The sequence below is a fragment of the Cupressus sempervirens genome, chromosome 2 (assembly GCF_028749045.1).
Source record: "Cupressus sempervirens isolate cs-2001-9-10 chromosome 2, ASM2874904v1, whole genome shotgun sequence".
NCBI classification, from domain to species: Eukaryota; Viridiplantae; Streptophyta; class Pinopsida; order Cupressales; family Cupressaceae; genus Cupressus; species Cupressus sempervirens.
This window is the reverse complement of record NC_143119.1, coordinates 49,403,756-49,475,844: the sequence shown is the minus strand read 5'-3', so window position 1 is coordinate 49,475,844 and position 72,089 is coordinate 49,403,756.

The following is a 72,089-nucleotide window of genomic DNA, read 5'->3' as shown; positions in this document are numbered from 1 at the left end:
AACTAGGAAGTCAAATGAGTTGACATTCTAGAAACCATTTTTATATTGAGGTAATATGTTGTTCATATCCTTGTTTATTATCCCTAGCTAAGAGGGAGTGTTGATGTTTGGTAGCTTCAGACGGTTAAACCTATGAGACGAGTATATATATATATATATATATATATATATATATATATATATATATATAAAACATATATAAGTGTGATATATTATATACATTTAATATGTGAGATATTATATATATTTGTTATTTATTAATTATAATGGATAGACATGTCTCATGAGGAGACATATTTCTCCATGTGTCATTTGCAATACATATAGGAGGAGATTGATGCATTTGAAAAGCATACCCCAATATGGCAACACAATTACATCTATAAGTGATCCTCATTTGTCAACATTTATTAATTATTATCATGCAACCTAGGTTTTACCTTTTAGGGTTTCAATCTCCTTTTATTAAAAATGATCTCTCTTTGTAAATTCATTCATTCACTTTTGATTAATATCAATCTCTATTTTTGCTCATCAAGAATGTCTCCTCTATGGATCCATGAATTCCATCCTCCATAGATTTTTTTTTCTCTCTTTATATGGTAGGTGTTAGCATGGAGGTGATTCTTGGGATCTGTGGGGTTGAGCTTTCATCAACTTCAATAGTTTGTTATGAGAAGTCTAAATCTCAAGAGTTATTTTTCTCATTTTGTGTGTCACCTAAATTTGATCATAAATTTGCAAGATATGAATGAGTGATTATGTTGGATAGAGTTCCTTTCCTATTTTACGGTTGCAAAAATGAAATGGATAGAGAAAAAATTGGGTGTCCTTTACCATAATAGGAACATGCATTGTTGGATTTTAAACATTGATTTTTTCCCTTTGGCAGAATTTGAGTAATATTTTTCTTTGGTTATTTTGAACCTTCCTGTTGTTCTAGCAAGAAAATTGATAGATTCCATGGGAATCTTTATTATTGGCAAAGTGGCTAATCAAGCATTTTGATAATTGGCTTGGTTTTTCCTTTACTCAGTTTCTTACCTTGAGTGTCTTTGGAGTTTGAGTTATCCTCCTGTCATTGTTGAGAAGGATTTTATATTTCCTTTTGTCTATGTAACTTCCATGCTTGAGTTTGAGCTCCATGTGATATGTGTAAATATGGTGTTTGAGACTACATCTAGTTATGTGGTTGACTATGTTCCTATGCTGAGGTATGGGTGACCCATACTCTTGATTGTGAGACCAATAGTGTCTACCATGTTTATCTTTTATTACTTTGAGATTCATTTATGGTCTTTTCCTTATTGCATTAATTTTTTATGTCTTGTGTTTATTACTTGTTATTGTAATGGGGTGATCTTGTTAATATTGGAGTAGTGGGATGGAGTTGCTCCTCAGTGTGGACCAAAGTGCAAAGGGGCTCCAACCTAGCCTTGATTTATTTCTTAATAATAACTAATACCGTTAAAAATTAAATGGGGAAAAACATAACACAAAACTAATGAGATTAATGTGACTACCATATTGTCATTTGAGGACATTGATATGGTATGTCCTTTCCTTGTTTTCATTTGAGGTTGTTGCCATGACATGCTACATTTCCAACTATAGATATTGATATGATATAATGTAGAATTTCTATCTATGGATGTTGATATGGCTCAATATAGATTCCTTGATAAGATAAAGATTTCTTAAAGCTTCATAGGCTACCAATGTTTTATTTGATGACACTCCCACTCTTGAGTCTCCACACCAAACCCATGTTAGCATTGAGTAGTAACCTTGGTATACTATTTTTTTAATAAATTTTTGGTGACCTTTGTATGTTGGTTCACATGTTGAGTATTCTCATGTATTATTGTATTTATTACTTATGGATTATATTAGACCATTATGATGTCCTATGAGATTATGTATTTGATTGGTGTATAGGAGATCCTTTCCTTGTTTGCATATTAACCTTTTTCTATGGTTGGGTTACTATCTTTTTGAAGATATTAGGTTGGGAATATGGTTACACATGGTAGAGAGGCATTGAACTATTATACCATTGTTGGGAATAGCTATAGAGATGGTGGGATTACTCTATACTGATAGAGTGTTCAAGATTGAGAGCTCCATGTTGTACTTCACTTGTCTCATGTTGTACATGTTTATATGCTCTTTATTTATGTTAATAGAGTAGTTTCATTAATTCTTATGTATTTGATCTTTTTTTAAAAGTCTATTGGGAAAGTGAGATACTGAGAGGGGGGTGAAACAGGTTCTATAAAACTTTTATCCTTTGAAACAATTATCAGTATACCTTGGTTAAAGGATTTAAAACTTACAACAAAGTAAGCACTCTATTAGAGGATTTACATAGACCTATTAGGACCACTCTATTAAGATATTTACCCTGATTCACTTTTCCAAAATGTATCAGTACCTAATCCTTTGTTTAGCATTCTAATGCTTGATAATGGATCTCCTCTTTCTAATGGTTGGTCCTCTCTATAATCTCATATAACTCTTCTTTACACTTCACTTCTCTTCTTAGTCACTCTTTCTAATTCTCCTTCAAACTTTTCTTCAAGCATTCAAACTTTTATTCTCATGCATATACAATCACTACTCAAAAATAGTGTTTGGATCCTTCTTTTATAACCAACTAGAGAAGGTTCTAGATTGAGATCAACGATCTATATTTCTCTCTTTGGTGTAGGAGCACCTAGGGGTAAAGGTAAAATCCTAATGCATTTTTGGTTTGTAAATGGTCTAAAAAACCATTGAATAAATAAAGGGCTTTGAATAAATTGACTTTGTGAGTTTAGGAGGTTTGAGTAGGTAGGATTTGGAATGTGAGTCAAGTTTTGTCAATTAGATCCTGATAAGGAAAATTGCTTAAAAATTACTAAATGAGGAAAAATGTGGAAAAATGACTTAAAAGGAGGCAAGATGTGTACAAGAGTGGTCCTTATGTGTTTTAACATAATTTTAGAAGGTTTATAAATATATTTTCCAAGTTTGAAGGCTCAATTTGCAAAATTGCAAAAGTTGTCAAAAAAGTTGCATTGACAACTTTGCAATTTTTGCAAAAATTGTTTAGCAACTTTTTGCACAGTTTTGAGGGATGAACTACTTGGGTATTTATGGCTCAAAAAATTGGCCATAATGGAGGAGATATTCTATTTAAACCTTCTTCAACTCATTTCCAAGGGTTGGATAGTGACTTGTACGGATAACACCTGTAGTGGAGTAATTTTGTGATCAAAAATGTGGTTTTGAAGGATTGAATAGAGAAAGTGGATTGAATAACCTATTGTTATGGATGGAGTAGAGTCTTCGGATCATGTTTTAAATTTGTGCATTTTTTTTTTCTTCCAATTATTCATTTACAAGGGTTTTGAAAATTAAATTAAGGTTTACCTTCTTGCTATCCAATTTTGTATTTCCAGCATTCAGATGGATATGGCTTGAAATTCTTTGGTCTAAAAACCATGGCCTTTGGGGATCAAGAAATAGAATTTTTAAATAGTTTATATAGTTATTTTGGGGTTTTTCAAGTAGTTAGTTTTTCAAGCAAGCCCTGGGCAAGTAGTGTAGGCTTGGTAAGGTGTAACGAAAGCTTGAATTGAAGTTTTGATGAGAACACTGGATTGGCATATGCCAATATTGATTAGGAAATGAAGGAGTAGAGTGTTAAGGGTTCATAAATCAGAGGAGGAGGTTGGAAGTGGATTTTGAAACCATTTGAGAAGGATTCGTTGTCATTGCCTTTGAAACCCTTAAAATGAGGATTTTCTAAAGCCGTATTTTACAGTTGTCACAAAGACCTAATACCTAGAAAATATTCAAGATTAGGTCATTAGGAATCAAATTTTTGGAGACATCAAGTAACCTTGTTAAGATATTTTGGAAGTTATAGCTTGCTCCTTGTTTTTAGGAGGGCTAATAGGGGCTCTTGGGGCTATAAGGGTAAATAGGACAATTTGGAGTTGTGGGAGAGTGGAACTCACAAGAATGATGTAGAATTGTAGGAAATATGTCAAGAACCTTATATTTATGGTTAAACCTTGATTTTGACCTTTTAGGTGCATATTTGGTAAACTGAACTGAGAGGATGGAAAACTAAATTTTTGGGTTAGTTTCTTGGTGAAAGGGGATTGGGAAAGAGTCTTCTAGGTTGGGTTTTGGAATGGTAAGCCTAGTAGCCTTGGAAGAGTGAAAAAACTCTGAAGTGAAGAATCTCCCCATCACTCTTTTTTCACTTAAACCTTCCATTTTTCTAATTGGTTAAACATCTTGCATAGGGATTAATGATGTATACCAAAATGCACAATCACCTCCTTAAATTACTCCTTTATCATTAAAACATGCATTCAGTCAGTGAAAAATGATTTACATTAGTGTTTGTGTCATTCAAATAAATATGTCAAACTTTCTTCACTCGACACATGAATACCCTTATGCTTGGTCATAACTAATCTTCATGTTGTCCCTTAGTTTTTGTATGCTTGGTACTTACTGTATGAATCAACATGAACTTACTTTGTATAGCTCAAATTATACTTCCTTATGTCTCACTCAACATGTATAGAAGTACTCAGGGACAATAGACTTGGTTGACAATAACAATTTCTTTGCATTAACTAAGTATATTAACAAGTCTATTATATATAGCTCAACCTTAGTCGGATGGCTTGGTTGTAGTGATGACTGACCAAATCTACCTTAGGAATTACTAAGTGTTTGACAATAATAGAAAACAAGCTCCATGGATCTAAACTTTTATGCACCTATACGCATTTGATTCTTAGAGTAGCTTACTTCTTTATATTCGAGTTTTTAATCATGTGGATAATTCCCCAATATGCATGCATATGTTACTCCCTTGTGTGAAGTTAGCTTTCGTTTCATGTTGTATGTTGGTGTTAATGAACCTACCCATTATTTGGATTGAGAATCAAACTTGGGAATCACTATAACTTTGTCTAATGTTACTGGTTTTCCATGTGACCTTGCCTTCTTCTTCATCATTTTCTTCCTTGGGGTGTTGTTGCTTGGTAGTGCTAGTTGCAAAGAGTGTGAGGAAACATCCACACTCTATACTTTCTCATGTTATATTTCCTTCTTATCTTCCTCACCTCATCCTTAGTCATTGCATCTCTGGGTGGCTTTATCTCTTATGCTCCCAGTGTAAGAGGTATTGATACTATTGGTCTTGTCTCACCTTTAGTAGTATTATCTACTTGAGCTTTCTACACATTATTATGACCCTTTGTGGTCTAATCTGCCTTATCTAGCACATCATCTCTTTTCTCTTTAGTAGCTAGCACACTATATTCCTTGACATATATGACCAATGTCTTCTAATGTAAGATATCATTGTAATCAACAATAACTCTAGGGGTTTCAATTATTGTAATTTTTACTTGTTGATCCATTCCTTGCCCCCCAACCCTTGGATATTCTTTAATTTTCACAATGATTAGATTGGAGGTATCTATCAAAATGTCTTTTATAGATTTTGGAGCTTGCTTCCCTTTTTCTTACTTAGTAGATGATATCTTCTCTATCTAAGTTGACACTAGAGTCACATTGGGTAATGTTGTAGCAAGGGTTTCATCCTTGATGATGACTGTCTCTATCTATTTTTCCTTATCTTGAGCCATTTTCTCCACTATATCTACCAATTATTCTACATCATTCTATAGATCCTCTATCTTATCCAACTCTACTTTTTCATCTTCCTTTTCCTCTTCTATAGTTGGTGGCATTAATAAAAAACTTTCTTCCACACAACCCTACTTTCTTGAACTCCATCTTCAATCCTATTTATCAAAATTTTGTAAGCTCTAGTCTTAGGAATAAACTTATTTGCATACTCTTTCATGGCAATCATCATATGTTTCTTGCCTAAGTCTAGCATTGCTTGGGCCAATGCGATCTCTCTCATTTGTTTTCTAGTGGTCAATGCCTATTTCCACTTAGCATCAATTTTATTGTATAATTTCTCAAGTAGTTCTTTGCCTAATTCTATGGGTTTGTATTTGAAATTAACCATGATATCCAAAACTGCCTACTTTAATTTTTCTTTATCACATCTATCTAAAGAATCATATTTTACATTTTTGAATCTAGTTAGGCTTGTTAAACTTATAATATCTTCACATACCTTTTCAACATCCTGAGGATCTTTCCTAGGCACTATCTGAAACATACTTAGATCATCTAATTCAGTTCTCTTGGTGTCATCATTCTTCTCATCATCAGGTTTAATAATAAGTTTTCTCCTTAGCTTTCTTCTAGCCTTGCTCAATCTCTTTGGCCTTTTATGACCTCTTCTTTCCCTTTGATGTTCTATTTATTTTCACTATTCATTTCTTTGGCATAGTAGCTATAGGACTTATTGTCTTTGATCCTTGCCTAGTTACTCTTCTTTGTGTGGAGGAGGGTGGTCTCACCACTTTCTTCAGACTCATTTTGACCTTAGGATCAAAAATCACAATCTTCTTTCTTTTTGGTGCCTAAGGCTCGATAGTCACAAGTTCTTTGCCTTTGGATTTATCTTATTCATTATCAGTTTCTTGATCTTCCCCTTTATCTTTAGTAATTTGTAGGGGCAACTCTCCTAGTTTTCCTCCAAGATCTTGAATCATTTTCTTTCTCTTCTTGTCCATTTTAGGGACCTTTGTTTGCATTATAATCTTAATCTTTACAGTTTCATATGTGTCAAATGACTTGGAACTTTTGTCAATCTCCTCTGATAATAATGTTGTTACTACTACAGATACTTCATCAAAATTTACTTCATATTGTGTTTTCCTTAGCCATGTCACTCTTGGTATGACATCCTAAGCATAGGTATAGTTAGTATCTACCATGAAGCATATGTAATCATGATATTGATGAATAATTGACTTGGGAATTCTCATCCTATTCTTCATTTTCCTTTTGAATTCATAAAAAAAAATCCAAAATTATCTCAAAAATTTCACCCAATTCCTCAATATATACACTAATTTTCTCAATTATGGGTATATCCTTATCCCTTACTATATCTCCATTTATAGGAAATGAATTCTATACATAAAGAATATACACAAAATAATTGATCCAAAATTACAAGATGTGTTTTTTGCTTTCCTAATGGATCCAAGATTCTCTACTAGTTGAATCAACTAAAACTTGGGCTATTCATAGCTATGGTCCTTCCTTACTATTTTGTACCCCAAATATATAGCTATACAAGGCACATTGTTCAATTGGCTTGGTTGATAGAATTTATGAGCAATCACTCAAATTGCAAACTCAATACAAGATCTTCAATTGCATCAATTGACATTCCTCAGCCAGTCCATTTCTCCTTGGTAAGTTATTCAATTTTATTCCTAGCATAGTGTCATATAGTCTTCACTTGGTCAAGAGTAGGGTAGCCTGTAACTTGATGGATGAATGATTTATTGCTCTTCAATGGCCTATTTTCCAACCACTACTTCATGTCATGTAATCTATTTAGGATGATCTTAATCCACTTAACCTTGAAAAATTTAGGAAAAGATAGGGCATGAGTTAACCCTTTAATGGCCTTGACTCTATTTTCCTCCTTCAACACTCCATTCTTATGTAGCTTTTCATATGCATTCCTCAACTCAAAATCACCAATTTCTCTAATCTTACACATGCAGCATGATTGTACACCATGCACCATAATGAGTCATGGAGGGATAGATGAGAATTCTCTAGATGCATATTTGGTCATCATGATCTCTAGATATGCTTTAAAATTTAGAGGAGAGCACACATTATTACGCAAAATTTGGGCCTTGTTGTCCTTTGATGCCTCCTTCTTTCCACTTCTAAATGCATATTAAGCCATTACGAGCTAAGGTTTTTGAACTTCAAATGATTTCACAAACTAATAAAACTCAGTTCAAAAGACTTTTCAAACTTACTCAATTTTTCTAATGACATACACTAGATCCTTCTAAAATTCACACAAATAGCTCTAGAATCACCTTGATATCACTTTGGAAACTCTCAAAATGCTAGGTGAATGAAGAAATGAACTCAAAATTGACTAAATACCTTCAAACAACCAAAATACCCTTGTATATAATGTTTTGTACATATAGTAGGTATATGCATAGTGTATAACAACTATCTTGGTATACATAAGACAACTCAACATGCATACTTCCATTCACTTACTTGGTCATGACATCAACTTAGTCAAAACAACATTTATGTTCTTAATAACAACTCATTCAATACTAGAGCTCAGTCCATACTATGACTTAGTCACTACAGACATTTATATTGATGATTGGCATCAACTATGCTTCAACTCAGTATATGTGCTCTTTGCTCGATTCAAACTTTAGAACTATCCTTATGCATCTCATCTTATGAAGATATGGAATTTACTTCATTACATGTTAGGAATTGATGTATGATAAATTATTTGAATTATAGTTCCTCGCATACCTTTTTTTCTTAGTTTGAAGTATTGTGATCACTTGATCCATTTGATTGGGGAAGCTTGGCTTCAGTTGTTCTACTATTGCAGGATTCTTCCTTCTTCTTCTAGGGTTGATTCATCTATTTCTTTGTCTATTCAATGATGTTTTCACCTTTTTTTTTTCATTTCTAGGTGTTGGTCCTTGAGTCCTACAGTTCTTGCTCACATGTCCTATCTTGTGACAACTATAGCAAACCAAACTTCCATTCATCCAACTCTTGGATTTTCCTCTAAAATGTGTCCTTATGCAATTTATTGCAACATGACCATACTCACCACATAACTGACAATTTACCATGTGGTGTAATGCCAATTGATTTTATTTCCTTACTTAAGTGAATTTCCTTGATTCTTAGGTGTTTAGTTAGGTGTTTCCTTCAATCTACATTCTTGAGTTCTATGTCCATGCTTCTAAAAATTTTAGCAATAACCTTCAAATATGGGTACAAGTGGTGTATTAATGACCATTGATCTACACGCATGTGCTTGATATCCTTTCTACTTGTATTTAAAATAATTACTAGTAAATTTGGGCTTAGGATTTTTCTCACCAATTTTTATTATGTAGATATTTGTTGTATGACCTAGCTTTCTAGAATGATAGCATGTGGTTTTGTTCTTTAGCTTTGTATTTATTTTCTCTCAACTCTTTGATGATTTTTCCTCCTCGGTAGATGATAGGTTCTTGGTATAGCCTAGTCCATACGTGTTATGTGGTCTTCTCTATGATCTCATCAATTTTTCATAGTATCTCATAGCTTCTTTAGGTTTGTTCAACCTTTAAATGAATTCATTTTCATGTTTTAGTTAAAATAATTACTAGTAACAATAATTGATCTAATTCATTCTCATGGTGTATTTCTAACCATTGATCTACACTGATGTGCTTGATGTCCTTTCTACTTGCAGTTAAAATAATTACTAGTAAATTTGGACTTAGGATTTTTCTTACCAATCTGTCTTATGTAGATATTTTTTGTATGACCTAGCTTTCCACAATGATAGCATGTGGTTTTGTTCTTTGGCTTTGTATTTCTTTCTCTCCACTCTTTGATGATTTTCCTTCCTTGATACATGACAGGTGCTTGGTATAGCCTAGTCCATACATGTTATGGGGTCTTCTCTATGATCTCATCTATTCTTCATAGTATCTCATAGCTTCTCTAAGTTTGTTCAAACTATAAATGAATTCATTCTCATGTTTCAATTCATTCTTCAGATGTTCATTTTTTAGATTTTATATTTGCAATCTCCACATCCTTCCTATTGAACTCTTGAGTTGTAAGGAGAAGCCTATTAGCCATGTCCAACTAATTATTTCTTAGACTTTTTACTACATTGTCTCTTTCATAAAGTCTTGTATTTATATGACTCTTATCTTCTTCAATTTTTTTTTTTTTTTTGGTCACTTCACACAATCTTACTGATTGGATTTTATGTTCTCTCTTTAGTGCTCTTACCTCTTCATTTAGTGTGTTTTTTCTCTCCAATATATCTTCTATTGTTGCATCACTTTCACTAGAATCTCCATCATCAAGTAGACCTTGAGTGTCTTCTTGATATTGAGTATCATCCTATTGAATTTCCAACTCCTTCCTTTTCTTTAATAATTTCCTCATTTCTTGTCTTGCTTCTTCAACTTGCTATAGTACAAGTTGTATACCAAGCTTTTGGTTTTCAATGATCTTTCCCAATTTGTATGCCTCCATTTCCAAGATCTTAACTCTCAAGTGCTTAGACTTCTATTAAGAGAACATTGCTCTGATACAAATTGTTGGAAGTCTATTGGGAAAGAAAGATAATGAGAGGGGGGATGGGTGAATCGGGATCTATAAAACTTTTATCCTTTGAAACTATTATCAAACTGATATCTTTCACCACTAACCCTTATCTCAACAAATACATGAATCACATAAACATATACTGCAATGGTCTATTAGATCTAATAGCTAATGACATCCATAAACATGAAAGTAAATGATCAACACATAACATAAAGATTTGGTAACCTAGAAACCCTCCAATGTGAAGGTAAAACTAGGGTGGGGATGATACCCACAAATAATTGCTACCATAGTAAAAAATTATTTGTTAGGGATACAATTTTGATCACTTCTAATGATCTACCCTGTGGGAGGTCTACCCTATTAAGAGCTTACAAGAATTCTTTAGTCTACTTTGATTAAAGGATTTAAAACTTATAAAAAAGTAAGCACTCTATTAGGATATTTACATAGGCATGTTAGGACCACTATGTTAAAAGATTTACCCTGATTTACTTTGCCAAAGTGTATCAATACCTAATTCTTCGGTTAGCACTCTAATGCTTGATAATGGATCTCCTCTTTCCAATGTCTGATCCTCTCTCTAATTTGATATAACTCTTCTCTAAACTTCATTTCTTTTCTTAGTTTCTTTGTCTAATTCTCCTTTAAACTTTTCTTCAAGCATCCAAACTTTTCTTCTCGCGCATACACAATCACTACTCAAAAATAGAGTTTAGATCCTTCTTTTATAACCAACTAGAGAAGGTTCTAGACCAAAATCAACGATCCATATTCATCCCTTGTTTTTCTTAAATCTTCCATTTTTATAATTGGTTAAACACCTTGAATAAGGATTAATGATCCATACTAAAATATGTAATCATCTTGTTAAATTACTCCTTGATCATTAAAACATGCATAGCTGGCCAAAAATGGTTTACCTTAGTATTTGTGTCATTCCAAATAAATATATCAAAACTGGTTCACTTGGCATATGAATACCCTGATGCTTTGTCATAAATAATCTTCATTTTGTCCCTCAATTTCTATATGTTTGGCACTATCTATATGACTCAGCATGAACTAACTCTATATAGCTCAACTTATATTGTCTTCTGTCTTACATAGCATGTATAAAAGTACTTGGTGACCAATAACTTTCCCAACAATAACAATTTCTTAGCTTCAACTAAGTATATGAACAAGTCTAGTATACATAGCTAAACCTTTTTTAGATGGCTTGGTTACAATGATGACTAACCAACACTACCATAGGAATGACTAAGTGTTTGACACTAATAGAAAACAAGCTTTAGGGATCAACACTTTTATGCACCTATACACATTAGATTCTTAGAGTTTCTTACTTCTTTATATTCTAGTTTGCAATCAAGTGGATAACTCACCAATATGCATGCATATGTTACTCCCTGGTGTGGAGCTATCTTGCGTTTTGTGTTGTACATTGGTATCAAAAAGCCTACCCATTGGTTGGATTGAGAAACTTATTTGTTTCATGTTTTAGAAACAACACCATACTTCTGAACAAATTATGATGTTATTGGTTTTTTTTCTTTCAATAAGTAAAGTCCAAAAATAAGTTTGATCTCTAACAATTAAAATAATGATGCACAACAAAAAGGAAATAGAAACCATAACACAATGACTTGTTGAATAGAAAAAAACTTTGATCAAAGCAAAAACCTTGATGGGGATGGCACCCACAAGATAATGTACTAATATATAAATTCCTTGTGAAAGGATGTGACCCTATTTGGAGTTAAAAAAAATGCATTTAGTACAATAGTACATGTTAAAGATCATATCCCTACTAGGAGACATTGAACCATTGTAAAAGGGTTCTAACCATGTTTAAGGTTGATAAGAAAAAATAGACTAAATGTGAAAGATAAAACTTTTAGTATAACATATCCAATATCATGAATTGGCTAATATATAACTTACTTGACAAAATAGTTCCTTTGAAGTTCACTTCAATCAACCAAAAAAATCTATACTCTACTCTAATTATCCAACATAACAACTCACATCATATGTATCTAGACATTCCATTCATATTGTGCATATATCATTCATTCATACCCAATCAAAGAAAAATAAATCCTTTATACCCTTCACAAATTGTTAATTAGGTTGTCCTGTTAGAGTTTCCCCAATGTATAATTACTTACATAGAACTATGTTGTCATACACATCTTTACAAGCATCATTGTAACAATTAAATTAAGTTTCCTACAAGTTCCAATGAAGATATTACCTTTGCCAATGATAAATTACACATTTTCTCAACACAGACTACTACCAATAAAATATACCACATTTCACACAATAACCTTTCTAGAATAATCAAAATGCTTCTCACTTCCAAACATGCACACATGAACAAGTATTCTATCACCTTCTAAGCTCAATGGGGTTAATTCTTGTTTGCCAATAAGATGTAACCAAAATGCTTGCAACTATCTCTATCATTATTTGTTATTTGTTGGTTTTCTACTAGTCTTTACCGAATAATCAATATTTAACCAAATCATCACATAAATCATATCCAACATAGATATGATATCTTTACCCACTCTACTTCACACATGTAACCTTGCATACATAATTATATCAACCATCATCCTTTTTCTCTAATAAATAACCTATAATATATAGAATTTTTGCTTGTCATAAATATGAGAGAAATGATCCATGACAAGTCATCCTAAGCAATGAGAATGATCCCTTGACCTAAAATAACCAAGATATCCACTAGAGTGCTAAAATTTAAAAAACTAAAAAATAGTGTATCTAGAGAAAAATATAGAAAAATAACCATTATCAATGGAAAGAGCACATGACAAACTTTCCAACTATATAAAGTTTTCCCAAAACAAAGAGTAGATGCTCAAGATAGATCTTCCATAGTGCAAAATAGAACCTCTAACTTTGAAAGAAAAAGAAAAGCCACCAAAAATTATCAAAATTGAAAAATACTTGCATTGTTGTGACGGACTTAATTAACTTTTTGATGATACCTCATCTTCAAAAAACAGAGTCTATGTATTTGAGATATGAGTAAAAAACTAAAGTTAGGTCCAAACTAAGGCAAAAGGGATAGTAAGATTATTGATGCATTACTGATGTCAATAGACGACAAGGCCAAATTTGATGGTCAAATGGTCATCAAGGAAAAAAATGCAAGTAAATCCAACAATTGCTAAAAAGAAAATCTCATGCTACGAAAAAGTAGTCCATGCACGAAAACTAAGCCAGAATATGTTTTGGATGCCAAGAAATGTGGGCTCAAAGTGAGGAAAAAATCCTAGTGTTCATAAAACAACCTCAAGAAATCACTAAATGTATGAAACCATTGCAGTTGCTAGAAAAAACCCACCAAACAAGGTGAGAAAATTGTCTGGAGCACCAAAACATTGTCTAACAAAAGGCCTCAAAACCACCTATGTATACCTAAGAAATTACCTTCTAATTACAAAAACTACTGTAAAAAGGCAAAAAAAAAAAGGGAAACTGCCAATGGATCCCATGAAACCACTAGTTCATGCCAAAAATTGCTAATTAGGTGTTAAAAATTGCCAAAAAAGGCTCACAAAAATTGATGTGCATGTCACCACAAAATTGCTATCAAAAATTGGTAGTGTACTCTAAAACCACCATACATCCCCCAAAAACCATTAGAAAGAACAAAAAACCACCAACAAAAGTCTAGGGACTGCCTTTTAACAACCTAGTTTGGAAGATAGTCAAGAAGTGGGGCCTGGAATCCTATGTAGATGGAGGTAGAAAAATGAATGTGTAGACCAAGGAGTGCTCAAGGGCACATGTATAGACCTACATGCCCAACAAAGTACCTACACAAGGGGTATAGGCACTTGAAACAAGGACATAGGTGTCAGTTATAGAGCCCTGACATGGTAGCATATGCAGGTACCTGAAAAAGGAGACAGGTGGGCTACATGTATGCTCTGACTAGACAATAGGTACATGCTACTATGTGTAGGGGCCACGATTAGGATTAAACCATAGATAGAAATAAAAATTACATGCAAATATAAACAATATTAGAAACTAATATAGATCACACAAAAAATAACACAAGACACCAAGATTTAACATGGTTCACCTAATCCCTGGGCTACATCCACCAAACAACAAGTTTGATATTATTTCAATCTAATGATTACAATTTGTAATCCCTTACAGCTCAATACTGCCACAAGAACCAATTTTTACATCACCACACTGAAACAATCCCTAACACTAAGCCCTTTTATACAATTATTTTTACTGCTTTAGGGTTATAATTAATAATTACATGTCAGCCCAAAAATCTCAATAGAATAGGGCCCAAATTTTTTTTTATGGAGTATGTATAGTACTTCCCTAATTAGTCTTCACAATCTAACAATCTCCCACTTGGGGACTGATCAAGCTCCACACTAAACAATAATCTCCCACTTAGAGATCGATCCTATAGCTATGTTGCTACTCCATGAGGCTCACACTGGATCAAACCACCCTAGACTCTATTGTTCTTTTACTCATGCTCTTCCTATCTCTTCAAATCTTCATACCAAGGATTTTTTTTGTTGCCTCCAAATCCTTCATAGAAAATGCATGTGCTAACTAACATTTCGACCTCTTAGGCTAATCCATGTTAGACCCAAACAAGCATATCATCAACATATAAACATAAAATAATGTAGTTATCATCATCCAACCTCTTAAAGTAAATGCAATGATCTGAATGACACCTACTATATCCATGCTAACTATCAAATTTCAAATGCATATCTTCAGTAGCCACAATACTTAAAATAGTATGGATAGAAGTCATCTTAACAACAAGAGAAAATATCTCATCAAAATCAATGCCCTTTTTCTGTGCAAATCCTTTTACAACTAACTTGGATTTAAATCTTTTCTTGCCACCATCCTCTTCTTTTAACCTATAAACCCACTTATTCTATAAAGCCCTTTTACCTATAGGCAACTTGCATAAATCCCATGTCTTATTTTTCAGCAACGAGTCCATTTCATCTTTCATTGCAAACTCCCACTGAATCTTAGTATCCACCTACACTACTTCATCATAAAATTTAGGTTCACCAGCATTAGTAAGTAAATTACAATATAGAGAGGGAGAAAATCTTTCTGGAGGTCTACTTAGCCTTGTTGATTGTCTAACATTCACTGGTGTGTGTGGTATTTGTTGTTGCACATGAGGATCGGCTGGAACATCATCTTTTGGAGTATCATCCAACACTACATAATCATCTTATTTCATCGCATGTTGCTGCAACAGATCTTTTTACAACACTTTCTCATTGAATATGACATCCCTTCTTGTTACAATTTTAATGATTTTCAAAATCCCAAATCCTATAACCAAATTCAATAATGCCATATCAAACAAATACACATTTCTTTGACATAGCTTCTAGCTTGGTTCTATTTTCAGAATCTATATGAACAAATGCTTCACAACTGAAGGTTTTCAGAAAAGAATAACTCACCTTCTTACCAGTCCATGCTTCCTCTAGAATACCAACTTGATGTTGCTTTCACACTCCATTATAGTCCTGTTGATGCATTCAGCCACTCCATTTTCCTATGGAGTTCTTGGGACAATTTTCTATCTATGAATACCATTAGTGGAGCAATAATCTTCAAATTCATGACTACAATACGCACCACCATTATCAGATCCGAGACATTTCTTACTAGTCTCATTTTCAACCAAGCGTTTCCATTTCTTAAAAGTTTGAAATACATCATATTTATGTCTAAGGAAATAAACCCATACTTTTCTAGTTGCATCATCAATGAATGTAACATAATAATGAGAGCCACTAAGGGAAGATACCTGAGCTAGTCCCCATACATCTATATGCACAAGCTCTAATTTCCCTCTTTATTTTCCTTCCCAACCTTCATGAAACTAACTCTCTCTTTTTTTCCATACACATAACTTTCATAGAAATCCATATTAACACATTTCAGACCTAGTAAAAATTTCTTTGAATGAAGTACTTTCATACCTTTCTCACTCATGTGCCTAAGTTTGTTTTTCCACAATGTTGTATCAGAATCCATAGCAGCTATTTGTTCTCCCTGCTCAATTGTAGTAACTATTCTTGAACATTCATTTATCTTTGAAACAATTAGAGTAGATGGAACAATATGACCTATACAGTACTTTGCTAATCAGTCACTACAATCTAACAATCTCCCACTTGGGGACATATCAAGATCCACACTTAAAAACAGCCACTTGTTGCAACTTTGACCTCTTGTCACCATCAGAGGGTCTGCAAGATATGACTGTACCTATAGGACTCCCACAAAAAAGGCTTCTTTTCTTTTACTTTTTTGTAAAAAAAACCCTCCATGATAATTTTAAAATGCCCTATTATTTTTAACAAAAACTCATGCAACACTTTTAAAAAGCAGGAAAAAAAATTCATAAATGATTTTTTGACAAAAAAATTTTTTTTTTGACAATCATGCTCAAGGTCATATTGTCTTGGGATTTTAAAAAATGGCCACAGATTTCAACATCATCTAAACTGGACATATTTTATATGGAATGGAGGTTTTTGGTTCTTTGAGCTCAATTATGATGTTCATTTGGGCTCAAAGTGACCTGAAATTAAGGTCCTCCCAAATCCACTACAAAAAATAAAAACTCTAAAAATTGAAACCCTCAAAAACTCAAAAAATTTTCAAGATCAAGAACAAGCTTCAACAAATATGTGCTTTGATACCATGTTGAAATTGAGAAAAGCTCAACCTAAAGCTCTCAAGAATCATTTTCATGCAAACACCTATCATAGAAAGAGGGAAGAAAATATATGGAGACTTGAATTCAAAGATCCATGGACAATGAGACATTCTTGATCTGTAAAAGATAAATTGCAATTGTATTGAATGAATGAATGTATTACAAAGAGAAATTGATCCTTATAAAAGGAGATCTAAACCATGATATGTAACTAACGTAGGTTGCATTATAATAATTAATAATTAATTTACCTAATATTTAGCTTAAGTACACTAGAGATAATAAGTGACTTAATAATTAAATCAAAATAATTTAATTAATAAAAAAATACCTTATTACTCTAACAAAAAAAGTTGTTCTGATAGGGAGATGGGATGAGCTAATCATTAGTTCATGCTTCTAGTCTACCATTGAGACCTAAGGTGACTTCCAAGTCCACCAGATGGATCTATAGGACCTCCTTTATGTTGAGATCCCCTAATCCCAATCCCCACTCTTCTATCTTGAGCAAAATCTTTCTCTTGCCACTTTCTAGGTTCTCATGCTAGATGAAGAACACTCAAGGTTCCTAAGATTTTCTAGGGTATTTCTTTTCTAAAATTTACACACATCTTGCAGGGTTATGGAGATGCTTCAAGACCTCTCAACATACTTCTTTCAATTCCTAAGACAACTCAAAACATTGATCTTCCTTACCAATTCCACACTTTTCCACGAAAATAGGGCTACTAGAAAAGAGCCCCAATTAGCCCTCCTACTTCAAGAAATCAAGGTTTTACTCCAATTTACTACACTAACCAATACAAAATTCCTTCAAAGACTACCAATCATTTAGCTAGTGCTCATAGATTTTCTAGGTTATGGGTCTCCAAAAGTTCGTACTACACCTCTACATAGTTTGAGGGTTTTTGAGGGTTTCTTGGCCTTTCTAGGCCCATATGCTTCATGGGTTGGTTTGGTGCCTTATGAGATTACCACCAACCTCTCTTTCTTCTCAAGGGATATTAACCCACCCCCCTATCTACTCCATGCTTGTTTCATTTCTAGTCTTCATGACCCTACCTTCTATATCCTCTGCAACATTACTCTTCTTTAGCCGAGCATGCACTGGCTTGCCTAGGGCAAGAGTTTAAAAATGCTTTCATGGATTTTGAGGGCTCTTCCTTCTACAATAAAAAATTACATAGAGTACACTCACTATCCCTAAGAGGTTTTAATATTTCTATGATGGGATAGTGAGTTACATGACTCTCAATACCAACTACCTAGTTCAGGATAGTAAACTGGTAAAAATGAAAAGATTTACAAACTCAAAAAGAAAAACTCACATACCTCTACTCTACTAAATAAAAACTACTCTAAAAGAACCAAAATACAATGCCAAGATGTTACAGTAACTATTTTAGCACACAAAAGCTTCCATTAACTCTTTGTTTTATCTTTTTACATTCAAATTCCACTCTAACGCATATTGTCTGTACACTGGCGCCCACACACTAGCAATATTAGGGTTTATCAAGATTATATTCTACTTCTTAGGTCTTTTCCCATCATAACTATGGTTTCCAACCTCCACCATTTTAGGGAGAGGTTGTGAAATGTTGTCAAGCAACATTTGTAAAGTTGCAAAGTTGCACTTTGCAACTTTTACATTTTTTTTCCAAATTGGCTAACTCTTAGCTTCCTAAGGCTAGAGACCTATCCTAGGTGACTTCTAGGAATTAAAAAACTAATTAATCTCTAATTTAGTTCATGTCCTTCTAGTAGGATTTCATGACAAGGAGTACCTTACTAACATGAAGGTCTATTTTAGGATTCTTATGACTTCTTATCCCCTAACCAACATTGCCACAACACACAACTAGGCCATTTGACCTTAATTTCATTGCACAACAAAATTTCTATTGGTGAGGTCCCTATTTCTCTAGGTGCCCCTGCACCATGCTCCAATGTTAGTCACATACCATACACAAGAGTTAATGCTACATTATATTGGTAATTGGTATTCTTTCTCACTTGACAGGTGGTTCTCTCCATATTTGCTTCATTTTCATTCTTGTATCCTCATCTCAAAGTCATTTAAGACAACTAAATATATCTACAGTTATATGAAGAAACTTTTCATTTCAACATTCACTAGTCTTCAAGGGCTTCTCAAATTTTAGGCTTCACTAATGCAAATTGGATTGGTAATGTTGATAACAAACATAGAATCTATTTGAATTCTTGACTACTACCTTGGTTCTAATTTTAGTCTTGCAAGAAGTAATCAACAATTTCATTATCTAGAGAATCTAAGGATCCAGGTGCAAATCTTCCTAGCCACAAGGTTCCTTAGATTTTTTGATTGATGGCAATGTTTGGAATTCTTCTTAAGATAATAAAAGTACTATTTTCTATGTGATAATCAAATCAATTAATATTTAATTCATGAGATCTACATGCACTTCAACAACCACCACTACATTTGGGCCCAATTTTTGACAGCACTTTGTCATTGTTTCTGACACATTATCATCAGATGATAAATGAGTATAGTCATTGGTGAAATACCATCAAAACTACCAACGAGGGGAGAATTCATTGCCCACTTAATGACATATGCCATTGGAAGACAAAGGGAAAGTGAAACTAATTAGATTAACTTGACTAACAATGTTGTCATCATGAATATGGCATTCTTGTTATAACTCATGTTAAAAATTATTGCATTGGCATTGAAAGTCTGACAACCTATGCATAGTATAATGTTTCAAGAAAATGATTTGGAAATTAATGATTTCCATGTTGGTAGTAGTATACTGGACTCCTTTCATAAACCATTTTTAAAGGTTTAACTTAAAAATTGTAGAATTATTCTATAATAACATGCAAATGATTAGATAAGAAGTGTCAATTATACAAGGTTCATATATCAAACTTAAATGGACATTATTGGAATGAGAATCAACTTAAAGAAATTTAAACAAGAGGTTGACATGATCTCATGCATATATGTCTTTAAGTTGATTCTCATTCCAATAGAGTGCCTTTAAGTTGGATATATGACACTTATACAATCAAGATTGCTCATTTCATCATTTGTGTGTTCTATTAAGAACATTTCCACAATTTTTAAGTCAAACCTTTAAAAAAAATTATGGTGAGAGAATATTATACCATTACCAACATGAAGACCATCAATTACCAAATCATTTGCATGACACAATTATATTGTACATAAGTCGTCGAACTTCCAACAAAGAGCACCAATGTGATTTGCAAGTTCAAATAATATAGAGTAATAAGAAATGTGAAATCACATAATAGATTTATTAACATTTTCATAATAGAAAAGGAGGTCCATGTTAATGATGTTCTAGTTATGCCAAACAAGTGTTGCTATTATGATTAGGACAAGGGTAGGTGGATGCTTCATGAGACATAATAGCATGTACATTATATTACCAACTACAATGGGGTATGTAAGTGGTTTATGAAGAGAATCTAATACAATAACCAATCAGTTGGAAAAAGTTGCAAAAAACCTTTGAAACAAATCTTTTCATGGGCTTAAAATATACTACTCATCAAAGTTACTATAATTGATAGAAGAAGAAAAATTACCTTAATATGTGCTATGAGAGTTTTTTAATATGGAATCCAAATCAATTCATAGAAAAAGATTGAGCTTGGGTTCATGGGGAAGCATTCATATTTTACTTCATTGTATCTTGTCACCGGTAGACTTTTAAGTATGCTTGCTCTATATCAAGCCATTGTAGAGTTTGAACTGCACTTACTAAATTTACTTGTGGAATTTTTCTCCCACAATAGATTTCTAACATAAACATAATGTTAAGGTGATGTTCTTAAAGTAATTCCTTTCCATTTAACTTTCTAATTTATTATCTCATGTTATATGTCTATTTCATTTCTAGCACTATGTCAAGTAAAGAAACATATGTAAGCTGATTTTACAAAAACAACAATATTTCATAAGACTTACAGATGATATTATCCTAAGGTGGAGTTTGACCATTGATAGGGCTCTTGAATGTGAATGATTTTTGGTACAATTATAGTTTGAGAAGGTGATTGGGTATCAAGATTCACTTTTTTTTAGACTATTTTACTATTCTCTACTTAATAGGGCCAACTGCATAAAGGTGGAAGCTCAATTTCCTCGCCCCTCCTTGCCCCCAACATAACTCTAAATTCCTAATTAGTATCTCACATTCATTCCTATATATTTCAATTGAAGCCTCCCTCTATCATTGCTCTTTTGAGTCCATCAATCTTTCTTCTTATGCCCTAATTTCCCATAGTATCAGCAATCTCTTGGTCCTCTGGATTGAGACCTCTTCCCCTTTGACTTTCCTCTTGATTTCCCATGATTTCTAGAATTATTTCCTTTCTCAATTGTTCTGCCTCTGCTTTGTCTGTTCAAATCACTTCCTGATGTAGATCCATTGTAGGTTTTCCTACGATTTTCCTCACTCAAAATAGCACTGATCAAATCATCATATTTTAGGGTACTAGATCTAGAAACAGAATTACTCATAGCAATTACCAAGCCATTCCAGCTTTAAGGCAAAGAACACAAAAACAAGAGAGCCCTAATTTCTTCATCAAACATGATACCCATAGAAGATAATTGACTAGTAATAGTATTAAACTCATTTAAATGATTTGCAACAGATCCACCTTCTATCATTTTCATATTAAATAAATGCTTCATGAGAAATACCTTGTTTGAAGCGAAGCACTTTTCATACAGTTTCGCTAGAGTTTGCATCAACTCTTCTGTTGTCTTCACTTTTGTAATGTTAAATGCCATCGATGGTACTAGGTAGAATTGAATGCTTCCAAGTACCTTTCTATCTAAAAGATCCCAATCATCATTTTTCATAGATCCTTGATTCTTGGCTTTTCCTTCCAGTAGCTTCCATAAATCCTTCTAATAAAGATATTCCTCCATTTTCATTTTCTATAACTGAAAGTTTTTCCCATTAAAATTGTCAATGCTCAACTTACCCTTTTCTATCATCACACCCACTCAACTGTGAGACCTTCCCATAAAGGATCAATAAAAAAAATGATGATGGTTTAGCTATAAAAAAATGACGATTGTCTAGCTTAAAAAAAATGACAACCAACTAGGCTATGATACTACTTTTTAGGATTAACCTCAGATAGAAACAAAAATTACATGCAAATATAACCAATAAAAAAAAATACTAGATAGCATAAAAGAGAACACTAGACACCAAGATTTAACATGGTTCATCCAATCCTTGCCAACAAAAATTCCAATATTATTATTATCTAGTGATTACATCCTGATTACAATCTGTAATCCCTTACAACTCAATACCACCACAAGAAGCTACAATATCACCATTCATTATGAAATCCCTAACCCTAAGCCTTTTTATACAAGCTTTTGTTTCTTACAAAATTAGGACTAGAATAATCTAGAGGGAAATTGTGCCAAATAAACCTCTGAGTCTAATTAGGCTCTACATCACAATAGGAACCACTATTCAAACAAATTTTGGACCAATGAACTCACTGTCCAAATGATCTCTCAACTATTCCTTGTAGAATAATTGTTTGTATTGTACTCTAAATTTATTTATATTAGAAGCATAAATTTTGATGATATTCCTATTGGGTAGTATTGTAGAAATATGATTAGATCATTATCATGATGATATGTTACATTCATGATTATGTTTGTCATTGATGTCAACATAGCAATTTTATGTGGTATCTGATAGAAGAACAATGGTAAATATCAAGTTGGTACGGATAGGTCATTGAGTACTTTTAGTAGTGAGGTTAAAGGGAGATTACACTAAATGTCTAGTATACATAGCTAAACTTAGAAGTATAAGATATTAAGTCTAGAGGAAGTTATGCAAGTTTTGGTGAAGACTATTCTGAGATAGAGTTTGCAGAGGCATGTTTTGGTAAACTTGTTATATCTATTAGTATATTTGTTATTCTAAGAAGCCAAAGTTAAAGATGTGAAGAAGACATGTTGGTGATGATGTGGACAAGATTGCTCATCATAATGTTACATGTATGTAAATTTATTCAAGTTGCAAGGTGAAAGATTAATGTTTTTGCTAAGTGTAATGTGTTCTTAATGCGGTCCTATAATAATTAATTGAGAAGGTGTAACAATTGACTCAGGGAATTATTTTATGGATTCGATATAAATGAAGGACATTTTTCTTTATTATAAATGGATGAATGTGAATGATTGGAAGGAGCACAAAGAGAAAAATGTGAAGATAAGAAAAGTAGAGTAGAAGTGAAGGAAACTTCATTGCCAAGGTTTTATTATGTGATCTGAAGTTTGATACTTTGATCCAAGGTCTGACAGTGATTGGTCTAGTTGATAGGATAGAGAAAAGAAGTTAATGTATAGTATACACAATTATTCTACAAGGAATAGTTGAGAGATCAATTGGATAGTGAGTTTAGTGGTCTTTCCCCAGAATCTATTTGGACACTGGGTCCTTCTATCTTCTACAACTCCTAATAGGGTTGGCACAACTTTGAATAGGTTTGGAATCTTATAGCAAGGATTCAAGGTCTTCTAATAGGGACTCATATGTACTAAATGTTTTAATAGACTCCTAACAGGGTTGATCCTCTAATAAGGAATATTTATATTAGTACATCATCTTGTGGCATCATTCCCACTGAGGTTTTCCCTCTGATCAAGGGTTTCCCTAGTTAACATATCTAGTGCAATTGTCTATGTGCATCTTGTTATGGTTTTTGTTTGCTGTGGTTGATTGGATAAGATTATTTAAGGTTGATAAATGTTTTAATTTTTGGATAATTGATTCACAACCACCCCCCCCCCCCCCCCCCCCCCCCCCCCCCCTCTATTTATCTTGGTGCACTATTATTTCTAGCAATTGGTATAAAAGCATCAAGTCCTTGAAGATATATTTTAACAACTTTGGGAGATCCATGGAAAACATGTTCAGGAAAGATAGTCCTAAGTCTAGCAAAGGAAATTTTTGCACCCTAATAGTCAAAATTCTTTGTGGGTTATCAAATTTGTGTAAAGAATAGAGCATTGAATTTTAATATCCAAAATCTTTCTGTTGTATACAAAAGAATAGAAGCGCAAGAAAATACAAGTCCAGATCCAAAGAAGACATAAAGATAAAGGAAGGTATTGATCTACTTACAAAAATAGAGCCAAAAGGTATGAAAATTTTTGTTTTTTGGACATGGAAAGAATTTGTTCATTTTTTTACTAAATGTCCTAAGAGAATAAGAAAAACAAGAAAGAGTTTACTTTCTGATAATTTTGAAGAATTTAAAGAAGTATGGAAAGATTCTTGAATGACTATGATAATAAGCCTAGATTGGTTAATAAAGAGGAAGTAATAGAAGAGACAACTTTGGTGACTATTATGGAAAGAGAAAATGTAAGAGTTCATGAGAAATTTAGGATAAAAGAAAGAGTAATTGATTACAATTCAAATGATGATGTTGTTATTAAACCAAGGAATGATTAAGCATTCTTTGAGAATAAAAATGATTTGTAGAATGAAGGAGAGCTAAGGTAGGAACAAAGCTCAGAACCTTCAACAGAGCCAAGAGTTGAGATAACAACTCCTATTTTAGGTAAGAATATGAAAAAGAATCATCTACCTAAGAAAATCGTCAAAAGTTGAGATAAAGGTATGATGACAAGAAGCAGACTCAATGAAGAACTATGTTTGATATCTCAAGTTGAACCTAAGAATGCAGATGAAGCATGTAAAGATAACTATTGGAAGCAAGCTATGATAGAGGAATTGGATTAGCTAGTAAAGAATGAGACATGGGAATTGGTCCCCATACTAGTAGACAAGAATGTGATAGGAACTAAATGGTCATTCAAGAACAAGATGAATGAACAAGGAAAAGTTGTAAGGAACAAGACAAAGTTGTAAGGAATAAGGCAAGATTGGTATGTAAAGGTTACTCACAGCAAGAAGGAATAGAATATGATGAAACCTATGCTCTTGTGGCAAGAATAGAAGTAGTAAAGCTATTCTTAACATATGCAACCTATAATAAATTCAAAGTATATCAGATGGATGTCAAGTCAGCATTTCCAAATGAAGAACTTGAAGAAGAGGTATACATTAAACAACCTGAAGGTTATCCTGTTGATCTCAGATTGGTTTTGACAAGTGAGTGTCAACACACTTAAGCCATCTACATAATTCATGTTGAACTAGTAATACATGCCAAGTACGACATGTAAATATTAGACCATGTCGAGTTGCAATGAGTACCAAGTCACTTAAGTCCTGAGTAGATAGACCATGCTGAGTAAATAGTGGATGCTGAGTAATGTAGGTTTCGAGTCAGTAGCAGAAATACAATATATGTCAAGCATTAGAGACTTCATATGCTGAGTGACATAGTTTAGACATATTTTTTTGTAATGGCACAAACAACTGTGTAAACCGTTTGTGAGCCAACTTAAGGATAGATTATGATCTTTTGGAGATAAGGACAAATCTATATTTGGACCCCCATGTAATTGCATGCAGCCAATCAAAAAATAAGAAGGTTTAAGTGGCAAAATAGATGAATCTCAGCCATAGGTTCATACCTAACCCTAAGCCACCAAAGTCTTCTTAAGGAGGATGAAGCCCTAAAACTCTTTACCAATGAAAAAAGAGGTGAATGATCAAATTGGAAGAGAGAACAAGAAAGTTTGCAAAGAATTCAATGTTTCTTAGAAGTAAGAGTAAATTGCAGAATTAGTTAGAGAAGAATAGAGGATAGAGAAAGATGAAACATTGTTACATTAGATCGTGAAGGATCAAATAAGACAATATGTAGAGGTGATCTATTATCAAGCAAGCAAGTGTCAATCACAGGATCTATGCTGAGACATTTTAACAAGTGATTTTAGTTAAATCTCTTAACATGCTATATGAAATCCTTTAACAGGGTGCTTACTTAATTTTAAGTTGAAGTCCTCTAACTAGGCACACTTCTAACAGGGTTTTGAAATCCTCTAACAAGGTGGGACTTAAAAATCTTTGTAAGCCTTTAATAGGGCAGGTCTTTCACAGGGCAGACCACGATTCATGGTCAAAACATTGTAACCTTCATTGGATACACTTTGTTGCTATAGTAGTGAAGATTTTTGGGTGTCATCCCCACCCCAATTTTACCTTCTCATTTTGAGGATTTATGGGTAATCATATCTGGTGTTATGTGTGTGTTTAATTACATATTTACATGATTGATGCATATGTTTTATATGGTATTTTAGTATATTAATGCATGTGATTTATGAATGGTGAAAGATTTATGGGTTCAAGTTTAAACTTCTGATTTAGCCCCCCCAGAAGTTTACTCTCTTCCCACTTGTAATTCCAACAATTGGTATCAGAGCCAAGTTCTCTAAAAGAGAAGCTTTGCAACTTATTGGAAAGATCTTGAAATTGAAGTCTACAAGCTAGGAAATACTATTGAGAACCAGAAGGTTGAAATACATCTCACACTACATCAGCTGAATGAGGCAAGACAGGAACTAAAGAAATCCTTGAAGAGAAGGAAATAGATTTCTATTGTAGAGAATGACACACTCTACAAAGAGATAGACACCACCAAGCTATTTGTAGATGGTAACACCAATGAATTTGATGCAACAGTTGCAGATCTAATGGAAAATAATAGAATCCAAGCTAAGGAAATTAGAAATAGAGCAAGAGTCACAAGCTATACTACTATGTGAGGTGATTGAATAGAAGAAGAAAGTCATGATTGAAGAAGACAAAAGAATTCTGGTAAATAGATTGGTCAATAGAGCTAACCAAGATCTCCAACATGCAATTGGATACTCTAAGTCAAATGATGAATGCCAATTATGAACTAAATGTCAAATACATTGAGATAAATACATTTAAGTTGCAAAATGAACAATTGTAGAATGACTTAAAAAGAAAAAAGGAATTTTTTGAAAATCTCAACAAGCCAAATGAAGCCATCAAATACTTTGAGCAATTATTGAGATCTCCTAGATCCAACAAAGATACATTAGGATTAGGCTACACAAGCATTGAAGAAGGAGAATCATCCAAAGTCACTAAAGAGAGGAACATCAAAAGGTAAGAACTCCAAACCTACTTGCCATAACTATGGTAAAAAAGGGCATACTACTAATGTATGCAGGAGCAAGAATACAAATTAGAATGTCAATCATAAGAACATGACTCATTGCCATAAGTGTAACAAGCAAGGTCATCAGGCACATAAATGTAGAAACAAGACCATGAACACACAAAGATTTGAAGGATATTGCTACAACTGTCAAAAGTATGGACACAGAGCCTTTGAATGTAGATCCAAATCCATGTGGTCATCAAACAAGCCAAGAAAGGTAAGAAGCTATGGAAACTTTATAATTGGGATTATAATACAATATATAGCTATCACTATTATCAAGAATATGGACATATTCCTAAGAATTCTATTAGAATACACTTTAGTTGTAACTACAAAAGGTGGTTGAGTCAAACTACATGTTCTAGTTGTTTGAAGACTGGTCACATTAGAAAGCATTGTCCAACTAGGTCAAATGAACCAAGTTGTGAATTTGATAAAGGCAAAGGTAAGGCAGATGTTGAACACATCAGAGATGAGATGAATAAGACATGGAAAAAGAAGGATGCTTGCAACACATCAAATGGAGAAGGGATCACTTCACCCAATGGGTCAAGTGATCACACCTCATCAAACTAGGCAATCAAGAGGTGTGTGGTACTGATATTCAAGTGTAATATCATACATCAATTCCAAAAGAGACAGTACTGAAAAGACCACATTAGCATGAATAAAGATGCAAGATGTTGTAAATTCAAGCCAAATATTTAAATTTTTCATGATGTTTCCAAGCATGAAATGGTTCATATGTATGCTAAGTGGAATGCTAGTTGATGCCAAGCTATAGGTCTATCCATTTGATGTCGAGCCTATAGTAGATGCCAAGTGATTCTAAAATCAAGTTGATGTTGAGCTTACAATTGTACAAGCACTAAGAATTAAATGCAAGGTTTTTGAAGGATATATGATCGATTTTGCTCATTATTCATCATTTCAAATTTGAGCAAGAGCAAGCAGAGTGAAAGGTGATTCAAAAAAAATTTCAAAGCATTTGTAGAGAATTTGATAGCGATCTCACACAAGTTCTTCAAATTTCACAAGGTATTTATCACAAGCCAAGCTATGCATTTTTACTTTGCATAAATCGTAGTTTGAAAAATGGTGTCTAGCTCAAAGAATGTATAAGGGAAAGAGGTTTTGAATGTTCAACTTGTCAGAAATAAAGTAAAACAACTTATATATAAGGTCATTCCTGACATAGCTTATAAACAAGATCCTGCTAGCACTTTATCCATGATCCTGCCAAACTTTATTATGGTACAAGATGTAAGGAGATGTTATAATTGTAAAATTGGTAGCATTGGGGACTTAGAAATTAGAGAAGCATATGATAGGTTATGTGAAAATGATGCTTTAAAGGAAGAGTATAAAATCATTGAGAAAAAGGGTTTAACATGTGCCCTAGATTTTCCTAGTGTATTTAAAATTGAATGGATTAGAATCATGTTGAGTCAAATACATGATGGATCTTTATAGCTGGAGGGTGGATTGATTAAGATTACCAAGAGAATAATTCATAGGGTTACTGGCTACCCAACCCTACATCGGCCCAAGACTCTAAGGAGTGATTCCATGGAAGTAATAGAGAAAAACACTAGAGCAAAATGGAATAAAAGGGGCATGACCATAGATACTGTTGCTAATCCATTATTGAAATTTTCTATAAGGGTAATTTCTCATAAATTCTATCAATCTAGTAGATTAAATAGTGTACCCTATGTTCGTTTAATTTCTCACAAGTTAAAATTTTCCTAAGAATTAGGTGTAAAAATCAGATAAGTTATGTGTCTTGTTTATTAGGGTTTGGTTCTCTAGTTTTAAAAAATAAATTAACCCTATGTAAAACCCTACTAAAGTAAGTTTTGTGTCCCAAATAAATGTGTGAGTTCCTATGTATTTTAAATATTTTAGTGGGTGGGTAGTGGTTTTGAATTTGGAATATTCTCTCAGATTTGTTTAAATTCCCACTTTTCTGCTTCTTCTCCCCGAAGTTATTTACACCATCAAATCTTTGCAAGATCCACGGTGGTCATTATGTTGCATAAAGAAAATACAAGGATCTTATCCTATGCGACATAGCAACTACTACAAAATAGAAGCATGGTGTCGTAAAGTGGAAAGTGGGCACCAGACTGTTTAATTGCTCTGAACTTTTCAGCAATGTGACTGATGTTAGAACTATTAGTACTGAAGAAGGGACTAGCTGGAGTTTGTATAATTTGCGTCACCACCTTTTGGAATTTTTTAATTGGTCTCTATATCACGATCAGAAAGTTCTTGTTTTCTTCTAGTAGTGACATAACACCTTGCCAAAAATTAAGAAAGGCAGGAGATTATGAAATGGATGGGTACCATAAAGTCCTTGTTATTAATGTGGTTGTGTGACTTCAATTCTTTATCAGAAATATTGATTGCAGCAATCATGGTGGAAACGTGCATGTTTTCTCGATATTGGAATTTCAAAAGTTTTAAGGAGGTTGCTATGTCACGATCGAGAAATGAAGGAATCCCAATGATAGTGATATAGCACCTTGATGGAAAATGGGAAATGTGGTTACAATTCCAAAAAGGTGGGTCCCATGTATTTTCTTCATTAGCAATAAGCCATGTAATTACTTTGACACATTGGCATCATTTAAGCACGTGTGTTTCTTATATGCCGAGGTTTGCAAGAAATATGAGAGGTCGCTATCTCGTGATCGAAAAGCTCTTATTTTCTACTAGTAGCAACATAGAGCCTTGTCAAAAAAGGCAAAATACGACGGGTCTCGGTTTTATGGTGTTATAGAAAGGATTAAAATATTAATTAATTTGCTAGCCTATTAGAATATTTCCAAGTCACACGTAACATGGAACCACACTCAAAGCAAAGGGAAAATGAAGAATCATGATCGTTGGATTAAAGTTAAATCAATGATTGTCGCCAAGTCACTATCAAGAGTTGCATGTTGTTTATTTAACATGACATGGAAACTAAAGGAAAGAATGCATGGACCCACCACAGTTGAAGTAAAATAAATGCAAATTCTTCACCGTCAAATCAAGTTCACATCAATGGTGGGCATTGCGTCGCTATGAGGAGTTGCTCATTTCTTAAGGGTTACAACACAGCAACCAAAGGAAGAGGAGGGACCCACCATAGTCACATTAAAACACTAATCAAATGTAAATTGTCAGATTAAAGTTGGATTGATGACTATCATCATGTCGCATAGAAAAACTACTCACTTTTTATGTATGGCAATGTAGCGACATGGTGACACGTGTCCTCAAGTGCTAGTTGGTCCAATCCAAGCCACTAGAAGTATAAGACAAGCTTATGTGGAGAAAGCTTATAGGATTGATTTCCAGCTTGGAAAGTATAAGACAAGTCATCCCTGGGCTTTATTCCTAGATTGTCAAATTTTTGGAGATTGATGGTGTAGTTTTAAATCTGAATGTGGTGCCACCCTATTTTCCTTATAGCTTATTTATGAAGAATGAAGGCTCCTCGTGCGAACTAGTAACAGAATATATTGTAGAGATCTTGCTATCTTTTCATACGCAAACAAATTTTTAAGCTTCCAAAAGAACTCAAAGCTATTAAAATCTTGTGCTTAAGGTGATCAAAGTGTGAAAGAATTTCCACTTGCTCCTTGAGTATTGTAGAATTGCATAAAGGAATAGCAAAGAATCAAGTCCCTGTTCTCACTGTATACATTACAGTTTTCTAGTTTTGTGCAAAAATGTTCACCATGCCTCCAAAGAAAGTTTTTTTCAGGTCAAGACGATTATTTGGCTAGAAATATTCATGATGATCTTCTCAAATTATTGCCTGAGTCCACAAATGAGACTATCTAGGTGAAAAAGTTAATCTCCCTAAACCCTAGACTCAAGATTGCTGACAAATTGTTTGATAAGGAAATTGAGTTAGGGATGCTAAAACTACTCAAACATGACTTACCCTTTTTTTTAAAATGGTTCTTAGAAAGGAAATTATTTTCCCCTTATGCCAACATCTAGAATTTTGACTTGGGAAAGCTAGTGGTCCCCAGTGTCTTCATGGATGCTAATTTATTAATGACTATTGTCAAAAGCTATGACCCAGCAATCAGGGTAGTAAGAAAAATAGATGGTCAATTCCTGATCACAATAAGCCCTAAGGAAATTAGGGAAGTATTTGGCCTGGTGCCACTATCAGATTATCATACACCCATTGACCTACAAGGTCTAGAAAAAGAATATTTGTCTAAAAGGGATAAGATCAGGCAGGGTGCATTGAGGGTACATATAGGCACAATTGGAAACTTGCAAGTGATTACAACCTCCTCTAGGGAGCCTTTCAAGAAGGAATATTTCACTTCCCGAGCTGTGGATATATACATGATTCTATGTAGGGTTTTTGGGGAAGATGAATAACATTTTATGCCTATAAGTTTCATGTATATCATAGCTTAGATTTCTTCTTTTAGTGTTGATATTATTTTTTATTTTGCTTCCTACTTAGCAGAAGAAATTCATACAGGCCTAGTTGGAATTTCCAAATGCAAGATTGGAAAAACTTTTGGTCATTATTCTCTATTGATGCACATGTTTTTGTTTAAAGGAGCAACATATTTTAGTAAAGAGATGGAGTTGAATAGAGAAAATGAGGGAGAGGCTCTACCAGTTCAGTTGTGGAGTACAGACATGACTTAGTATGCAGAAAATGCTAGCTTTGTCAGGTTTGATAGGTATTTTTCCTCAAAGTTGAGGTGCCTTTTATTAAGTGACAATCCCAAAGTTCCTAAGGCACTAGTAAATTTTATTAGACCCATGGATAAACCATCTGGTTTGAAAGTATCTCACCATGTTTCTACTGTTATTAGAGTTAATGGTTTTAAAGGGACTCCTCATGTTTTTCCTTACCAAGTGCCACTTGTTGGGACGAAAAATTGCATGCTTCATTTTTAGTCCCATTTCAAATTTTGAGTCAATGCAAGCCCTACGAATGCCCTTTTGATGAGATTGTACCCAGCTGTACGTGTAAAGCCCCATAGGTGTTCAATATTTCTAACACCTTTCATTCATCCTATTTAAGTGTTCCATGAAGTTAAACTGACATTCTGAGCTGTTTGGCGAAGTCCTGTTTTGAGTGCATTTCAAATTTGCATTTTCACCTAAGTGTCACATAGTGACAGGAGGCTGTGTTTGCAATTGAATATCTCGCACCCAGAAATGTTTTGTAACTTTTTGCTTTGGGAGTATCTAATATCCATAGCTAAGAACTTGTGTTTCATATGTTGAGTCGTTTTGAGTCTGTTTGACTAGGTTTTGAATCCCTCAAAGTTGGTTAGTTACTGTTTTCATATTTTTTGCAAAATATTCAAAATTCTAGGAAGCCCTGTTTGACGAGTAATAACTTTTGACCAGTTGATCCAAATGCCAAAATTTCCTTTTGCATTGTGTTGTAGATGTCAGAGACTTGTTATGTTTTGGGTTTCAACTTATGATGAATTTGTTTGACCAGTTTTCAAACGCGATTCCAATTGCAATTTCTAAAGTTTTACTAATGTCAATATTTGCAGATTGATTGGGAGCCCTGTTCGAGGTGTCGTATCTTTGAATCTGTGATTGGTAGGACCAAATGGATTGTACCCCTGTGTTGTCGTCTTAAAATACTTTAAGTGTGCCATTTTGCGAGTCATGACGAATCTATACACAAACTTTTCCTGGTCAATTCCATTTTCAAAAATTGCTTTTTGTCATTGTTCCCAGTCTGCAAAATCCAAGTAGCCTACTTTGAATGTCCGCCATTCGTGCCCCATGATTCGTCATGAGCCCAAGTCCTAGATTTGTAATGACCTCATGACAGAGAACTAATGCCTCAGTTTTTGTCTCCCCAAGTGTTAGTCTGCCCAGTTTTCAAAGCCAAATCCTAACCTAGTTTATGGTTTTCTGACATGTTTTTGTGTAGGTAATTCTAAACAGGTGACTTTGATGGTCAATATCTTTTTACCCTAAATTTTTCATGAGACGAGATATAACAGGGTAAAAGTATGTGGAGCAAAGGATCAGTGGGTCAAGTTTCAGAGCCTAGTTAGAGGTTCGGGTCAATTTTCAAAGGTAGTCAATAGGCCTCCTGGCGCAAAAGTGGTAGTTTGCAGACTAGTGGTAAAATAATTTTCAGTTGATTAATCGGTGATCAAACTTGTTTCTAATCAGTGCCAAATGGTTAATAGATCAATTTAGCATTTTAGTGATCTGAAAACAAAACAAAAAATTTGCCAGACCCACTTTGGGGGCCGACTAATCCCGTCAGACTGATGTGATATTTGGAGATGAAAGTATTTAGATATGAGCACCTTATTGCAAGTTGACCCAAAATTTGAAGCACCTAGTGAAGTTTGCACAAGGGATGCTTACAAGCTTGAATTGTAAGTTTTGAAGTTGAGCATAAATGGGAAGGACAACAAAGAATTAATGAAAACACGAGAAGTAATTAAAAAGTGATTGCTAGACATGGAGCAAAGAGATGTCATGTTGTGGTTGGGATAGAATATGGGAACATGGGCATCTTTATTGTCTTATGCCGGTTGAAATTCCAAAACAAAGACACACCCCATTTTACAATCAAAATTGTCAACCATCAAAGAATAGAGTAAAGTGAAATGCTCTCAAAGCGAAGCTTTATAGTCCTAATATACATTCTTAGATTGTAAAAAATGATGAAATGCTCTGCTGAATTCTCATAAAAGTATGGAGGAATAGATAAAGCTATTGGATTCAGTCAATCGATCAAATGCTTGTCCATTCCAGATCATCCTTGTTAGCCAAGGTGACAAAGTAGAAATCTCAGTGATATAAATAGCGTTACTCAGCCTTGCATGGGTTGTTTGAAGGCACTGTTAAAAATTAAGATTGGCTGCAAATAAAGGCTATTATATCCAAGTAAAGGTTGGAAAGCTCACAAGCTATGCACTTGGAAGTGATGGTCTTAAACATGTTGGTCTCGGTTATGTGAAGAGAAAATATGGTTTCCTGGGACATGAAATTGAAGCCTACGGTTAAGAAAGAGAACCTCATGTTTTAAAAAGCAGCCAATACACCTCAGTCAAAGGCAATAAATCCACTCATGTCATATAAGAAACACTATGCGACAATGAAAGCCCAAGCAAAGCCATGGGCAAATAAAAGAGATACCATGGTTTGAAGGCAGGAATTCACAGTAGATCGGCAGCCGTAACAAGGGAGCATTCACGCCATGTCCCAAGAAAGACTCGCATGGATAGAAGGAAGACGTTTTGCATTAGACAAGACTCACGCAGAGGTAGCATAAAGAGCACCCAATAAGGCAGGAGCGTGACAAAGAGCATCTAGTACAGCAGTCATAGAACACACTCATATAATAAGATGCCATCAAAGCAGGGAGCAAAACGCATGAATTGAAGAAAGGCGAGGGAAGAGCTTCTTGGAGCTGGAGTGATAGTATAAAGGTAGGCCCATTTGTTGAAATGTTAGCTGAGTTCAATCTTCCATCGAAGGAGTCAAGAATATATGCGTGCTGATGGTAAAAATGGGTGAAAGACTTAAGGGTAGAAGCCTGCGGAAATCTAAAGTAAAAGGAGCTTCAATGAACAGCAAAAGAACCTGCAAGCATGAAGATATCCACGCCATGAGAAGATGTACAAGCAAAGCCCATGTGTAATGCTAGTTGGGAAGTTAGAACAGATTCGGGAGGAAGCCGCACCATTAAAGAGGAACCTGCAAGTTATAAGTGCAGGGTCGTAGAGCCATTCTGAGGTTTGGCCCCACATTTAGTGGGTGGAAGGCCCTTTAATGTTTTAAAAAGAATAATGCAATAGTATTAAGTGTCTCAAGATACACGTTGAAAGATTGCCTAATGCATGTGAAGGGGTCGTGTGGGGCCAAAGTCAAAAGTGTTTTGACTCACTAAAGTGCTCATGACCAAAGCGTAAGAACGAGAAGCAGATTTGAAGTGTCTACGCTCTTACGATGAAGCGTAAGATCGAAATGATAAGGCTAAGGTCATTACGATTCTTTGGAAGTTTGAAATCGTGTATGGTCATAGACTAAATTTGGGAGGCTTACACTCTTACGGGAAAGCAGTCTACCATGTGGTGGGAAGGTATATTTGAAAAGCTCACGATGCTATGATAGTGTGAGCAGATGCACGTAAAGGCGTTAAGTCTCGTATAGGCGTAAAAGGAAAAATGATAGTGTGAGCAGATGCACGTAAATGAAAATTGAAGGGGTCACGGGGTTAAGGCTAAATCTTGAAAGCGTAAAGCAGCGTGAGAACATAAAGAAAATTTCATATGCTCGTGATCTCACAGAAAATGGAGGTAATGTAATTAAAAGGAATTAATTAATTAATTTTGATTAATCAATTAATTTTCAAATTGCACAAGCAATCAGGATCTGACACATGGCGACAGCAGATTGAGGAAGACAAAAAAGTGGAAATTCACATGATTTCAAATGCATGAATGGATTAAAATGAAAAATTGAAATATTTTGAATTGTTATATGGTCCAAACTATATACTTTTAAAAAAAATTCATTTTAAATGTTCTGATTTAGTCATGGAGGCCTATTTTTCAAACTGCCATAACAAGGGTGATTTTTATCAAAAATGGGCAGTGTAGTATACCGTTGGAATCGGGAGAACTTGAACTTTTCATATCTAGAGTTTGTTTTTGCACAGGTCCTTCTTAGTTCAACTTATAGGCCAATTTGTGACATCCAGGGCATTGGCAACAGAATAAGTTGAAATCATCATGAATCATCAGAATTTGTTGCAAGACAGTTTTGAAGGTCTGTTGCAATTTGAAAGTGAAGAAAATCAACTTGGGGTTATTTTCTTGTCTTCTCAAGACCATTTTAACTGATTTGTTAATTTTCTCCGAGTTCATTTTTACACCAAAATCAGTTACTTTTCTCATCATCAGAATTTGAGATATTTTAATGCTTTTGAGAGGTGGAATGAAGAGGATTTGATATGCAGTTATAGAGAGAAGTCAGAAAGAAGCTTTGATTCTTCTTGGGAAGGATTTCAGAATAGACACATGTCAGTTGCAAAATAGATCCGGAAATTTCATCTTCTCCTATATCTTTCATTCTTTCCTTCATTGTAAGGGTTCCAATCTTGAGTTCTCTCATATCTATGATACCATTCTTCAGCAAATTTCTCATGTAATGAACAACAAGAAATAAGAATACAGATAGTTATGATCTGTTAGGTAGCTTTGCATTTAAATTTCATGCATCCTATTGTAATTTGTTTCAAGGAAATGAATGATAAGGTAGCAGCAAGTCAATCTTCATTCTGATATCTTGTCTCCCATTCATGCTATTTGTGATCTTTTATGTTTTGTAAACAAAGAATATGAAACTCAGTTGCAACCTATTGGTTGTATATGTTGATTTATTTTGCTTATGACTCAAAGAGTTATGTAAATGTTTTTATTCATCATCATAGGATTGCAGATTTCATGAAGGGATAAGTCAAGTATGAGGTTTAGAAGGATGCAGATGTAGTGCCTGCCCCTAAGTCGCATTTCAGTCTTCATTGCCAAACTCTTTTAGGCCAGTTTTATACTTGATGTTTAGTAGCATTACTTTCAAATTATTAGATGTTGCTTTATACTCAATTTATTATATGATGAGATGACTTGGTACTCTATATTTCATGCATGTATGATGATTATTCAATGTTTTCAATTATCAATGATGATTAGTTATATGGTTTATTATCACACGTGCTTTCTTATGGATACTTACCCCATACTGCATGTGTATGGTGTGCGTGTTTGTTTTCTTTATGTATGGTGTTTCTGATGTGGTTAAGGAAGGGAGTCGTAGTCACCTGCTAGTCGGGATCTACACGATGCACCACTTCTTGCCATTGGCTGTTTAGCTTAGAATATTGTGTCTGTACATGCGTGAATTTTATGCAGGTTGCAGGTACCAAGTATCGACTTCCTTGAATTGCCAGGAGGAGCGTACCCTATCGCATTATCTCAATGGTAAGAGAGGGGAGATAAACTCTTAAGTCCAAATCCTAAACCCTTTAGCCAATTGTCCTAATTGATAATTAGGACAAGTATCTGAGTTAAGTACCCTCTGAATGCATCAAATGATGTTATTTCGTGATTATAACCCTTTTTGTTTGATTTAGTATGTGTTCTTCTATGATGGGTTTTCATATGTTGCTTTATGAGTCCTTGATGTATTTTCTATTAATTAAGTTTAATTAAAAGGATTAATTAATGATTTAATTTAATAGAAAATTATTATGATATTTTAATATTTTATTATATTTAATTAATTGAGAAATTAATTAAATAAAAAGAATTAAATTTGGAGATAAAAATTTAAGGATAATTTAGAACATTATAATATTTATTTAATTTAATAATAATATATTTAGAGTTCATTTTTAAATAAATGCTAAATATTATTGTTATTTAAGTTAATTAAATATTTTATCAATTAAGTTTCTAAAATAATTAAAAGTTGAAAGATATAAAATTATTAAGAATTCTAGATCGCATGATCTAAGCATGAGTTTAAATATGAGAATTAAATTAAAAGATTAAATTATAGAAATTAATAATGTTATTTTAATTTCTTAAAAGTGCACATAAGATTAAAGTAATAAATTAATTTAAAATAGAAGTCAAGTGGAATATTAAATAAAGTTATTTAATAATTCAACTTAATGTGCATGAAAGTTGAATGCAAAAGAATAAGAAAAGATAATAAAGGTAATTTTAAAGCTAACTTTGGAGTTGAGTCTTGTAAGCACTAAGTTCTCCTGGGTAAACATATAGTTAGTTTCCCGATTCAAGGAGAGAGAACCCTTCTTATTATCAATTGAAGGTTCATTTCTGGGGACATGAAGATTGGACACGAATTTTGGGGAGACGAATTTTAGGGACGAATCTGGATGCAAATTTGTGGAAGCGAATCTTCTCACAATTCTCGATTGGTTACGTGTTAGCATCAGATTGAGGTAGGATCTTGTGTTGTGATCACTGATTGAATTATGCAATTTGATATTCCTGTCTTCTTCGTGACTGTGCATCTGATTGTTTGTACTTCATTACAACGAATCTTTCAATCTTGTAAACTTGAATCCGGGCATGTATGTTGTTTTCATCTGGTTACGAGATTATATATATATATCGTTGCAATTCTCCCTCAGTCGAATTAGAATTGTAATTAAATCTAGGTGGGGTTTGAAAGAAAGAAAATGCTAAGATAGGAAAATTTGAATCGTTGATAGAAGTTCTCCTATTAGACTATATTTGTAAATGATATTATAAGTAATAATAATAACATATTTTACAAGAGAGGTTGTTTGAATTTAATTTAAAATATAATAAATTATATGAATGAGGGATTGTTTTTGGTTAAAATTTTATTAAAAATAAATTTTTAAATTATATATATTTATTTGAGAGGATTGTTTTAAAAACTCCTAACATTAATTAATAAAATTTTGAAACTAAATTTAATCTTATTAAACAAATAAAATTAAAAATAAAATAACATGAAGCATATACGTGGGGAGACCCCACCCCCACCATTCACCTTCATTATTGGCCGACGGCGTTAAAGTCATGCTGCTTTAATGCAGCGACTGCACTATATTAGGAGATGGGACCACACGGCTTGTAATGTCAGCGGCCCCCCTTAACATAGTTTAGTTTAATGTAAATTTATTAATAATTTTTAACAAAGGTTCTAGTTAATATTTAATTTAGTTGTTATAAAATTAAATTTATATTGTTATGAGTTGTTAAATATATATATATATATATATTTTATTAAATAAGTTTTTATAATTATTGCATATTAAATTATTGTTATGAATTGTTAATAAGTTTTAAAATTAATTTATTATTATTAATAAATTTTAATATTGATTTCATTATTATTTAATAGTATAATCGATAAGCGATAATATTATCATGTTTATTAGATGAGTTTCTAATTATTAATTCATTTAACGATTTATATATATATATAGTTTATAAAAGGATTTTGTGAATAGTTATTGATTATTAATCAATTAATAATTATAAATAATTATTAATTATTAATTTAATAACTAGGTTGAATTTAATGATAAGGATCATTTAATATGTTAATTAGATTTACTAGTAAAAATTTGAATATTAATGGAATTGAGATTATTTTTATTTAATAATCAATTATTATTATAACTTAAACAAATAATTGATTAGCCTCGAGTTATTCTTTCAGGAAAACAATTTTTATAATAAGGGTAATTATATATATATAAATGAATGGGTTAGTGGGTGGATTAAACTAAGAATCTTTACACCTGAAATGAACGTTGAAATGCAAATTGAAGTTTAAACTTTATTGTTTTACTCAACTCTATATTTTTCAAATTAAACCAACTGAGTTACTTGATGTTTTCCATATGTTGTTTATGTTTTGGGGTTCTTGGGATTGTTTAGTTTTGACCAGTCTTAGGATGTTACCAGAGGCTCGAGGGTTATACGATTGTGATATTATGATGATTTGTTCTCGATCTTTCTAAACCCAACCATGCTGATGTGTGATATGCTCTATGATGCATGAATTTACTTATTGTTATTGCTTTCCAATCTTCTTGTGTGAAGTTGAGGTGTATGCTTATGAGATACCTGACTTAACCATTTTTGAGTCTCGATCAGTTATATTTGATAACCATTTTTGAGTCTCGATCAGTTATACTTGGATTGCTTTTCGGTCTCTTGAGAGGACTAAAGTGTTTGTTATGTTCTTGATGATGTCATGTTTTGACTTGACCATTTTGGAGTCTTCGATCGGTATTGTAATTTACTATTGGGATACTTTTTGGTTGCTCATTGGAGAACCATTGGATTTTGTGATTTATCATTGATGCCTTCAGTTGTTGATAGAGAACTGTCGTGGTCATATGATTATTATTTGGTGCTTATCTGTTGCTCATGAAGAACTGATGTAAGTTTTGTGGCTTATCTTTTATGATGTCTTTTCAGTTGCTTGTATAGGACTGAGGTGGTTTTATTATGATTCTTTGATTTATGATTTCATGAGCCTAGGGTAGGTTATCTATGTGTAGTGTCGGGAAGTGGCTTGCAATGGGGATCGGGGCCCTAAGAGGCTATCTGGAGTAACCCATTGTAAGTTGTTTTAATAAGTGAAAACATTTACACTAAATAAGGGAAAATGAACCTAAAAAGATAATTGTATGTTCTCTCCCATGCCTTGAGTGCTAGTACAGACTAGGATGGGGTAGAGAGAACGCTTGGTTACGACCTTGCATTCCATAGTATGTCTCGTCAGTACAAGAGGATACTAGTGGCCGCAGGGATCAGTAGGGACCCGGGATTCCTAAGGGATTGCTCGGGTAACTTCTACGTGACTTTTGTGATGACACTTTCTCGCTTGCATATTAGGTTTCCTACGTGTCTTGTGGTACCTCTGGGATTTAGATGTCGATCTTTTTAGGAACCCTTGAGTTAGCATACTTATAGGATTTCCTGGACTTAGAAAGTATTTATGATTATAGGTTTTGTTATCCTATTTGGGACTTGAGACTATCTCCCCAGCGCGGTGGGAGTGGACCATTTAGGTTCCACGCGGTCAGGTGGTAGTGCTTTTTACTCTTACCATTGAGATCCGTTCCATGGTCACCGTGACTGGAGTGTTCGTGATTGGCATTTACCTTCACTATGTTCTTGGATTATTATGATGGATGGTTAGATTTTATGATAGATGTTTTATCATTATGGATGTATTGATGTATCATGTATGGGAATAGTTTCATATATTTTTACTGTACTTTGTATCATGGATTTGAGGATGTTGTATCTTTATCTTTACATATGTATATTCTTTTAAGCCTTTCATACCCTGTGACTTGTACAGTGGATGATTGAGCATTCCGAATTAATTTGCCAAGGAGCATTCAGAACAAATGTATATTATGGACATTGGAGTTTCTGATTATTCTTTCATATGTATGTGATAGTTGTTAGACTTAGAATTTAATTAAATTTAAACGTGACTCAACGTCTTGGGATCTTTAAGAAATGTAACTTGCAATGTATGTTTGTCGATGATTACATGTTATTGCTTCCGCTACTATGTGTATGTTATACTTTCTTACTTTTAAAAAAAAAAAAAAATGTTTAGCTAACTTAGTGAAACTTTAGGTTAATTCTTTTGGATCCCTTGGCGGGGCGTTACAGCAGATGTCTAATTCACAAAGTGGATAGATAGATCAGGAAGTCCTGATGTATGGCATATGTTAGTGACTTTCAAGAACGTGTGTTAGGGTTTTGTGTGAATTGCCCAATAGATAAGGCACTGATCATTTTGAAGGATCATAAGGTTGTGTTGTTCATATCATGTTTTGCTGAGATCAACATCAATAATCAAACATTTTTCCCCTTTTCATGTTGAAGAGCTATAATAGAATGCCCTCACTCAGCTTGTGAGATTCCAAGATCTACATTTAGCTACTATAGATTGATGGCTATTTCATGAGTTATCAGGAGAAATAAGGGCTTTATCTGCTTCATATTAGATTCAGTGTATGCTTTGATAACTGGTACCATATAAAGAATCTATAGGTCTACCCGCCTAGGTTTTGAGAGCCTGAAGAAGAAGAAGGGTTTAGCCTTATAGTTGGCCTGGTGTTTGAATGGGCATGTTGAAAATGGGATTTAGCTGCCCCTAGATGTGTTTTGTTCTCATTAGGGTAATTGAAAATCGGTAACATTTTCAAACACCAACACCACTGAAAATAGGAGTAGTTGAGGTGTTATGGCAACTGGGAGGACTAGAAGAAACCTATATGGTGAAAAGAAATAGAGGCTCAATTTTCCCAACTTGTACTATAGCCCATCATTTTGTTATTACAAACGATGGCTAGTTATTTTTATACAAAATTTTAGATTAGTATAAGATGGCAATGTCTCATGCCCATTTTTGTGATACAAAGGGTTTTTATAACCAACTTTTTAGAATAAGGGTTAAATTTGATGCCATTGATCATGAACCATATTAACCTAACGATGTAATTAGAAATGAGTTCTTCTTGTAGGAGCAAGAGACTAAGAAAGAAAAGTGGAGGGTTTTCTCAAGGGTTTTGGAATTTATTCATTATTTTGAAAAATATTGTAAGCCTCTTGGTAATGCAAAAATAGAAGCATATAGAATTAATAAACTCATGATTACTTTTCCTAAGACAATGGAAGTGATGAATGAGAAAAAAAAAAATTTATTAATGCATATTTGGACAAGGCCAGAGAGGTTATGAAGAGATTGGCATTTACTCCCAATATGAGAACAAGACAATTGATTGTCCAAAAAAGGTCAGGTTACAATGTGATACATAGTAAGAAGACCAATGTGGATAAAGGAAAACTGTTAGTGTAAATAAGTATTCACTATTTACACTTACTTAAGTTTACTTAGGTTAATGTATTATTTTATTATTTATTTAGGTGAGACACTTAGGAGTTTGTGTACTCTCAGAGAAGTATGTAACTCTAATTATGCACATGGTGTTACAACATAGGAGATTGCATCATTCACTGAGTTCTCATGTTGACAACATAGTTATTCACACTCCTTCTTTAGCACATGTTGTCTACACAACTTATTTGTGTGCTACACCATTGTATGCTTATCCTCACATAATTACACTTAATTTTGTGCTCAATGGAGGATAACTCATATCTGGTGGACATGTGCCTAGTTGTATGAATTATCATGATGTTGACTTCTACGCATTCTAGAAGCTCTCCAGAGGCCTTTATATATAGGCACTCCTAGTGTACTCTTGATGTGGCATATGGCATATTGAATGAATATCATCATTCTGATCATACTCTCTCTATTGGTCTACTATTTGCTTGTGTTTGATTTCTTTGGTCTTGGGTGAATTCTGGCCTAAGCCAAATTCTTACATGGTATCGGAGCTAAGGGAAATTCTCTACACATATTCATTTGAGACCATTCATGCTTTAGCACCTTGACCCAAATTCAAAGAATCCGCAAAAATTGGGAGCATCTAGAGCTAGATCTGACTTTGCCATTGCATTCGAAGTGTCAATTCGGTGAAGATCAACTATAAATTTGACTATGCTGGGTGAAATTTGATCATGAGGCAATTTTTTTTGCAAATCAGAACTCGAAGGCCCTGATTTGTAGTTCGAGTATGATCATTTAAATTATTTGATTATTTATTGTTCAAATCTATAATTTATTTCTTCTTTGCATTTTATTTCCAAATTTGATATTTTTAGATTTTTTTACTACCTAGGCAGCAGCTATCAGATCTCGGCTCTGCAATTTTGGGGGAACTTTTAATTTATTGTAGGGTTTATTTATATTAAATCTACGGGCATCTACAATTTTAGTACACCTCTATGAAATCCTCAAAATTATGGTTGTGTCACGCATATAATCTGACCAAGGCTATGATTCCAGCGGCCTTTATGAATTTTGGATGGGAAAATTTCACCCATAGCCGAGCCTTCCCTTCACTGGTTGCTTCAACATCTAGCGTGCTTGTTCACTATTGACTTTGCAGCCCCTTCTATTTTAACCACATTGGAGTTTTGCACCCCATGGATGTGGGACAAAACATTAGAAAAGCTGGCAGCCACATAGTAAATATCAGTGCTACTAAACAAAATCAAGCATCGTTTAAATCAACTGGCGGGAAACACATTTTTTTAGAAATTTGGCATTTTTAAAAAAGTTTTCCAGCATCAGAAATAGAACTTCTGACGACACTGTAGCAGTGATCCATCCACTCCATTTGTGACACGTGGCTGCACGTAGACCTCACCACCTGTCCAGTCACAAACACATGCAGCAACTTATGTCATCCCTACAACAATTCTCGTGGACATGAGTCAAGCTTCATCTCGTCCATGTGGGCCAGTGATAATCAGAATGAGGAATGAATCAGCCCATGACATGTGAAGATTGCTAGTCCACACACATTAGCAAGTGATTGACTAGTCAGCACTGTCCCAGTTAGCTACACATCATCGCTGAGTCACTAGCCCTATCATTAAACAAATTAGAGTACAATTTTTTTCTTTCCATGTCTGTACAATTCCATATGATACAGTACCGCCACATCAGCCACTGACATCATCATTTTACTACATTAAAATTGATAGCTGTCTAATCGTCATTCTAGGGAAAAATTGAATTGTTGTGATGGTCACATGACCATCAAATTTAACCCAATCTTTTGCTGATGCAATCCCTCTCTAGATTGATTTTTGATTTTACAAAAACTTTGGGAGGCCATAACTCGTACATTTGAACTCTAAATCAGGTGCAATTGTTTTTGAAATTGAATAGAATTTCCAAAGCTTTTCAATGGTGTAGCTTTATTTTAGTTTTGGTGTTGTATAGATTGTTTAGAATTTTTCATTTTTAGCATTTGTACCTAGATAATCCTACATTTTGCAACTTCAAATGCTCTGTACGGGCACATCTGGAGTCAAAAATAGGTTCCATTTTTTTGAAAGTGCATTATTTTTTTTCTACTTTCTAGATCCTCAATTAGATTGTAGTGTTGTGTGGACAAAAGTGTCACTTTTAGCAATAGGGCCTTTCTTTGCTTTATAATGCTTCAGAATTGTAGCACATTATAAAGATCTAGATTTGTATTTCATTAAGAGGTTATAACAAAAAAATTAGAAGTCCACGAAGGCCAAAATTGGCAAGTGGCCCATTGTAATTGCACTACTGATAAAGTGCCAAAAGCATCTATTTTGGGGGGGTTTCTTGATTTAGTGAAAAGGGGGGGTGTTCTTGGTGTTGTGTTCTCTCTTTTCTACACTTTTCTTTCATTTTCTACATTATGGGCAACTTTAAGTTTCCAAAATTAACTCCACATAACTATGCTACATAGTCCATCAAAATGTGGTATCACTTAATGCATAATGGAGTTTCACAATATGTAGATGCTACTCTTCCTAAATCAACAGGTGATAAAGTTTCAATAAGTGATATTTCAGCTTGGGTAGCAATGGATAGAAAAGCCCTAGGTGATATATGTTTGGGGGTAGATGATAAGATCATGTATCAAATCAAGAAGTGTTCTACATCCAAGGAAGCTTGGGATACCCTCAAAAACCTTTATGGTAAAGTGTCTAAAGAGGATGTGTTCAGAATTGAAGATGAGCTTGTCTCTTAAATCCTAAGTCATATGACTCAATATAGGATTTCATCATCAAGGTGAATAAACTAAGGACAAAGCTTACTGATTGTGGGAGTTCTATCAAAGATTATAGATTGATCTATCTCATACATAACAAGTTTCCATCAGAGTATTCCACACTTGTATCTTATTTTAACACCTCAAAGACTACCTTAGGGTCTACCTATAAGAAAGTCACTTTTGATGAATATGTTGATCTATTGGATACTGAAGAAAAGAAGTTGAAATCAATGGAGATTCTCAAATCACCTTAGTCTAAAGCATTGGTAGCCAACAATGAGGGTTCTCAACATTCAACTAGACAGTCTTCAAATAAAGGAAAGGGTAAGAAGAAATGGAAGAACAAATCAAAGGATGCAGAAAAGACAACACCACAATCCAATCAACAAGTCAAGTCCTCAAATTCCAACAAGAAAGGGGACAACAATAAGGAGAATAAAAAGTGTTCTTATTGAAAGAAATCGGGTCATGAATAGCATGAGTGTTATCTCAAGAAGATTGATGAGTTGACCAACATCATGAGGAAACATAATGTTCCATTGCCTAATGCTTATAAGGATAAAGGGTCTTCTTCAGATTCAAAGGACAAAAACAAAGGGCAAGCACTCATGGCTAATTCAAACTCTTCAAAGGAATGGATATTTGACTCAAGTGCCCCCTTTCACATGGATTCTTCAAAGGAGGATTTTTCTTTAGTGAAGAAGTCCAATTTATTGCACATCTTCATGGGAAATGATAGAAAAATGGAAGTTGAAGGGAAAGGAAACATGGAAATGGAAAATGGAGAGTTTCAAGATGTTCTCTATGTTCCAAACCTAATTTAAAATCTCCTATAAATCTACCAAATTACTCACCTTGAAGATGGACATAGAGTTGAGTTCCTTCCAGACTCAGTAAAGGTGTACAATCTTAAAGATGACTCATTGGTTGCAATGGGAAAAATGAATCATAACAAAAGGTTATACTCTTTCCCTGATTTTGTGCCCAAGTCTCCTTCAAAGGCCTTGTTATCTCAATAAAATTCAAACATGCAATTATGGCATCATTGGTATGGTCATCTTGTCGTCTGCTACCTTTAGCAATTTTGCACAATATAATGATCAAAGGTCTACCTCAAATCAACTTTTCTAAGGGTGAATGTTCAATAAATTCAATGGATATGCATCTAGAGGGGAATTTACAAAGAGGAAAGTCTTCAAGAGCACCAAGTGTTCTACATATGGTTCACATGGTATTAGCAAGTCCTTTTGCATTTAGCCAGGGCCACTACATACTCACTTTTGTTGATGACTTTTCAAGATACACTTGGGTCTATTTTCTTCATAATAAGAATGAAGTGTTGGACAAGTTTCTAGCCTTCAAGACTCATGTAAAATGGAAATCTAGGAAAGCCATCAAAGTACTCTAAATGGACAATTGAAGCATGTATGTGAACAAAAGACTTAAAGACTTTTGTAGACTTGAGGGAATTGATCTTCAGACTCTACAAGCATTTAGTCTGCATAAGATAGATGTTGTAGCTTTGAGGATCCAAACTCTTAAGTATATAGAAAGTTGCATGATACAAGCCAAGTCTCTAGATCCATCATTATAAGTCAAAGCAATTAGTAGTGCCACTCACATTCTTAATTGATCTCCTCATCCAGCCTTAGATGGAAAGACTCCTTTTGAGGCATGGTGCGGCAAAAAACCTATTGTCACACACTTTAGAGTCTTTGGTTGTCCTACATGGGCAAACAAATCTTCCAAGGGATGCAAGGCACAGTCATCTCAACCTTTTCCTTTCATTGGTTATGAAGATGGTGTGAAGGCACACAGACTTCTAGATCTAGAGACACATCAATTTTTTGTGGAGAAGGATGTATACTTTGAGGAAAGTTCACCAAGCTTTTCCTCTCATCCTCTCCACACATCATATAGTGTGGAAAATGATAGTGACACCAATGATAGTTCTTCAATAGATTCAAAATGTGGAGTTCTATCAACAGTTGTAGTGAGAGGTCACTACATCATTTCAGTCCACATGCATACATTGCCACAGTGAGAGGTCTAGAACAACAGAGTACATCCAGTCTTCTAGATATAGGTTTAGTGACAGATTTAGGGGATAGTATTGATGGTTTGCCTCTTCTTCTTAATGCAATAGCTCCTTCTTCAGTTGCCATGAGTGTTTCATCTAACCTTCTTGTTCATTCTCTACATGATCAATCCTTACAGGTTGAAGTGATTGTGGATACTTATGATCAGCAGTTGCAAAAAGGTTCTTCATTAGTTGAGGAGACAGATAGTTCTTTGAGATAGGTTCTTCAACCAGTTGAGCAAGTTTCAGAGACATCACTCATCGATGGGATTCTTTCCATGCACAGTGGAAGTGTCTCATTTGTACCCTTGGCATTGTTTCTTCCTAAGTGGAGGAACACCATTTTGCAGTCTTGGATTAGCTTCTTCATCAAAGTAGTCACTATTTGACATTATTCTTGGGGGGGGGAGCCTATCCTATCTCTCTTCCTCTTCTCATCATTCTCTTATGTATATATTGGATGTATGTCGTAATGGGGGGGTCTTGATTACTCCATCCATCCATGCATCCCTATTTATCTCTCTTTTTGGAAGAGGGTTTTTCCCATGAGGTTTTTCCTCTTTCTCCACTTTATGAGAGATTGTATTTGCATTATGTACATGGGTACCTAACATGGCCTAGTAGCAGGGACCCATTATGCATTTCATCCTAGATTTCCTAGGTTAAGGGCATTCCCCTAAGTTGAACTTAAGGGGGGGGTGTTGGTGTAAATAAGTATTCACTATTTATACTTACTTAAGTTTACTTAGGTTAATGCATTATTTTATTTTATTTTAGGTGAGACACTTAGGATTTTGTGTACTCTCATAGAAGTACGCAACTCTAATTATGCACATGGTGTCTACAACATAGGAGATTGCATCATTGACTGAGTTGTCATGTTGAAAACACAGTTATTCGCACTACTTATTTAGCACATGTTGTCTGCACCACTAATTTTCATGCTACACCATTGTAAGCTTATCCTCACATCATCGCACTTAATTTTTTTCTTAATGGAGGATAATCCATATCTAGTGGACATGTGTCTGATTGTATGAATTATCATGATGCTGACTTCTATGCATTCTAGAAGCTCTCCAAAGACCATTATATACAAGCACTCCTAGTGTACTCTTGATGTGGCATATGGCATATTAAATGAATATCTTCATTCTAATCATACTCTCTCTGTATATGCTACTTTAGTATGTTAGAAACACTAAATTAAAACAATCAAAAAGCATTTGCATACTAATTTAACATAGTTTCATGAGAGACAAAGTGAAGTCCTCAAATGAGAATATGAGCCATGGATAGGCTCTCTCAATGAGGATAATCACTTGATGTAAAGGTATGTCTAATAGAAAAGATGGCTTGATTATGTATGTATGCTCAAATGCTCAAATGGGCTTCAATGGAGGATTTTTTTATAGATTTTGGTGAATGGATTTGATGTAAAAATGGCTTCTCAAAATGGCATTATGGCTTTACTTTCTAGATTGTGTTTTTTTTGCCAAGGGGAAGGATCCAATTTATAGGCAAGAGGCTTGAGGGATGGAAGGCTAAGATGGAAGGAAAGGAGAAATCTTATGGAGGGCTCAGATTGAATGAGAGGAGAGCACATGGATTGTGTTTTCTTATAGCCAATTAAGGAGTGACACATGTCACAGGCTAAGAGGATGGAGGAAAGGGCAAGGATGAGTCAACAAAGGAGGCTCAAGGGATAATATCTTCATAAAAACCCTTCATAAGTTCTTTGTAAGAGCATTGAAGGAGAGTGTAAGAGATATTTGAGGGTCATTTATGTCAAAGGGTGAGGAATTTCGACTTGGGTTGGATTAGGAAGGTTTTAAGCTTGCTTAGGATTGTGCAAATGATTAGAGGATGGATTAGGATGGTTTAGGATTAGCTTAGGGATAGGCAAGTGGATGGAAATAAATGAGGGTGGGTGAAGGAGGAGATATTTGTTAGCTTTGGCTTGGGTTAGCAAGTCTTAACCCATGTTTAGGGAATGTGACAAGGTTAGGAGGAGATTAGGATTAGGATTAAAAATAAAAATTGATATCTTCTAGAAGAGTCTAGGCTTTGGATGAGGATGAAGACTTTCTAGAAGAGTCTAGAACTTCCTAGGATGAGGATAAAAAAGGTTTTTTAGAAAATAAATAAAGTTTTATTTATTTCAAGGGTTTGGGTTGAGGAAATATTTATTAAAACATTTTTAATAAACATGAGGATTAATATTTAATCTTAATTAAATATTTTGAGTTGGGATTAGGGATAGGAAATGATGGGATTAGCCTTTAATCAAAATTAAAGAAGGATTAGAAGATTTTGAAGGAGGTTAGTGGTCTTAAGGAAATTGGCCAAGTTTTGGGCAAAAAATAAATTAATTAATTATTTTGAAATTTTTGGTCAATTAATTAATAAGGAAATAATTTTTAAATAAGATTTAAACATTTTTGGGAGGGATTCCTTAATTAAATATTTTTAATTAAGATAAAGAGATTTAATGGCATAAAAATAAATTAATTAATTAAATAAATAAATAATTAATAAATGATGATGTCATCACAGACTTTTTAAGAAAATAAAAATACTTTATTTTCTAAAGGATTTTTAGGTGTCTACATTTTGCCCCTTTTTGACATAGTGTTGAGATAACACTATTTCAAAGAAGTTTGAATATAAACGACACGAGGAAGATGTTTTAGCAACAAAGTTGCCCCAATCTTGGATAAGAAGGAGAGACTAGACTATGAGATGGAAGGCGACAGGGAGAGAAAATGAGGCTCGACATCTTGTTGAAAAATACAAGAATCCAAGATAAGTAAGGAGACTCAGATTGGCAAAGAGAAGGGGCTGAATTAGCTCAAACTCTCACTATGGGAGAATGATAAAGGGGAATCAGATACACAAGAGGAAGCAAGCTTAAGACTTTAGGGAAGGTGGAGGATGAAGGAGCGGAGCGCTATAAAAAGGAATCCAGGATAGAGAGAAGGATGAGGGGATTATAAAAGCTAATGCAACAGGATTTCAAAGAGTCAGATTGGTGGAAGATGGGTTTCAAAGATCCCTAGGACTAGGATTGTGGATCTTGAAAGATGAGGCTTGGTGGATTGATTAGATTGATGGATCCCTAAGACTAAGATTGTGGATCCCTAAAGCTAAAAGTGAAGATTGATTCAAAGAGATACTGATGCATAAGCTGGGGTAGGAGAGACAAATGCTGGATATGGATGGGGGATAATGGAGATGAAGGGAATCTATTGAAGCTTTTTGAGCAGAGGGATACTTCAAAGAGAAGTACCACCATGTAGTTGAGCACTAGATTTTCTATAGGACTATTGGTTAATTGCCAAAGTTACCAAGAACATCAAGGCCGTGTCACCAACTGTCTAGAGGACTGACAGACTGACTCAAAACAAACACACAAGGATTTCCCTAGCATCACACATGAAACACAGAAGAAACAACATGGAACCGACACTAGGTAACCCACAAGCAAAAAAGAAACAATCGAAAGACTTGATCAAAATTGTACGCTCAGAGTGCCCCATTCGCAGCATACCATGATATGGAAGATCATGGCAACCTTGAGGAGGCAACAAAAAGATTGCTTGGAAAAGATACTTCAAGACCCAAAAGGGAAGATTCCAAATCAAAAGAATGTAAAAATCGAAAAGAGAACCTTTTGCCAATGAGATAAGTAGGACAAGATACTAACGGACCAAGATCAAGCATGAGGAAAGCTATATCCTGCAAGAATCTATCGGAGAGCACCTAAGCTGGTGGATTTGGATGAGTGATGCACTAGGAAAGATGAACTAAGAAGGATAACACTTTGATTATAGGAGATCTAGCTAAAGGATGCATTGGAATAGCTAACCAAGATTTGTGTGATGTGTGCAAGATGTTGATCAAGGATGAACTGACAGGAAAGCTGGATAGATACAATGGTACTAAGCTAAAGAGGATAATCAAGCTGAAAGACCAAGATATGTTACAAATGTACAAGGTTGTTCATGTGTTGGTTTTGTGAGATGGAAGTGTTTCAAAGTGTGTTGGATGTTTGCAAAGTGTGATAGATGGATAGTTGGATAATTTGAGGATTTTGTGAAAAGCTTAAGTGAAGTAGGATTTGTGTGTGCACGTGATAGGGTACAAACTAGGATACAAGATTATTTACAAGCTGGAATATGGTACAAGCTTTGGTATAAGATTTACAAGCTGAGGTACAAGATTTACAAGCTGTACAAGAGGTATTTACAAGCTTCATTAGATGTTGGATATTTGGTTGGAACACCAAGGGAACAAGCAGGTATTTTATGGGATGGTGAGTGGATCGATGAGGGATAGGATAGTGATATATAATGGATTACTCTTAGTACATAAGGCACCTGAATTACTACTTTTTCACCAAGCTACCTATCCAAGGCACTTGAATTGCCAAGTTTTCACCATTGGACGCTTATTTCTCTTTACTATTTTTTTTTGTATTTTTCAAAAGTTGGGTATACCAAGGATCTTCAAGCATAGAAATTCTTGAGATGAATGATTTTAGTAGGATCATTCAAGAGTTCTCCTTTTGCTGTAGATAGCTGATAGGCTCCGAAGCTAAAGGAGGCAATGACAACATAAGGACCAAGCCATGTAGGTTCAAACTTGCCTTTCTTTTCTCGATCGGCTTGGACTTTCATATTTTCTTTGAGTACCATGTCACCCGACTAAAAGTGTCAGGGAATCACCTTCTTATTGAAGTTCCTTTTGAGACAAGATTGATAGACTGTGAGGTGATCATAGGCATTTTGTTGCTTCTCATCTAGGAGATCTAGCTGGGTAAGTCGAGCTACTCTGTATTCTTCATCTGATATTTTCCCTCACAAAGATATGTGCAAGGAGGGAAGTTCAACCTCTATGGGTAGTACCACTTTGGCACCATAGACTAGGGAGTATGGAGTTGTTCCTATGGATGTACGAAAGGAGGTTCGATAGGCCCATAAGGATGGATTTATTTGTAGGTGCCAATCCTGACCAAAATCATTGACAACTTTCTTTAGGATTTTGAGGAGGGTTTTGTTAGTTGCCTCTGACTGGCCATTACCTTGTGGGAAATATGGGCTAGAAAAGTGGTGATGGATGCGGAGGGAAGTGCATAATTATTCCATGTTGAGATTTTCAAAGTTACCTCAGTGGTCAGTAAAGATGGTGGATGGAATGCCGAAGCAGCAAACAATATGGTACAAGATGAACTTGGAGACCTGAACTCCTGTAGCTGAGACTAGGGGGACTGCTTCCACACATTTAGTGAAATATTCTGTAGCTATTATTATCCATTTATGTCCATCATATGAGAGAGGTGTGATAGTTCCAACTAGATGAAGGCCCGAACATGCAAAGGGCCAAGGTGGTGCAATAGGCTGTAGATCTTGTGCTCGAGCGTGCACAAGATTGGCATGCTGCTGATATGGGAGACATTTTCTGATAGTCATAGGAGTCTTCTTCAATGGTAGGCCAATAGTAGCCTTCTCTAAGGATTTTTCATGCTAGGACAATACCACTCATGTGGGCACCGCAAAGTCCAGAGTGTACTTCTTTTAACACCATCGTGGCCTTGTTTCGATCTAAACACCTAGAGAGAGTATCATGATAACCCCGATGATATAGGGTATTGGCTATGATGACATAACGGGATAATTTTCAGATAATTTTTTGGCATTGGGTTCGTGTGAGGTGAGGGGATATGATACCATCTTTAAGGTAAGCATGGATTTCATGGTACCAAGGTGATTGAGGACCAACCAAGATGCAAACACGATTTGAATCATCATTTGCATAGGCGGGTGTGAGGAGCTACTCGACTAAAAACTCATACCATATAGCTGCTTAGGGAATTTCCAAGAGCGAGCCAATAGTAGCCATAGCGTTCGCTGCTTTGTTCTGCATTCGAGGCACTTGTATAAACTGAAGCTTTGTAAAATGTTGGGTTAGCTAATCAAATAGCTCTTTATGGGGTAATAGGTTTTCATCTTTGGTTTGATATTCATTTAGGACTTACTTGATGATGAGCTGAGAATCGCCAAAGATTTGTAACACAGTGATGTTCCATTCTGTGGCTATCTTTAATCCTGCTATGAGAGCTTCATATTCAACTATATTGTTGGTGCTAGGGAATTGTAGCTTAAAAGCTTTTGGAGTGTAATCTCCTTGAGGTGTGACCAACAATATTCTTGCCCCTAATCCATGAGATGTGTATGAGCCATCAAAATAAAGTTTCCATGGAGGTTGTTCTTCAATTAGACAGATATGCTCATCTAGAAATTTTGTGATCAAAGGATATGTATCTACTAGAGGTGCATCAGCTAGGTGATCTGTTATAGCTTGCCCTTTGATTTCCTTTTTGTCCACATATTGGATGTCAAATTTTCTGAGGAGCATAACCCATTTGGCCAAATAGCCTGTAAGTGTTGTTCTAGAGAGCATATACTTGAGAGGGTCTATCTTGGAGACTAGTTGGATGGTATGACTTAGCATGTAGTGGCAAAGCTCTTGAGTTGAGAAGACAACTGCTAGATAAGCTTTTTCCATAGGAGTGTAATTGAGTTCATAACCAACTAGGGTTCTACTGATATAGTAGATGGCTCATTCTCTGTCGTAGTCATCATGTTGTGCTAGAAGGTCCCCTAGAGCAGTAGGCATTGCTGATATGTACAAGATGAAGGGATGACCAAAAATTGGTGGAACCAAGATAGGGGGATTGGCGAGATACTGCTTGAGCTGATCGAAGCTGCTTTGACATAAAGAATCTCACTTGAAGTTTTCATCTTTCTTTAGTAGATGTGCAAATGGTGTACACTTATCTACAAGCTGGGAGATGAAGTGTCAGATGGATTGAAGCTTTCCCTAAAGAGTACAAAGTTGTCGTAGTGTTTGGGGAGGAGGCATGTCTAAGATGGCCTTGACCTTCTTGGGGTCAATCTCTATACCTCGTTTAGAAACTATAAAGCCTAGAAGCTTTCCAAATGTGACCCCAAAGACACATTTCTTGGGATTCAACATGAGATGATATTTGGCTAACCTATCAAAGACTTTCTCCAGGTCAGCAAGATGATCCATGAAGGTGTGAGATTTAACCAAGATATCATCTACATAATCCTCCAAAATGTTATGGATAAGATCATGGAAAATGGTTGTCATAGCTCTTTGATAGGTAGTGCAAAAATTCTTTAGGCCAAAAGGCATCATGTTGTAGCAAAAGGTTCCCCAAGGGGTAGTGAATGTTGTCTTATGTTGATCCTCTTCTACAATCTTGATTTGATTATACCCAGAAAATCCATCCATGAGGGATAGAATTTCATGTCCAGCTGTAAGGTCTACAATCATATCTATGTTGGGTAAGGGAAAATCATCTTTTGGACAAGCTTTGTTAAGATCTCTGAAATCAGTGTAGATTCTGATGTCACTAGAAGGCTTAGTGACGTGGACCATGTTGGAGATCCACTCTGAGTAGTCGATAGTTTGAATAACCTTAGCAGGTAACATTCTTTCTAATTCAACTTTGACTAGTAATGCCACCTTGGGGTGCATTTTTCTAAGCTTTTTTTTGACAGGCCTAATCTTTGGATCGACTGCAAGATGATGAACTACAAGTTTTGGATCAAGTCTTGGCATGTCCTGATATGACCATGCAAATTGGCCAATGTTCTCTCTTAAGACCTTAAAGAGGAGTTCAGCTTGGTCTTACAATAGGGATGCAGTAATGTGAACAATTTTGGGGATCTCTAAAGAACCAATGTTGACTTCTCTAGTATCCTCAATTAGAATAGAAGACACCTCTGGTCGATTATCTTGAGGAGGCAATGCTAAATCCTCATGTTCTACTTGTGACTCTAGATTTTCTTGTTGAGGGGCTCTCTTCGCTACATTAGCTAGTCACAGATTCACCTTAGTTCCAATTTTGGGTGTATCAGAACTAGGTTGGGGATTTTCTCAAAAATACCCCTTGGGATCTAGCTTATAGATATAGGCAAAATTTGGCTTTTTTTTCTTGTGAGGAGTTTCAGCTCTGATGAATCTTAGAAGAACTTCCTCTGATGTGAACTCATCAATGTGTATGACGCTTGGTTGGTCTGAATCTATGAGTTCAGGGTGAGCGAGTGGTAGGTCGATGAAATGGATGGATAGTTCTTGGAGAACAAAGTCTCCCAAGGAGATTTGGTCTGGGATATCGTCATAGGCTCTCTTTTCAACTTCCTTTGGAATGTCTTCAATTTCTACAAGGTCATGGTGGATGTTCAAAAAAGCATGACCATCTGTATTGGTGCCCCCAGTTGTGGGTATGCCAAAGCCTAGACCTAAATTCTTTTCCTATTTGTGCACTTTGATGGGATGTTGCATGCCTCTTTCCTCTAGTCCTAGACCACCACCTTGATAGTTCCATTTTTCAATGATGAGATTATGTGCTTAGGGATACTTCTAGCTGAAGTGATCAAGGCATGCTTGATTTCTTGGAGGTGCATCCTTATGTAACCAATTGTTGATATCCGGAGTGAGCTCCTCATGAAGAGGGATTCTCGAGGATACAAAGGTTGTTGGGCCAAGTTGTGTGTATCAAGGAGGTGGAGTCTCCTTGGCTCTATGATACATGGATCATCTATGGGTGTGTTGATCAAGTGGCAATGCACCAACTGCAAATGCATCAGACAGACTATACTCTCCACAACCTTTGTTGTTGATCTTTAGGGTAGATAGGGTGGAGGTGAGGATGGTTTCTGGGTCATTATAGGTGTTGGATGAATTGGAGATGGATTGGGAGATTTTGATGCCAAGGAAATGGTTTGTATATGAGGCTTCAACTGCATTGCAATAAGCAAAGGGTTCTGGATCGGCATGGATGGTCACTTTAGTGCCGTGATGAAGAAATTTGAGGCACTGATGATATGTGGATGGAATGGCCTTCATGGCATGGATCCATGGGCATCCAAGGAGGATGTTAAATGGTAGGTTTAGATCAACAACATGGAAAATTATATCCTAGATGACTAGTCCAACCTTGATGGGTAGCAAAACTGTTCCCTCTATGGTTCTCTCCAGATTATCATAAGCTTTAATAGTGATAACCTCATTGATGATATCTGCCTCAATATACCCAGCTTGTTTTACGAATTTTAGGGTGCAAATATTCAAGGCTGATCCATTATCTATCATTACTCTTTTTACAAAAAAATTGGATACCATAATGGCTATGCAAAGTGGAAGGGTGTGATCTAGCTCAACCACAGGTATGTCAGTGGGCTTGAATGATAAGGCACATGAGGATGAAAGGTGTCCAAAAAGATTACAAAAATTAGTCACATTGATATCCAAAGGGACATGAGATTCTATGAGAGCACTATCAAGGATGTCTTTGTACACAGGACTAGTGCAGAGAAGGTCTAAAATGGAGATTTGGGCCAGCATGTTCCCCAGGTGTTCCAAGATATTGTACTAGCTTTTTGATGGAGCTAATGATGTTGCTGGGGTTGATAGTGTTGATGGGACCGATGGGGCTGCAATGTTCAATCGTGCTCTTTGAGTGGTGACTACACACTCATTGTTTGGGCCTTAGATATTGATAACATTGATAGAAGGCTCTTTCTAAGATATACAACCTATGAGGCTACCATAGTCTATGTAGGATGAAGTCTGGTCATTGTTCTTCCCATGTTGTTGGTTTGGTTGGCGGTTGTTGGTGTTGTTGTTGTTGGTTTGGATGGGTTCTTTTCCAAGATTTTGGTTGTTGTGAGGAGGAAAAGCATTTTGATAGATCTGTAAGCCTGCATTGGGAGAGGTTTGTGCTCCAACTGTGATTTCTTTCTGATCAATGAGGTCCTACACATAATCTTTTAGCTTCATGCATCTGAGGGTGGTGTGCCCTTTCACCCTATGAAACTTGCAATACACATTGTCTCTATACCATGCAGCTTTGGATTGGCCTGGGTCAATTTTTTGGGTAGGAGGAAATTTGATGAGGTTTTCCTTGACTAATTTCTCAAAAATGACATCTAATGGCTCACCAAGGGGTGTATAGTTTTGAGGCACAGGTTGGAACTTGGGCTTTGGTCCTACAGCTACATTGATGGCATTAGCTTGATTGTTAGACCCTTGAAAGTTTGGCTTTGGATTGTGGCTTTGAAAGCTTTGTTGATTCTGATATTGGTTGTTGATAGCTTATTGATTATTTGGTTGATAAAGTGGGTTGGACTAATTTTTGGAAGGACCAACAATATTCACATGTTTGGTGTCAGTGACCCCATCTATTGCAACGTGCTTGTTTTTGTTCCAATACCTAGACTTTTCATTTGGCTTCCTTATAAATCTTGACCACACTATCTTTAATGAGTCCTTGCTCAAGGATCATTCCTTTTTCTTTGATATCTTTGTAGGTCTACAAATAGTTCATGGCCATGTGGTGAGCTAAGCTGGGATGGGCATTATCAATAAACATTTTCACCAAATGGCACTCTCGTAGGGTGCAAGATATGCGAGTGGTAAGGGTTTGCCATCTTTGCAGATATTCACCAAGACTTTCTCCACCTTTTTGCTTGGTGTGGACAAGATCAACCACTGATAATTCTATCTCAACAAGATGGGCATATTGGGCTACAAATGCCTCAGACAATTCAGCAAATTTTTTGATTGTGCCATATGGGATTCTATAAAAGCATTCAAGAGCTAGTCCAGCCAAACTTTTGGGGAAGAGGCACAAAAGGAAGACGTCACTGTATGCCACTTCTTGGCAGTGCATGTAAAATTCTTTGATATGTGTGACAAGGTCTCCTTTTTCTCTAAATTTTTCAAACTTGGGTATCTCAAAGTGTTTGGGAAATAGTGTCATGGTAATGGCTTTGTCAAATGGGTAAGGACACACTTTCTAAAACTTGAAGGTTTTTGGGTCATTTCCCTCCTAGATGTTCTTCAAAACTTTCTTCATGGCTTCCCATTCTTAATTAATGGGTGATGGCTATAGACACCTAAATTTGATTACACCGCTTTGGTAATCCTATTTAGTTATCTCTAAAGGCATCATTAATTAAATTCCTATTTAATTAATCCTTTGCCATCCTTTAGCTGATTAATTTAATTAATCATCTATAGTCCTAATTGATAAATCAAATAATCTATTATTTATCAATTAAATCCTTTTCTTCTATCTAGTTCCAAAATCCCCATTTATCAAATAAATCTATTTGATAAATAAAACCCTCAAATCTAATAAGCCCCTAACTTATTCCTAAACCCTCTTTTTAGCCTAATCCACCCAATCCACCCATACTAACCAAGCTTAGCTACTAACTCACTCACCCTCATGAATGCCATCCACTTGCATATCTCTAACAAGCCTAATCTAATCCTAAACCAAAGCCTAATCCACCCCCTAATGTTGTCACATTCCCTAAGCAAGCTTAAGACTTTTCTAAGCCAAGAAAAGTCAACAATCTCAACTCCCTTCAAAATATCTCAACCACCAAGCCTTCAATGCTCTTACAAAGGCCATAAAGACTCTTACAAGCCCATTCATTGCTCTTACAAGCCATTATGAAGGGTCTTTATGAAGATATTATCCCTTGAGCCTCCTTTGTTGACTCATCCTTTCCCTTTCCTCCATCCACTCACCCTATGACATGTATCACTCCCTAATTGGTGCTAAACAAGCATAATCCATGTGCTCCCCTTTGAGTGCATCCTAGCCCTCCTTAAGCTTTCATCTCTCCTTGCATCTTAACCCTCCATCCCTCAAGCCCTTAGCCTATAAATTGAATCCCCTCCCAAGCCATATCATCACAACCTTTAAGCCAAAGTTATAATGCTAGTTTGAGAACCAAAAGCCATCAACCATACCCTTATAATGCCAAATTGAGAGCTCACAAAGCTACCAATTTTCCATTTACTCATCCCCACTATTGAAGCATAGTTTGAGCATATTGAGCATACATCCTAATCCTTAGACTCATCTACCAAGAAAAGAGCTAAATCTTATTGGGAGAGTCCATTCATTTGGCTCATATTTCCAATTGGGGTTTCCTCTTTAGTCTCTCATTTATGTTATGGTATTTTAGGTTGTAAATGCTTTTGATTTCTTAATTTAGTTTTTCTAACATACTAATATAGCATATACAATGGCTATGGTGCCTCCACTGTAGGAGCACTCTGAGGGAGATATGCCCTGAATGGTGCAATTGAATATGGATGGCTTTGAGGTATGTGCTAGTAGGGATTGTACATGGCTTGGGCAACTGAATGGTGGATGATGGGTTGCTGAGGTGGAGGTGGCACATATTGTTGCATGTGTTGTGAGGCTTGCTATTGATATTGGATTTGAGGTTGGGATTGAGGAACATAAGTTGGCTGTGGGATAAATGGATTGCTTTGTGGAGGTAAGGTATAAGATGGTTGTGAAGCTTGGGGAAAGGATCGGGGAGCTTGTGGAACTTGACTTTGGATTTGAGGAATTTGACCAATATATGTGGGTTGTGCCCCCATTTGGGAAGGTATCTACATGGCAAAAGAGGCCAAGTAATTGGTGGTTGGTGGTGGTGGATTTTCTCCTAGAAGTGGCATAGAAAAATAGTTAGTACTAGGAGGTAACGGATTAGTTGGTGGTGGAGGTGGTAGGAATTGAAAGCTTGGAAATGGAACTGATGGGGTTTGATAGCTTGGCGACTAGATTTGAAAGCTTGATAGAGTGGTGGCAATAGCTTGGGTCACTTGAGAGCTTGGACGAACATTGGTAGTAGTTTGTGGGGTTTAATAGCTTTATGGAGTGAGGGTAGTAGCTTGTGGATTTGTGGCTAATGGCACTAAGCTCCAAGGGCCTAGTGGAAATAATGGAATTGTGTTCTGAGCTAAGATAAACAAGCTGATGAAAGGTTGATTACTTGGCCCCATGGGTGGCATCCTGGTTGTATATTACTGAGGTTGGCCAAAGATGTTAGCACTGATTTGGGAGATGGGTGGATTTGGAAGACTGGGTTGGAGAGAAGTAGCAGCAATAGTGAAGGGAGTGAATGATGAGGTGTTTTGGGCTAAGGGGGTTTGGGATGGAGTGGTATGGACCAATGGTGGAGTGGTGGTAGCTGGATTGGCTTGCAGAATGGAGATTTCAACTTGAGTGGAGGCTAGTATGTTTGGGTCTGTTGGATCATATGAGGTGGGTTAAGGCTCTTCTTTTGGTATATACAAAGGATGATTTGGATCGTAAGAGCCTATGGGTGGTGGCAACTGCCCAAACAAAGGGTGAGAAGGATCTAATAAGGGAAGAGGTCTTCCAAAATCGAAGGCTCCTATGTTGTCCCTCTAAAAGTTTGCAATGATCGTTTGTTCACCAATACTGCATTTCTTGGTTGGTTAATGAAAGCTTCAATGTCAGTATGTGATGGTATAGCATTCTCTGGGCTGAAGGATAGTTGAGTGCTCAAGGGGAGCGATGATGTTTGATCCAAATGATAGGGCTCCATTGTTTCCTTCTTCTTCTTGGCTAAGCGAGTGACGAGTGGCATGAAAATGTTCCTAGGGATGAGGTGCAACAAAGTTGATTGATGCAAAGGGGGGAGGCTTTTCTATGCAAATGATTTCCTAGGCTGAGTCAAAGCTATATGACAAACCTAAGGAAGATTGGGTTGGGGATTCTAACTTTAAAGATATGCCAAAGCATGAAAGGTCTACTTTCCTATGTGTAAGTTTGGTGGTGATTGTGTCAACTTAAGGATAGACTAATGATCCCTTAGAAAAAATATGAGATTGACCACTTGTGGATCCCAACCTTTAGCTCAAGTTGATGAGGGATGACAAGTGACAAGGCTAGATTACCCTAGACAAATCTCTGTCAGAGGGATAACCTTGGTGAGACTAGTGGATTTGCAAGATGATAGGAAAAGCAAGTTCTGGCAATGTGACCACAATTTTGAAGGCTTGGATGTGAACTTTTTGATTATTGGCTAGATGGTTTGGTTCTAAGGCAAAGAACTAGATGAGATGGATGAGCAAAAATGTTTAAAGGGATAACCTAGAATAGTTGGCTTTCCTACAAAGATGACTCTAACGTAAATTTTATGCAAGAAGATGTGGAGAAACAAGGGGGCCTAATCATAAAAATCATGTCTAGTTGGTAAGGCATAAGTAGGGTTAACTCCTAGATGTTTGCTAAATCCGATAGTGCGATCTAACTAGGCATCTTGAATGGCTTCGTCGGCAGCTTTGTCTTCTACTTTGTGGAGTTTGGTAATTTGAGGGCTTGGTGTTACTTCCTTTCTCTTGGCTGAAATTTCTTGGTATACCTGATATGGCTTGAGTTTGGCTTTGTGAAACTTTTTTTTGGGTTTGGGTTGTTTTGACATAAATTCCTGAATCTGTTTGGCTTTGAGAGATCATGGTTGTTTTGCTTCAACTTTGTTCAACTTCTGAAACAGGCAGTGACTATGCTAAGTGTGCCCTAAGCTAGGATTGACTGAGTTTGACAAACATTCATTCAATAAGTAAAAGATCAAGCAATAGATAGGAACAACCAGATAGAAGTTTTGACTCTCAGAAGATAGTAATTGTACCATGGAGTGTGTATGTTCTACAAATGTTTCAATCAGTCACTTCAAAAACATTAACATCCTAGATGGTTGTCTATAGGGCTGATAGTTGGTTTAGCTAGGGAGTCCTCGATATACCCAAGGTACATGAGGCCCAAATCCATAGATGAACCAAAACAATGTCACACAGCCGAGAGGAGCGGTAACCCACTTCTCCTCTTTCACTTCTCAAGGGTATAAAGTTCCTTGAGGCTTAGCCTAAGTGATAGAATTTTGATCCCAAGAGAGGTGTCTTTGGATTCACCTCCCGATCTTTATACTCCATCAGAACGCTGGAGTTGAGGTCATCCCAAGGGGCGATGAAATCCCCAAGAAAACCTCCTAAAATATAAGACAAGATTTTGGATCCTAATCTTATGCACCCAAGATGGCCTCGAAAGACAACAAGGGGAGAGAAGACTTGGATGATCTTGGGCTAAAAGACAAAGTTCTTTTCCAACTGACGCTTTAAGTTTTTTGATCTAGACCTTTTGAAAGCACATGTGATTTAAGATGCAAAGGTTCAATTCCAATTTGAAATGTGCCAACAAAAGAGAAGTGATCAAAGAATGAATACACAAAGAAGATTTAGGGTCAACAAAAAGTAAACTCACGCACCCGAAGGCCCTCCACGTCAAGTATCGATTGATTTTCTTTAAGGCATTCAAGATTGAGTGTGAGTTTGTTTTAAGCCCAAAACAAAGATGTGTGTAAATTTTGATTTCAAGAGCGCACCCAAAGGCCCTCCATGTCAATATTTGTTCAATTTTTATGCCCAAATTAAGTGTTAGCGAGACTAATGTGCATTCAAAAAAAATTTCGATCTTAGAAAAACCAATAAAAACTCAAGTGAGTGGAATTTGATTTTTGTAGAGCACTTAACACCTTCTGAGGTAGACCCATCCCCATATATGGCACTGATATTGCAACCAATGGTTAGAATGATGGGTGATTAAAGAGGGTGAGTCCAACAACAAATTCACTCAAAGTGTCTTTATTTGTTTTTATAACTTAGAAGGTTTCTAAAATGTGGATTCATTTTATGCCCCAAAAGATGATTATTTGATCTATGGGATTCAAGATTGGATTTGTTGTTTTAATCATGCATTCATAAAAAAAAAAAAACTTGATTTTAATCCATGGCACTCAAGAGTGATTTTAGCAACATGCATTCAAAGACAAGTGATTAAACATTCAAGTTTTTTCCTTTGAGCATGCAAGATTGAGATTTTGCATGTTGTTTTAAGAACTTTGAGGTGCTTTGTTTTAACCTTAGATCATTCAAGATTGTTTTGGACTCAAAAGTGAAAATGACTTTCTGGACTTTGGTTTTCATTCAAGATTTTGTGTTCTAGTTTTCATGTTTTAAGCCTTAAAAAAAAATGATATTCCTAGATTGTTTTGATGCATGAAAAACCTAGGAAACATTCAAGATTTTGCAACAAGACATTTGTTTGGAACAAATAACAAAGCTTTTAGGAAAATTTTGGCAACCATTTAGGACTCTTAGTTTTCATGAGATTTTTAAAAGAACTTTAAAATATTTGCAAATGAGGTTCATTTTATCCTTGATTGATGCTTTGAGTTTGATTTAGATTTTAGTGTGCACTTAGTGTTGATTTTGAACCTTTTGAAATGAAAACTTGAAGTTCTTTTTAAATTCCCAAAAATGAAGTGTTCCTAACTTTGCATGAATGCATCTAAAACCTTGATGTTGCAAGGATGCAAATGATTGGATTGGTTTAGTTTCACTTGTTAAAAGATTTGTTTTTTTTGGCAAATTTTTAGTTTTTAATAGATTTAAGTATGATTTGGGGGTTCATTTTAAGCATTTAAAAAAAAAGTGTGTATGATTTTGCTTCCTTAAAAAAAAAAGGCCAAGATCCCTCAAGAAGAAGAAGAAGTAGATGGAATAGAAAGTGCTCCGTCCACCTATAAGCTTGAAAAATCTACAAAACCTATGAGATAGACTATGAGTTCCTTTGTATTTTTCATGCTCATGTGGACCTACAAAACCAATTTATACAATCCTAACAATCACAAAAACAAGCAAAATTAGCCAAAAGTAGCAAATGATATACAAAACTTGACTAAAAAAGCTAATGAAGATGACCCATGCAGGGTCCTATCGGGCGTGCCAAAATGTATATGCTACTTTAGTATGTTAGAAACACTAAATTAAAATAATCAAAAAGCGTTTGCATACTAATTTAACATAACTTCATGAGAGACAATGTGAAGTCCTCAAATGAGAACATGAGCCATGGATAGGCTCTCTCAATGAGGATGATCACTTGATGTAGATGTGTGTCTAATAGCTAAGATGGCTTGATTATGTATGTATGCTCAAATGCTCAAATGGGCTTCAATGGAGGATTTTTGATAGATTTTGGTGAATGGATTTGATGTAAAAATGGCTCCTCAAAATGGTATTATGGCTTTACTTTCTAGATTGTGTTGTTTTTGCAAAGGGGAAGGATCCAATTTATAGGCAAGAGGCTTGAGGGATGGAGGGTTAAGATGGAAGGAAAGGAGAAAGCTTATGGAGGACTCAGATTGAATGAGAGGAGAGCACATGGATTGTGCTTCCTTATAGCCAATCAGAGAGTGACACATGTCACAGGGTGAGAGGATGGAGGAAAGGGCAAGGATGAGTCAACAAAGGAGGCTCAAGGGATAATATCTTCATAAAGACCCTTCATAAGTGTTTTGTAAGAGCATTGAAGGAGAGTGTAAGAGATATTTGAGGGTCATTTATGTTGGAGGGTGAGGAATTTTGACTTGGGTTGGATTAGGAATGTTTTAAGCTTGCTTAGGATTGTGCAAATGATTAGAGGATGGATTAGGATGGTTTAGGATTAGCTTAGGGATAGGCAAGTGGATAGAAATAATGAGGGTGGGTGAAGGATGAGATATTTGTTGGCTTTGGCTTGGGTTAGCAAGTCTTAACCCATGTTTAGGGAATGTGACAAGGTTAGGAGGGGATTAGGATTAGGATTAAAGATAAGGATTGATATCTTCTAGAAGAGTCTAAGCTTTGGATGAGGATGAAGACTTTCTAGAAGAGTCTAGAACTTCCTAGGATGAGGATAAAAAAGGTTTTTTAGAAAATAAATAAAGTTTTATTTATTTCAAGGGTTTGGGTTGAGGAGATATTTATTAAAATATTTATAATAAACATGAGGATTAATATTTAATCTTAATTAAATATTTTGAGTTGGGATTAGGGATAGGAAATGATGGGATTAGCCTTTAATCGAAATTAAAGAAGGATTAGAAGATTTTGGAAGAGGTTAGTGGTCTTAAGGAAATTGGCCAAGTTTTGAGCAAAAAATAAATTATTTATTTATTTTGGGATTTGTGGTCAATTTATTAATTAATTAATTAATAAATAAGGAAATAATGTTTAAATAAGATTTAAACATTTTTGGGAGGGATTCCTTAATTAAATATTTTTAATTAAGATAAAGGGATTTAATGGCATAAAAATAAATTAATTAATTAATAAATGATGATGTCATCAGGGACTTTTTCAGAACATAAAAATACTTTATTTTCTAAAGGATTTTTAGGTGTCTACACTCTCTATTGGTCTACTATGTGCTTGTGTTTGAGTTCCTTGGTCTTGGGTGAATTTTGGCCTAGGCCAAATTCTTACACAAAAAAATAATGGCATCCACTACTGTTGTCTTGGAAGAAAGACCTAATGAGCCTTCTCCTAAGAGGCAAAGAATAATTAAAGAAAAAATTCCTCACATTGAGAAGTATTCACCTACTCAATCCCCTTTGCAAATTGGAGAGGAGTAGCTTACTGGGGAACAAGTTGAATAGTTGGGGTCCCAAGGGGGAGTTTTTATAACCTAGGTAGAACTGGATGAGGGAAACCTTCAAGAACCTCCCATGCCAAGCCTTGATTTAACAATGGCAGATTATAGAGGAAAGAAATTGGACCTTGTAATAGAACAAGCCATCCATGATTTTTTGTCTGATGATAGTTTTGTTAGAAGAAGAGCCTTCTACCAATTTGCATGGAGAGAAAATATGGCAAAATATGAGGAAAGGTGCAATAAGGTGAGGACTGAGCATCTAGAAATGGAGGAAGAGGCCATGCAGAATCAAATGAAAGATGAAATGATGCAAGATTTCCAAAATATAACCTCTGAAGTGAGGAGACAAATGGTGAAAGCATCAAATATTCTACTGCTACCTAATTGGGATATAGTGGGTGTCCTAGTTTTTAACTATGTTTCAAATAAGCTAGATTTACAAGATCAAGATAAGACAGAAAGACCAAGCTGCCTTAGTTATTTGGTCATTGAGGAAAGGATCTAGGGCTATTTCATCACAGCTAAATGACACTGGTTTAATGGGAAGTATCATTGTAAAGAGAGTGGCAGATACTACCCATGTGGAGGCTGTACATTTAAATGTTGGTACATCTAACTTAGTTTTGGCCACTACAGAGAAGGAAGAAAAGGAAATGTTTGAATTGCAGAGTAAATATGAAAAGGTTCTAGAAGCCTACAATAAAGAAGTTCAAAAAAGGATTAAACTTGAAAATAAGATGTTGGGATAGTCTACTAGACCAAGGATCACATACCCTCACCCACCTATGGAGTCTTTTAAATCCACCCCTCTTATTGAAATACCAAATTCTCCACAAAGGCCACAATACTATATAGTTAAAGATTTTGAAGAAGAGAAGAGCAAACTATGGGCACTACATGTAGATTTAAATGTGGAGTATGAAGACAAATTAAGGAAAGCTCTTATGTATCTGGTTGAAAAAATTGAATGGCCATTGTTCTATGATCAGTTAGCCAAGGTAATAAATATATGGGAAGAGATAAAGGCCAATGAAGAGACTTTGAAGCCCATTGTCAATATGTGGGATAAGAGGAGAAAAGAAATTGCATTCTTATGTTTCTCTATCATATGGTCTTTACATGACCATATTTTAAAAACTTATGATATTGTCCATGATCTGTTAGAGTTTGATGACAAAAGAGTTGCATTACAGAGGAAAATTGTTAGTTGTTTGAATAAGTATAAAAGTGAAAAATTTTACTTATTCCCATTAGCCTTGGATAAAAAGAATAAATTGAAAAGTAAAGATGAGTGGGCCGAGGAATTAGATGACTTTTTTTTAAAGAATGAATGAAGTCACAAATGAAAAAGGACTTGCATGGTGGGAAACCACAATAGAAGAAATAGTGAAGGCACATCTATTCATTGATCCTTTAAAACAAGATTTTGTTAGCATTGATAAAGAAGTTGAATAGGTGATTAAGAAGCAACATAATATCCTATAGTTTAACTAGCCAGATGAAACACTTTTTGACAAGTGGATGGCAGATATTGCTTCTGATGAACAATTGGAAGAAGCTGAGAGTGTTGATGATGAGATACATGAAGATGAAGTACAAATCATTGATACACTCCCATAGGATCAGAAGAAAGAAGAAAATAAAAGTGAGTAACCAATTTCAATTTTAGGTTCAAAGGCCCACAATGATGACATGGATGAGGAAGAGACAAGAATAAAGGTGGTATTATTAGTTCATGATGAAGCCAGCGAAGATCCTAGAGTTGAGGTTGATTTTCAATAATCAGAATGAGACACAACATTAACTAGTTTGATTGCTACATATTCTAAGGAATCAGAGTAGCACAAGAGAAAATCATGGAATTAGTAGCATTTGGAGATGTCACAGAATTGGGACCTACCAAAGGAATACTTTGATGTATAAGTTTTCTGTTACACAAAATTTTTTCTTTTTGATAGCAGAATGTAAATAAATTTTGTCTTGGGAGACAACTATCATTTTCTCTTAGCCTGAAGCTTGTTGCATCTCATAGTATATAAGTGAGATTGCAGGGCTAGAGAAAGGGTCTAATATGTTGTATTTCAAAATTATTGTTAAGTCTATAGGTCTAGTTTTATTGATGAACACTTAGTGATATATTTTCTCTATAACAATTTATGAGAATTGTGTTGGTATGACAAGATCTTAATGCTTAGTCTTGAGTTATTCTAAGTGTTGTTCAATTGTATGCAAATTTTTCAAAAGAAATCAATGCAAAGATGAGCTATCCCCACATCTTTTATGATTGAATTATGTCTCCATTTGTGTTATCTGGTTGTCTTGAAATTGTATGAGCAAATCTTATTTGATTGAATGCAATTAAATTAGATTATATGTCAAATTACTATTGATTTTAATTCAAAGAATTAAGTAAATGCTTCAGTAGAATTAATAGGATCACCATGATAATAGAAGGGATATCTATAAGAATGAGTCTCAGTCAAAATTGCTGATAATATTGATTGTAATGCAATCAGTAAGGTCTAGGAATTCAGTAGACTTTGGATCCCAATAGATTAGGCACTAATCTAATTATTTGGTCTACAGAAGGGAATATCATGAAGAACCAACAAGCTTAAATTTTAAATCAATTTTATTTTTACTGTCAAAGATTATCAATGCTGGTCAGCACTCATTTGCATTTTATTTTTGAGTCTTAGATAGCTACTAAAGCCATAAATATTTGTAAACCTAAGGAGAATTGTGACCAAAACTGCTTATAAGGGATGCATATCATTTTAAAATACCAAGGAATGAACAAACTATGTATATGTCAGAGCTAAGAGATGAGAATCAGAATGAAACTCAAAAGATTCTCATATAGTAGCATTCATTTGAACCATCCCTCAAGGTATACCTACCTTGGTTCTATAGAGCCTAAAGAGAAGGAAACCAATGTTGGTTTTATTGAAGTTGGATCCAAATAATATGCATACACAATGGTTAATGGGAAGTAGTTGATCCCTAGATTTGTGAGTATTATTATCTTGGTATTGAGCTTTTGTCATTTAATAGTTGAAAAACACCAACAAAATGGCGACTCTACTAGGGAATTGTTTAACACACGTGCCTATGTAAAACATATGACAATTTCTTTGATCCTATTGTGTATGTGTGTGTTAGATCATTGTGATGTATTGCTTATGGTTATAGCAAGCCTATTTTAGCAACAAACCTTGAGAATTTAAAACAAAAGGAGAAATGACCCTAATGCCATAGATGTACAGTGACCCACATAGCCTATACAAAGTGTCTTATCTGTCAAGCAAAAGTTGTAATCATGTTTTTATGTGATTGGTCCCTTATTATTCAAAAGTATTTTGGTATTTTCTTGTACTTTCATCTTTGAAGTCAAATGATTTTTTACTGTCATATTTTCCCTATAATAAGGTGGCGACTCAGTCAAGGTTTTGAAGCTAGTGCTTATTTAACAAGAATTTCCATCTAATGGCTGACAAAAGGAAGAATACAAGAGCTTACACAAGGGCCAATCTTGATGTACCTTTATTTATTGATTTTCCCCCAAGTGGTAGCAAGAACCAAGGTAAAAAGAAAGAAAATTTGAATCCGACCTAGAAACCCAGAAGTAATACATCACTATATCCTCAATACCAACCAGTCATAGGAAGGGAGTCTTCTTCATTAAGTTCTGAGTCAAAAAATACAAGGCTTTTGGGAGGGATATTTAGTACTCCACTGCAAGAAGACCAAGTCTACCATGATAAGAATGTTTCCACAGTAGGAGATGCTTTTCATATATCAAATATGAACCATAGGCTAGGATATGGGAATGTCATGAAAGACCCTAGAACAGTTCCATATATGGAACCAAATCTTATAGACCTTGATGACCCTACTAATTTAGAGGCAACTTCTACAAATCCTAAGGAAGTATGTTTAAAAATAGAAGTTTTGAAGAAATGGGTCATAGAAGAGGAGGCCAAACGTATCCGTTTGGAGAAGGAAAGAGAGCAAGCCACCCTAAATGCCATTATTAAAAGAGATAATCTACTTAGAAGGATGGCTACCTTGAAAGAACAAAACAAGAAGTTAGAAGAAAGGACTTTAGTCCTTCATGCCGACATGTTTGGGGATGTGGATACTTTAAGATCTAAGGTTCTAGAACAAGAGAATCTCATAAGCCAAAGATAAGAACCTATCATTTCTCAAATCCAAGCTTACAGGCCTATCCAAGTAGATCCTGTAGAACCTACTGTGAAACCCATAGATAAAGGAAAGGGAAAAGCTATAGGAATTCAAATAAATGAACCCCAAGCTACATTAAGAAAACCTATGGATCCTCCCATGTCCAAGTTGGATCTTGATCTAGATAAGGCCAAAAAGGAGAAAGAAGACCTAGCAAAAGAACTTGAAAAGGTTGAGAATGAAGCTCAACTAGTGAGAACTAGGAGAAAGATTCAATTCATTAAGTCTAACTCTACTTTAGCTTCCTAGCCCAACTTTTCTACTCCAACAGAAACTTTTGTGCTTACTTGTGGACCAATAATATCTAGTCAGGCTATGTCTCAATCTACCCCTGTCTCTTCATCCACTACTAGCATCTTGATCCCTACTATTCAAATACAACAATCTCAAGCCAATATTACTCAAATTTAGGCCAATATAGAAAGCACATTCAATGTTGCTAGTTTTCAGAAAAGGCCCATATATATGGAAAAATTTAGACAAATATCATTCCTAGGGATTCCTAGTTTCCCTCATCCCATATCTTTTGATCTTAAGAGATAAAGTGGTCAAGTTCTCTGGGAACAATGTTGTCACTAGAGAGGAATGTTTGAGAGGCTTTGTAGACATGTTAAATGACTTTGAAGTTAAGTATAAATATGTGGTGATGAAATTGTTTGTACATTCATTAATAGAAGATTTCAAAGATTGGTTTAGGAGATCACCAGATGATTACATCAATTCCTAGAGTGATATGGAAAAGTTGTTCAAAGAACAATATGATGACAATACCAATGTTGGTTTCATGCTGAATGATTTTAATAATATTAAGAATCCTAATGAATTTACATTTGATTTCAACATAAGATTCCAAAAAGGAATGTGCAAGTTGTTTAAGGTCATGAGATTGAATGAGGATGTTTGTCTTACAACATACTTTAATGCTTTTGATAGCAAGATGGCTTATCAGTTGAGGGATAAGGAACCAAAGACTTTTAGGGATGTTTTCAGAATTGCAGTAAATATTGAAGCACCTAATAAACTTGGGAGGAGAGATGATCCAAAGCTATTAAATACTAAGAATAACAACAAAAGGGAAGTGGATAAAATCCCTGTAGGTAAAAAACTTGAAGAACCCTCAATAGGTCAAGTAATGGACTTATTAAAGAATATGAATCCATCAACTTTTAGTTCAAACAAACCCACTATTGGTGAGAAGGCCCTAACTAATAATAACCATTTCAATAGATAGCCTAGAATGCAGAATTACCCCTACACCACTCAATGGAAGGATGGTAATCTGATTCCCAACCAGACCTAGAATGTAAAAGATAAGGTTACACCAAATCCTCTGTAGAGAAGTTTTGTAAATATGAATGATGATGTACCTTGGTGCATCATATATTAGTCACCCCACTTTGCATACTATTATGTAATTTCTTAGTCATTTTCTTTAGATCATATTGCACAAAATGATGAGGAAGAGGAAGAAAAGAACCATGATGATGTAAACTGTAATATGGTAGGCATGTTTGATGATTGTGTGGATTCTAATTTAGAAGAACATGAAGATGATGTTACTAGTCAGATAATTTCTTACCAACACCATCATCAACAAGTGTTCTCAAATGATGAAAATTATGATAAGGATAAGCTATGTAATGTATCTTCAAATATTGAGAATGTAAACTTGAGAATGCCTTCCAAGGAGGAGATTGACAAAATTACTGTAGAGATGATTTCCCAAGTGCATAGTAACTATAACTTGAGGAGTAGGACAATTGGGATTGATGTTGTAAAATATTTTGGTATATTCATCAAGGATATTACACACAAGATGAAGGATGAGAGCAACAAAACCCATAGTGAGACAACA